Source organism: Lygodium microphyllum, chromosome 25 (assembly GCF_053477565.2).
Source record: "Lygodium microphyllum isolate KBCC chromosome 25, Lygodium_microphyllum_v1.1.10, whole genome shotgun sequence".
Lineage (NCBI taxonomy): Eukaryota > Viridiplantae > Streptophyta > Polypodiopsida > Schizaeales > Lygodiaceae > Lygodium > Lygodium microphyllum.
In genome coordinates, this window is record NC_141159.1 from 129,448,210 (window position 1) to 129,520,298 (window position 72,089).

The window sequence follows — 72,089 nt, forward strand, 5'->3', positions numbered from 1 at the left end:
TTGAGATTAGAGGCCAACTTGATATACAATTTGTTCTCTAGTACTCGCTACAACTTTGCAATGAATGGGATCCACTTGAATATGTTCCAAGTTTTGGTTACAGAGCACCTATGGAATGTGGATCTGAATGCCTACACAAGAAATACAATAGATGCAGCAACCAAGATACTCAATGATGTGATTGAGTATGCGGAGAAGGAAACATTGTGCTATGGGAAATTGAACTGTCAACAGGTCACATAATTATTGCGTCCTTATGGCTTTCAGAACAGTCTATGATTGGGAGTTTGCAGGACTGGATGATCTTCCGTGGCACAGGACTGGATGATCTTCCTTCTGCGAAGTACTTACAGAACCAGGGATAAGATCTCAGGTATTTGACAGGAGAGAGATCCTATTGAAAGGTTACGAAAACTAATATTAGCAAAGGAGATAGTGTTGCTGAATTGAAAAACATCGAAAAGGATGCAAACTTGCGGACAACGATGCTTCATGCATTGAATTCTTTACCCTGTTACCAGGGAGAAGTAGCCATCTTGACTGCAAAAAACATAAGTTTGATCTATCTATTTGGATTGAAGTCCTGTGTGTGTTGTGGATCAATAGCAGCCAATTCGACTGCAAAAACATTAGCCAACTATGCTTCCTAATTTACAATCAGATTTCATTGTGATAAATGCATCTCTGCTGTCCAGCATATTTGACAATTTGAACTGGAGACTTGCCAGTCACATGTATAGTGTTGGTTCAACTCTTGAAATACCTTGTCATAACTCTACAGCTAATCAACAAGTTGTTCCAAAATCCATGAATCGTACAATGCAGCAATATGCATGTATAACAATATGACCAAGATAAGTTACATTATCTCAGAAGTCAGATTGCAACTGCTGCTGATGGTATGTGTGTGAAGGTGATGCAGTAGTACTTGCTGCACATGATTATGGTTGTTGTTCATATGTTGATATAACTAACATGGAAGAGAAAGATGTGCCATACATTGCCACAAGTTAGTTTGTCGGCTTATGGAGAATGTAAATGAATATATGGCTCTAGATCATCCCGTGTCCAACCCTCTTGTTCTTGGAAGGGAGCCACCTCTGAAAGGATAATGCTGATACTTCTCTTTGAAGCTGATAACCTGATTTGTATTGAAGGTTCCTATATTGAAGGATGAATTCTATGCTCAGCTGAAAACTTGCTTTTGGTCTTATCATTGCTGCATAGACGAGGTCTCGTTGGAAGCTTGGTGGATCTATTACTACACACAAATCCTCACATCTTGCTTATTCGTATGATTGATTTTCTATCCTGAAATTAGTCAAGGTCCTCTGTGGTCGCGACTTTGCTTTCGAAAACTCTTCGACATCTTTGGTGAACCCGACGTGAAAGTGTCGCAGAAATTTCAGGATGGGTGATACTTCAGCCTCTATTTCAGCCTCTTCTACAATTCGAGCTGCGTCTGCTTTAGCTCCATCAATGACTGCTGCGTGAAGTACTTCAACAGAGGATCTATAGCAGATTTTGCAGAATATGTCCATGTATATGCAGCTCCAAAATCAGCAGACACAATTGTATATGCAGCAGCAGCAACAATTGCATCAACAACAGTTGTCTTAGCAAAGGCAACTCTATTCGGAGCAGGAGAATGCAAACAGCGCGACTAAAGTGATTGAAGCAGTTGAAAATGAGAAGAAGCTATTTGATGGCCATAATGTTTCAGCATATTTGAAGACATATGAGATTAAGATGGGGTTTTTGGAGTTCCATCTGGACTTATGAGTAAGTATTTCCTTCGTCTTGTCACACCCGCCTTGAGGGAAAAAGCGACTGATCTTTTTATTCAAAATACACATTGGCAAGATTTTAAGAAGGCCTTGAAAGAAGAATACTTCCTTGAGGAATTTGGTATGGCTACTCGGCGATCATTCCGAGAGTGGGTCTACATGTCAAACAAAGGTCTAGCTGCTTCAGAGTTGATTTGAGAATTCAAAGAGAGGTATAGTCAGCTTGATGCCATTGAACAAAGAGCATAGGATATTGAAAAAGTTGAGCTTTTCTTGCAAGCTGCAAATCCTGCTCTTCAGGAAGAATTGGGAGAGCTTCTTGAGGATCGCATGAAGCCTATGGGTCTTAAAACGGATTGGCAGGATGCTTAGGATGCAGTCTCGACTTTGACCAAGAGGAGGATATGGAAGACTCGCCTACAGAATGGTTCCATGACACCTACACCATCATCAGCTCCTATGCCTGCTTCTATCCCTGTTATTTCTTCTTCTCCTCAGCCAGTTTCTTGGCCTATGCTAGTGCCTACTGTTTCCACTCCACCTATTCCTCCTGTTCCACGACCGATGCCTACACCTTCTGCTCCAAAACCATCCGCTCCATCGGTTCCTACCTCTCTTGATGACATAATCAAAGGCATAACAGATTTGACACTGGAGTCAGTCAAAGCGGATTTGGTGGGAAAGTTGAAAGAGCAGTTTGCTTCGACTGCGCCTACTACTTCTTCTAGTGCTCCTACTGCACCTAGGAGTGCTCCTAGTGCACCTAGGAGAGATCGGAGATGTATTTGGTGTGATAGTACGGACCATCAGCATTGCAGGGATTGTGAATCTTTTCAGGATGCAAGGAGGAAGAATTTGGTATATTGGGGGCAAGATGGTAAGATTTGGTTGACTGAGACAGGAGCTCCACTTGCTACCAACTTTGGTAAAGGTGGAATGAAGAAGTTAGTGGATGACATGGCTGCACGTACTTCTTATGTGACAGCTAGAGGTGATGCTTCTGCATATGGAGTCAGCACTATGGACTTATGCTATGGAGACTGCAAACAAGGGGAAAATTCAGCAAACTGTTTTGACTAGTGCAGGCTCTAGCATAAGATCAGAGACAGGTTGGGATTCGCCTGTTGACAAGTACTCTATTTATGCTTATTTGGCTAAGTCTCAGGGAGCAGATGCACTTGTTGAGGAGAAGCATAAGAGGGATGAAGAAAATCCAAGTGCATGTAAGAAGACTAGAGGGGGTGAGTTTGTTACTCCACCTACTGCAAGACTGTCTTCAAGACCAGAGCCAGATCGACATATGGAAGATGCTCAAAAGAGAGAAAAGAGGCAAGAGCCTAGAGAGAGAAAGCAGTATTGGGACATCTACAGACATGAAGAAAATCTGTAATGATAAGATACTAGGCAGTGAGGTGACTTTCACTATATCTAAGATTTTGGGCATCTCGAAAAGAGAGTTTCAGGATTAGTTTCATGAGGTCCTGAAGAGGAAAATACATGCATTGTCTACCACTGATACACAGGGAGTTTTGATTGGGGAGTTGGATGAGGATGAGGATGAGGTTATGGTTGAAAATGCTTCTGTTTTTCTGCAGGTAAAGAAGAGGGTTCAGCCTATGCATTATGCTGAAATTGATGAGCTTGTCTTGATACCGCGTAGTCACTTTTCGCGGAGCCATTGGGCTAGGGCAACTACAGAGACGATGGTAAAGATTGGAGAGAAACAGGTGCCTTATGTTGCATTGGTGGAACATGATTCAGAGATTAATCTCATAGTTCATGGAGTTTATGAGAGTAACAGATGGCCTATGGATGTAGAGCATGGGTGGCATATGAGAGTTGCCAATAACACTGCAGGTGATTTGTATGCTGCCTGTCCTAGTGTCAGGGTTTCTATTGGTGATGTAGAGGAGGATTTTCATTTCTTTGTGCAGGATTCATGCTCTTATCCTATAATTCTTGGACAGCCATTCATCACAGAGATGCACATGGAAACAAAGGTCATGGATGATGGATTTGCTTATGCACGAATTCGCAGTAAAGATGGTATGAGAGCAGTTCAATTTATGACTGTGTGTGTGAACCATGTTAGAAACAGGGATACTCTTAGAGATGTACCTTTGCCCACTGTGAGGGATTCGGGTTTTCATTCGGTACCACCGTTTCGCGAGACGACGGTGGTACAGAGCAGAGGAGATTGGAGTTCTCGCCTCCTGGCAGCAGTGTTTTCTCCTCCGATTTTGTTGGGATTTCAGCAAACAGTTCAATGAGCTATCAGAAGACTTCTAGGTTGCCTAGAGCTGCCAGGCAGTATATATGCAGGAAGGAGAAAAATTTGAAAAATGCAGGAATTTTGGAGGATGATGAGCACATAGATGGGATGTATGACAGTGTGATTTGTGCAGATACAATGACAGAGATGGGAGATATACTGAAAATTGATATGCAGAATTGTCACAGTAATGTATTAGTGCAGTCCCTGGACATGTTTCATGAAATTGCAGAGTTTGTATCACAGATTGAGTCAGAGGCTGAGGTAACTCAGCAAAGAGTGTTGAGTGCTGAAGAAATGCAGCAAACAGAGTTTCCAGCTGGTTATGATCAGCTTTCAGAGACACAGAGGGCTGAAAACTTTCAGCCAATAGAGTTTACTGCTGAAATATTTCAGCATCCAGAGTTTAGGGCTGTTTCTATGCAGTCCATAGAGCAGAGGACTGAGGATATTCAGCCATTGAAGTGCAGAATTGCTGATTTACAGCAAGATTTGAGTAATGCAGAAGAGCATAATGAAGCCAGGGTTGACACGAAATACAAAACTGTGGATAAGAAGGTGAAGCCGGTTGCTGTACCGCTTCCACCTGACAGTGATCAGCAAATAGAGAGGGCTGCTAAACAGCCAATTTTGAGGAATCCGGAGAATATTGGTCATAAATTTTCAGGAGAGACTCTTGCTGAATTGAAAATTGGAAATGGTGATTTCTTGCAACCCATAGAGAAGCAATGCTTTCAGGAGATGCTTGAGCGACATGGAAGGGGATTTGCTTTTTTCCCGCATGAGATTGGATGTGTGAATCCTGATATTGTTGCTCCTATGGTCATTTTTACTATTCCTCATATTCCATGGAATCTCCGACCTATTCCAGTGCCTAAAGCACACTTGCCAAAGTTGATTGATTTATTGAATGAGAAAATCAGAATGGGAATTCTTGAGCCTTCATCTGCACCATACTCAAATAGGTGGTTTACAGTTCCAAAGAAGAATGGTACTCTCAGATTTATTCAGGATATGCAGCCAGTGAACAGAGTTACTATCAGGAATGTTGGTATAGGTCCAGTTGTGGATGAGTTTGCAGAGGCATTTGCTGGACGTGCCATCTATTCTTTAGGTGATTTGTATTCAGTGTATGATCAGTTTCAGCTGGCTTTGGAAAGCAGGGACATAACCACCATGAGAACTCCTATTGGGCTTGTCAGGATGTGCACCTTGCCTCAAGGTGCCACTAGTTCTGTTGCGCATATGATGAATGCCATGCATAAGGTCCTTCGAGATTACATACCTCAGCTTACTATGCATTTCTTGGATGATGTGCCCATTAAGGGGTGTGCAGAAGAAGAGAAGAATGAGAGTCTGAATGAGCAGGGATGCAGATACTTTGTGGCTGATCATATTTCAGTATGTGAGAAGATTTTGGCCAGGTTAGAAGAAGTGAACTTGACACTTTCAGGGCAAAAATCTGTTTTTGGAGTGAATGAGGTTGTCATTGTTGGACATATGTGTGGATATTATGGCAGGAAACCCTCACCTGATAAGGTGAATGCTATAGGCAAGATTGCGGAGTATTGTTCTACCACGTCAGAGGTACGGAGATTCATTGGAGCTTGTGTGTTTTATATGATTTGGATACCTCATTTTGCACACATAGTAGATTGTTTATATCAGTTGCTTCGAAAGGGGTAGAAATTCTATTGGGATGAGAGCCACACTAGAGCCATGCGGAAATTGAAGAAGTTATTGCAGAATGCTCCTACTCTCAGGAAAGCGGATTATAATTGTGGAAGGCCTATTGTATTGATAGTTGACACTAGTCCAATTGGCATAGGTTGGGCTGTGGGTCAAGATGATGCAGATGAAAATAGGTATGCCATTCGGTTTGGGGCGAAAGTCCTAAACGAGAGATAGAGGAGATATCCACAAATCAAGAGGGAGCTATTGGGGATTGTCACGGCTCTCAAATGTGACAAGGAGTACTTTATTGGAGCTTCAGTTGTGGTAGAGACAGATTGCTTGCCATTGATTGGTATGATCACGAGTTGCTCTACTCCGGATATAGCCATGTTGAGATGGATTGCATACATCAAGTCATTAAATCCGGAATTTAAACACATAGCAGGGAAGGATAATCCAGTGGCAGATATGTTGTCTAGAGCCAGATATGATGATGAGGAGACTCTACTTGCAGAAGAGGATGATGCATAAATTTCAGCCACTATGGTTGATCATGTTTGTCATGTCTATGATATTGTGGCTTTTATAGAAGAATTCTATGTTGGAGATTGGTGCAGATTCACAGGTACCTTAGTACACTAAGCAAAAGAGATGAATGGACAGATGAAGAGTTCAAGAAGATCAGAAGGAAAGTCTATGGTTATTTTCTCAAGGACGGATTTCTTTGGAAGCATCCGAAGAAAAGAGGCGGATTACCTTTGCGGGTTGTTTGCGATAGAGAGACACAGTTACAGGTGATGAGGGAGTTTCATGAGAGTCCTTGGGCTGGTCATAGAGGAGTGTGGGCTACTTATTAGAAAATCAAGGAGAAATATTGGTGGAAAGGCATGTATAGAGATGTTTCTCACTTTGTTGAGACTTGCAGAGACTGCCAGATGTATTCGGTAGTGCGTCATCGAGATGAGCTTCATCCGACCTATCCGCTATGCATTCATTATAAGTGGGTAGTTGATTTGATTACTATGCCTATGGGTCTATGGCAGATGAGATATATTGTTTTGGCTAGAGAGGATCTTACCAATCATGTTGAGGGCAGATCTTTGAGAACGAAGACCACTAGTGCAGTGTGTAAGTTCTTATTGGAGGAAATTTTCTGCAGGCATGGTTGTGTGGGTAAGATCACTGCAGATTATGGTGAATTGGATGCAGATGAAGCTAGGGAGTTTTTCTCTCAACTAGGAATCAAGTTGGCTCTAACTACAGCATATAATCCAGAGGGAAATGGGAAGAGTGAAAGAGGGCATCTGCCGATAGTGAAAGCATTAGCCAAAGCATGCAGAGGACGGATTGGAGAATGGCCGAGACTTCTACCATTTGCTTTGTGGGCTGATCGTACGACTCATAGTGTTACCACAGGATATATGCCTGCAGAGTTGATGTATGGTCAGAAACCTGTTATGCCGACTGAGACTTGTGCTTTGACTTGGTCAGTTTTACCTTGGCAGGAGGATTTGACGAGAGAGGAGCTCTTAGCTCTTCGGATTCGACAGTTGGAGAGGAGACCTGAGGATATTCAGCTAGCTATTGACAGGTTGAAGGTTGCTAGACTAAGGAATAAGGACATGTTTGACAGCAGGCATTGCTTGCGGCCTAGAGCAATAGAAGAGGGAGATTGGGTATTGGTCTTTGATAGCAGCCTTGAAAATCAGCATACTGCACTTCGGAAGATGGTGAAAAGATGGTTTGGGCCATACATAGTCAGACATGTTTTTGATAATGCAACATATGAGTTGACAGAATTGGATGGGATAGTGCTTAGAGTACCTATTGCTGGAAAAAGAATCAAGATTTTCAAGAAAAGAGATGATGAAGATTATGCATTGGAAGAATTTTCAAGAGAAGAGCAACGAGAAGAAACTCCAATGGAAGAGATAGATGATATAACAGATAATCTTGTTGATATATCGGAAATGCATAATGAAGAGATTGATTTGTTTGTGGATCTTGATGATAACGATCATGGATAGTTGGCCCATCCGGAGGATGCGCATGATTAGAGGGGGTGGATGTCGTATTGTTGCGCATTAGAGGTGTGAAAACCACCCAAAAGTTGTGTGTGTGATTTGATACTTTGTACATACTTAGTTGTTGTGTTTACATTTATTTTCTGCGTATGAGTATAGTGGGGAGGAGTTTGGAGGCATAGTGGTGAGTCTATGTTAAGCAGTGGTTCATTGTATCCGGGCATACGAAAAGTCTGTCATCATCACGGAATCAAACAGGGAGCCATCTCCGCCATAGCAGGCTGTAGGACAAATATCTTAGATACATTCACATCAACAAATCAAGTTGAGCAATGATTCATGGTTGGTGGCCATAGTGGTGACAAGAAATGAATGTGAATGCTTTGCCAACAAATGATATATATTGAGTGATATGATGGAGGTCATTTACAAACATAGAATGGAGAGGATCTTGCAAGATTATTTGGTAACCAAATATAGGAGAGATGATAGTCTGCACTGCAAAATCATTGAGGGGTTGTACGTTGGATCGATTGGAGCAGCTTACAATAAAGAGGAATTGCTAAGATTAGAAATGACACATCCTTATAGTTGCAAACATGAATGAGCTGCGTTATCCTTCAAATTTCGAGTACAAGCATATCAGTGTGCTTGATAGTGCGGATGTTAACATGGAGGAGCACTTTGATGAGTGCTTTGCTTTCATAGATGAAGTCAGGCAAAGTGGTGGGGCAGTCTTGGTACAAAGTTCTCAGGTTTTTTTTTAATGTGTGAGCTGCCAATGGCTGTATTAACTGGGGTGCTGGGGAAGAAAGAAAAAGAGAACTATTTTTGAAAGAGTTTTTTTTGGGGGGAAAGAAAAAGAACACTATTTTTGAAAGGGGAATGATCAAGAATAGAGGACGCGGAAGAAAACAGAGAGGGAAAGGAACGAAATGATGCTGGAAAAAGGTGATGATGGGAAGAAAACAGAGGAGGAGGATCGACTGTGGAGGACAAAAACGGCGCGAATTCAAGGGAGAGAAGGGGAATGTTTTTTTTCAGTCGAAGAGAGGGAAACAATCGATCCTGTGGGAAACGGAGAATGGACCTGCAGCAGCTATTGTAACAAATTGCGACCTTTGAAGCAATCAGAGAAGGACGACAGTATAAATTTCTCCACTGTTTTGCGGATTGAATGTTTTGCCATTCAGCGTTGCTATTCTTTGCATTGGAAATTCGACTGTGCTCTTGGGATTGTGGTCTGTTCATATTATTTGGATGTACTACAGTGTGGCAAGTAGTTTAAAAAACAAAATGGGGGGAAAAAGTGAAGTTTTGGGTGGACTGGAAGAGACAGGAATGATGCGAATTCAACAGGATTAGAGGAGAATGTTTATCTCGGCGACTGGGAGGGAATCTCTGCATCTATGGAAGGACAGACATGCTGCTACGACAGAGGAATGATGAGTTAGAAAGACGAAACCTCTTTGGGAGGTGATGAACAACGGCGGACTAGGAGGTGAAATCTAAAGACAAAGCAAAAGGACAGGACGCAGATCAAACGCAAAAGCTGTGAAGATGAAGGTGAGTCGGCACAAGAGGTAACACAAAACAATCAGAGGAAGGACGCTGAAGGAAATCAGAGAGAAGGATGAGGAGAAATAAATACAGAGAGTGAGGAGAAGAAGAGACGACAAGCCGTCATGAACGCCAACCGCGTGCGCATTCCTATGCTTTAGAGGCAGGTGAGATCGATTGGCTCTAAGCGTGTGCGAGTCACACGAAGAGACGGAATTGAAGACACCCATCAAAACGAGCTTGGACAAGTTTTTTAGAAGAAGGACTGTTCTGTGACATCCTAACAACGATTGAGAGGAGGAATAAGGACCGTTGAGTTATAATGGTGAAGAAAAACGTTAATGCAGTGATGCATGAACTGGTAATAGAGAGACAGGAAAAGACGAGGATCTGAGGAAAAATGTGGTTGTGAAGTTATGGAGGTGTGGATGCTATCGGCAATTTCGAAAGGGATTTCAGGATAGGATTAAAGGGAAAATGCAATGCTCCGAGGGGGGGGGGGGAGAAATGTGCTATGGGAAATTGAACTGTCAACAGGTCACAGAATTATTGCGTCCTTATGGCTTTTAGAACAGTCTATGATTGGGAGTTTGCAGGACTGGATGATCTTCCGTGGCGCAGGACTGGATGATCTTCCTTCTGCGAAGTACTTACAGAACCAGGGATAAGATCTCAGGTGTTTGACAGGAGAGAGATCCTATTGAAAGGTTACAGAAACTAATATTAGCAAAGGAGATAGTGTTGCTGAATTGAAAAACATCGAAAAGGATGCAAACTTGCGGACAACGATGCTTCATGCATTGAATTCTTTACCCTGTTACCAGGGAGAAGTAGCCATCTTGACTGCAAAAACATAAGTTTGATCTATCTATTTGGATTGAAGTCCTGTGTGTGTTGTGGATCAACAACAGCCAATTCGACTGCAAAAACATTAGCCAACTATGCTTCCTAATTTACAATCAGATTTCATTGTGATAAATGCATCTCTGCTGTCCAGCATATTTGACAATTTGAACTTGAGACTTGCCAGTCACATGTATAGTGTTGGTTCAACTCTTGAAATACCCTGTCATAACTCTACAGCTAATCAACAAGTTGTTCCAAAAGCCATGAATCGTACAATGCAGCAATATGCCTGTATAACAATATGACCAAGATAAGTTACATTATCTCAGAAGTTAGATTGCAACTGCTGCTGATGGTATGTGTGTGAAGGTGATGCAGTAGTACTTGCTGCACATGATTATGGTTGTTGTTCATATGTTGATATTACTAACATGGAAGAGAAAGATGTGCCATACATTGCCACAAGTTAGTTTGTCGACTTATGGAGAATGTAAATGAATACATGGCTCTAGATCATCCCGTGTCCAACCCTCTTGTTCTTGGAAGGGAGCCACCTCTGAAAGGATAATGCTGATACTTCTCTTTGAAGCTGATAACCTGATTTGTATTGAAGGTTCCTATATTGAAGGATGAATTCTATGCTCAGCTGAAAACTTGCTTTTGGTCTTATCATTGCTGCATAGACGAGGTCTCGTTGGAAGCTTGGTGGATCTATTACTACACATAAATCCTCACATCTTGCTTATTCGTATGATTGATTTTCTATCCTGAAATTAGTCAAGGTCCTCTGTGGTCGCGACTTTGCTTTCGAAAACTCTTCGACAATGTGTAAGGGGAAAATATATATGTAAAGCTAGCATGGTTGTATTCATAGTTATACTAACTCCTATTATTGAAGAAACACTAAACGACCCCAACATAGCTAGGGAGTTGGTAACAAGTACCCTCAAAGACACTATAATGTCCTTACAATATATGAGGTAGTTTCAAAAGAAAGAAAAATGAGAAAGATAGGGTCTAGTATACAATAAAAATAGGGACAAATGTAGGAATAATATTACTCACTCACAACATAAACTAAGAAAATGATACCAACTCAAAGGGAAAAGAAGAGTGAACAAGAGATAAGGAAAATGGTAGAAGAAGCACATCAAGCCAAGCTAGAGGCCCTTCAAAATGACAAAGAAAAGAGGAAAAAATAAGGATGACTAGGAGAAGACTAAGGATAAAGGATCCACCAAAGTAAGAAAGAAGAAAAAGTGTATGGACAATAAAGCACCATCACAAGAGAATGATGCCTTGGAAATAGTTGTACAAGAGTCATGAAAAATAGAAGCAAAGGACCAAGCTAAACTATAGTAAGAAAAAGAGGAGTTGGAAAGAAAGAAGAGGGAAGACAATCATCGGGCTATAGTGAACTCAATGGAGGAGATTAGAAGGAGAAGTACATATACCTAAGTTCCACCCAATGCACCCTAGCCTAGAGTAGACTTAAGTAAAAGCACAAAGACCATTGCGAGCACCACAAGTAGGGAACAACCTAAGACCATCAAAGGTAAGGGAAACAAACAGCCCCAACCTCTATAACACCATTACCACAACTAGGTCAACTGGTAGAAAGAGCCACCTTATTGCCAAGTCCTACTCCTACCACCACCCTCGACAAGTGGTGATGCAGGCATCTAGGTGACCTTGGCGGCACAATTGCAATGGTTGGATGCCATTTGTTTATTTGTCTCCGTAAGAGGGACCAATGGTTATAGGGTTAAATAGATTGGCTATAGGAGAGGAAAAATTAGAAAGGAGAGGAGAAAGTGTGCCAAGAGTAGAATGAAGATCCTGTCAAGTACCCTCATCATCCAATGGCTTGGACAAGATTTTGATGATGTGCTCAAGACCTTAGAGGAACAAAGAGACTAGAAGGAGGAAGAAGCACATAGTGTTTGCACTAGAGAAGGATAAGAAAGTTATGTCAACTTGCAATGGCATTACACAAGAGATATATCTACACCCTAAAAATGGAAATGATAGCATTGGCAAGGAATGGGATGGAAAATGACAAGTGTGAGGAAGTGCTACAACAATATGAGCAAGAAAAAAATAATATGGAAGAATGGGAGGCACTTCATTAAGAATCCATGACCATCATAACCAAATTAGCAAATAGGCTAAAATAATAGGTAGACCAAAGAAGTCATTCACAACATGACAAAGAGAAAACCACATAGATGAAGAATAGGTTACTTAGATTGGTAGAGAAATGGGAAGAAGGGACTAGGAGCTAGGAGGACCCTTAGTAAAAAGTGGAGGAGCTAACCAAGGAAAAGGAAAAGCCCCAAGAAAGTAGAAAAGAGCAAGGTTTTGTATTGGATGCTTTGACCAAGTGGCAAGATAGGGGATGGAGCAAGCCATGAAAAAGATCGAGCAACTAAAGGAGAAAAATACATGACCAATATAGAAGCCTGCTCATAGGCTGGCAAAAGCAAGGTATGAAAAGAAAGTAGCCATTGACATGGTAGAGAAAATAATGAAGATTCACTCTAGGAGCTTCACCAAGGCTGTAATTAAAATAAAAGATCCAACCAAGGAAGACACTCTCTAAGTCCTTATGAGAGAATTGTAGATGTCTAGAGAGGCACTTCAGATCACTCTAGGACCACTACCACAACCTCATGAATATGAGCCCATATGAGATGTAATTGCACTCCAACTTAAGGACGAGGGGATCATTGAGGAACAACTAATGAGATTAACCTTCATGATCATGACACTTGCATTGCCACCACCCCCAATTGATACAGTGGATTGAAACATTGAGGAGAACTTGAACTCTATCTTGAGTAGGAAAATATTGAGTAGTACTTACATGCTATTATCTTAAGTTGTTGATGGCTCTATTAAGAAAGGAAATAGCTATAAAGAGGAGTAAAGAATCCATCACTTGATCTTTGATATTAACACAGGGATTGACAGGTATGCCATGGCCAAATTAATCCTTTGGTTTACCATGTTGCTAGCCTTCTACCTCAATATTAAGAAAAACATGAACAAAAGCTGCTTCACTAGTTGTGATCACCTCTTCTTGACATTCACCCTATTGAGCACTCATATCAATGAGCAAGGCCTACCTTGAGCATTCACTCAATCCCTTACTTCCACCATCTCAAGGCAAGGGAAAAGACAAGGAGTTACTCATCATCACACAAAAAAGAAGTACGTGAATATGATTTTTGTTAGCTAGTTCTATCCTCAACCTCCTAGCCCTTTTCCCTACAAATTATCAAGGTCCTAAATAATAGGATATCCCAAGAAATTGGTAGACCTATCTCCCTCACAACCACCTCATTACACTAATAACCGTTGATGGATTGGGTCCTCAAGTGTGGGATAGTCATGAGTCTTTGCTCTCCTAGCACATACCCATCTTCCAATTATAGAGACCACCTACTCACCTCCCCACACATCATGCACTATTTCCTTGCAACTATCTTGAAGTGTTGAGAATAACCATTGACAATCACATTTTCCTCAACATCACATGACTTCTTACCCTACCCACCACCATTCCACACAAGTTTCAAGCACATTTATCAATGCCATGGGACTAGCACTTAAATAGTGAGGAGGGTAATGTTAATTGGTTACAAGCTTGCAAGCACAAAAAAGTAGGAAAAATGAACAAGAAGTAAGAAAAAGTGGAGAAGAGAGAGATGCATATTAAAATTTAAAAAACAATTAAAATTTTGAAAAAGCAAAGGTAGCGAAAAATTGATAAAGGATTGCATTGTGTGAAAAACAAGAAATATATTAACATTGAAATATCATGTGGTCTGATGGGATGAAATGTAAAATGAAATTTTTATGAGCATTGGGCTCACTCCTATGCAAATAGTATAGTGAAGGTGCATTTAATAGTTCCCAAGTGCATGAATCAGATTTCTTCCAAAAAACTAGATAGTTTAATGGGTCATAAGATCCTAAGGTAAGTTGAAGAGGAATGAGTAGCGTGGGCACTTAGACAAAATTAAGCCTTGCCTAATGTTCAAAAATAAAATTTCATATATAAGGTTGAAAAACCTTTTGGTAAATCATCCATGAGACTAAGAATCAAGTCTTGTCTCTTTCTCTATCTCTTTGGCAACCATCTATGTTGCTTTCACCATTGCATGTGAGCTAGGCTAAGAAAACTAGGAAGTGTTTTTTTGTTGAGCTTGTGAGCTTGTTCTCTTGCTTTCTACCTAAACTTCTCCATCTCTTCTCCTCACCTTCTTGGTATTTTTATCTAGTTTGAGAGGTAGAGAGACTAAGAGACTATGACAAAGGCCTATGAGCTTGAGGGGGCTTGAGAGAGAGAGAGAGAGAGAGAGAGAGAGAGAGAGAGAGAGAGAGAGAGAGAGAGAGAGAGAGAGAGAGAGAGAGAGAGAGAGAGAGAGAGAGAGAGAGAGTCACTTTGGTTTGGAGCACGGGGGGTTTAGTCATAGTAAAGAAGACATGTCACCTGCGTGCAAGGAATTCTAAAAAAAACCCTATTTATGTAGCTTGTAAGACTAATATATCCCCCTATTTAAGCTTATAAGATATATACATGTATGACTTTTTATCTATCCCCTTTCTTAAATGTAAGTCTTTATAGAACATATATAGCTTTCTTTTTAAAGGTTGGAATTATCCTAAGCAATTAAAAGTATCAAAATGGTCATATCACAGAGTGATTTATGTAGTGGCACTTGGATACCATTGAAGTATGTGTCATAATGTTTTTGAGTGCCCATGCCCCATTACCACATAAGGAGAGAGAGTAGGGGAATCAAACCCCTTTATACTTAAAGTCACTACACCAAGCAGTCACGAAGCTCTCTTTGGAAGAAGGGGAGTTGAATCTCTATACCATAACCATGGGAGAGTGCCAACTCCCCTCCTCCCACACTATGATTAATTCAATAACCCTGCTATGTGAGGGTTTAGGGTTTTAAACTTACTTGTCAAGGTCTCTTGTATGCCATGGGGAAACCAATCTATGGAGAGAGGTGATCAAATTCATCCCCTAATCCCCCTTCCTTTTTCCCTCTATCCCATCCTTAAATTTAAGTGCAATATAGGAAATTAAGAGGGTCTACCTCTAATGTATATGCTTAAGTGTCCCCTTCCAAAAAACCCCCTCCCTTATACTCATGTGATACCATACAACATCTATAGTGAACCCCCCGGGGTTTGGAGTCACAAGTAGAGGAGACTTCTTGCACCTAAAGACTGAAGGATTGAGAAGTACAGAGCTTGCAAGCATGATTGACGAGATCATCAGAGCTTTGGAGCTCGGGGAGTCCACCTATAAGAAAACACCTATATAACATGCATTTAAAGGATATTAAGAAATATCCTTTCTTTACATGCTATAAGACCGTAAAATAAACCCTTTTACTTTACTAAAATTATAGATTTTTTTCAAATTGTAATTAACAAATTTATTTTGTAAATATAATCCTATAAATTTCACTAAACATAATACCATTCCTTTTGAACTCATGTGGTATCTTACATGTTCTATAAGGTGGACTCCCCGAGCTTTGGAGCTCATCAATTGACATGTAGACTACAATGTGGTGAGTTCTCTTGATCATACATTTTCTTGTTTCTTTCTCTTTGCTTGATGAGTTGTGGACAACTATCAGTGGCTAGTAGAGTGAGTGAGATTAGATGCTAGGAGAGCTTGTAGGGTAAGAGACCACAAGAAAACTTAACTTGAGAGGATGCATGATCAATAGATGTGTTTGGATGCAAAATGTAGACAAAATAGTCCTACTATGTTTTTTTATGAATTACATTGCACTTTATCTCTCCTCAATTTCTTATAGAGCCAAAAAGTGACCTCAAATCTCCCCTAAGGCCTTTGAGGATTTGCAACCCTTGTCCTTCTTCTAGGACATTTTTGGCTTCTTTTCTTCCTTCTCCTTAAATTCATCATCATTGCTAGAGTCTCCCTCAAAAAATTCATGCAAATGCAAGTTGCTATGATTGGAATTGTGACTTTTATCATTGGGCTTGCCGAACTCCTTTCCCTTCCCTTTCTCATTCTTTGAAAGAACCAATTCCTCCCACATGGCTTGCTGAAGGCATCAATATTTTGTGGCACTCATCTCTTGAAGTTGGGAATGGGATCTTAGGCACCATCAAATGACCATAAGGAGGAATAGAAGGAATGATAATTGATACTATCAAGGAGAAGTATTGATAAACAAACTTCAATTGTATTTGAGGAGCAATTGACAAAGATTGTGGAGATCCCCATGATGGAGAAAAGGACCATGATGATTATGAAGGGTTTGGTAACACAAGAATCTTATTCTTATCTAGGACCTCGTCACTATAGGAGGTAAATAAGCTTGGAACCTCCAAAGAGTGTACCTATTGTAGCTCATTCCCCAAACACCCCCGATTGCATGAGTAGGAGGAGTGTTAAAGGACCTTGAGAACATGCATACATATAGAGACTTAGGAATAGAGGAATGATCATCAAGAGTAATTGAGAAGATATATACTCCATAAATATAGGAATCCATTCTATCCTGACCTCATAGTAAGAAATAAATCCTTGAGTATCATTACTTCATTTCTTAAAGAATAGAATGAGCATCTAACATATTATTCTAAATGCATAGAAAATTTTCAAATATAGAACATTTGTCTCATCTAACTGCATTACATTGCACATTATATTTATTTCATTGGATTTCATTACAACATTTGGGCACATTCTTTTGAATCGATAAATTTCTATAGACATGGTTGAATACATGACTCTTAACTCTCACTTACATGACTCTTTCTACTTAGGTATTTAGTCCACCTAGTAATAATCCTCATAACTAGCACCCAACAAGGCAGGATGGAATCTAAGACTTGGATGATGAAATGGGCTTGGTAAGCTCATCTTGTAACTTTTCACGAGTTGTAGCAATGATATAGGGAAACTACTATTGTAGTTCCTGATTGTGGGTGCCGGCAAATGATAACTTGTCTCATCTAACTGCATTACATTGCACAGTATATTTATTGCATTGGATCTCATTACAACATTTGAGTACATTCTTTTGAATCGATAAATTTCTATTAGACATGGTTGAATACATGACTCTTGACTCTCACTTACATGACTCTTTCTACTTAAGTATTTAGTCCCCCTAGTAATAATCCTCATAACTAGCACCCAACAAGGCATGATGGAATCTAAGACTTGGATGATGAAATAGGCTTGGTAAGCTCATCTTGTAGCTTTTCACAAGTTGTAGCAATGATATAGGGCAACTACTTTTGTAGTTCTTGATTGTGGGTGCTGGAAAACCTAGGATAAGATAATCACTCTTGATTATACAAGGCCATTGGCATAGTTTTCTTAAGAAGTTAGAGATATGTAAAATATATATGATACCCTTGAGCATGCAGGAAGGCCCTGGGAACCTAGGAAGTATCATTCCTAGTCTGTGATGGTTAAGATGGTACTTATTGCATGTTCCTTGAGAACTAATTGTGAACTTGGAAGATTTGGATCTTTCACGAGTACTAGTTTGGAGTGTTTGGTACATTCAAGGTGACTAAGCATTGGTGTTCAAGAATCCTAGTATTAATCCTCATGAGATAAATATTTTACATGTAGAGATGATGGAGGAATGACCTCAAGTTCCGATTATCATCATTTAAATTGAGGAAACTAAATATTCCTTATTGCCCAAACTCACTAATATTGTGTTATATTACTTTAGACATTGATATATGGCCTATATTTTGTAGTGATTGTAATTATAATGATCACAAACTAAAGCATCACATGATCCTTAGAATAACGTCCTTGTATACCAATAACACATGTATATAATAAAAAGTAGAGTCTCAAGCAATATCAAATCATAGGTATAAAATATATTACATAATTTCCCACCTTTCATAATGTCAAAATGCATCATTCTATGAGGATGTAACAAGGATATGTTGTAAATGTTGAGGTACTTTGCATAAAAGTTTTCCTTGAAGGTGTTTTGTTTTGAAAATATTATCCAAACTAAAGGTACAAAATGCTATGGCATGGTGCTTCATGAATGAACACCCACAATATGTCATATATTTTTAATGACTTTAATACGGCTCTTGGCAACCACTATGATTATGTGTGATATGATAGATAGAAGTGTCTCATTCGAAAAATAGACCAATAGTCAATAGAGCTCTCGCCAAAGTGATAAAGTAGAATATCTTAGGATGGGGAGAATATGCAAAAGTTATGGGTCGTTGCTAGGGATACATGTTTTTAATTAGAATAATGCATTGAAATTTAGGTGGAAGCTTGCACTACAAGATACACGCCTCATATTGATGTTCAAAGAGACGCAAATGTTCATTAAAAAATTTTCCCCCATCATCAATATAATCATCTGTATAAAATCGTCACAAAAACTGTCGTTGTTTGCATCGCTATTTGAGTCACTTTTGTGTCACAAATAGGGACCCATATAGCGGCGGTTTGCAACATAAATAGAGATGACAATAGCGACACCTATAGAGAAATTAGTGATGCTAATAGGAATAGATACAGAGAAAAAAAAATTTGTGGCAGGCACATAGCACCATGTACTGTATAATATTCTACAAATGAATTACATATTGGGTACGCAATGGTAATTAAGATGAGTGCAAAATGTACTTGAACCCACAAGACTGATACATAGAATAAGTACAAGACCACTAATCAAAACTCATGGCATTACATGGAACCATGGAGAGATAGGAGAGCCAAAACTAACATGAAATTCTATCTGTATATCAAATTCTATACAAAGGATGATAAGTACATCTAAGGAATAGTACATGGAAGATGCTTGCATAGATCATAGGACCAAAAAAGAAGAGGGTGTGTGCTCCATGAATCCAAGCATGAGCTACAGATCCTTGCAATCAGAAATCTCATCTCGACGCAAAGGAGCATCAAACAGACTCTGCAAAATGAACAACTACATATCATTCCACTATACATAATGCATTTAAAAAAAAAATAGTAACTATGAACAAGAAATATGATTGACTTACTAGGCTGTGCATGCATAGGTCTATCAATGAGTGCAATGAGACCATGTCTCTTTGTATATCAACTCTCTAAACCAATGGAATCACGGTTTGTGATGGAGTGCTACAAAGAAAATAAAATACAACTGTTAGAAAAATGATTGTTAGTACAAGTGATATTGCAAATAAGAAAGCCATAAGAACAAAATAAAAAATTACAAATTCCTACAGATAAGACATGTGACCACCACTCCCCAAATGATGCACGATCCTTGCCTCCAAATTGTGCCCTCACTGCCTCCTATTACTATCGCCAACGTCTTGGAGAATCTGTAGCCTCCTCCTTGAGTCTCCACCAATCATATGCATTTATAGCCACTCTAGCTTTGAGGCGCCTCTCTTGAGTACCTTGCTTGCGTGCGATCTTATATGTGACATGTATGCACGCGTACACTCCATCATCCACCTAGTGGAAAACCTCTCTGCCGTGGTAGATACTGAAAACTCCTCATGCAAGGATGCCACTACATAGTCCTTGCTCCCCTAAGGTATATTCTTCCAATGATCTAAGACGTTGTGCCTAAAAAATTGTTGGCACAACTCTCTCAAGGGGGGACACATCACCCTCCTCCCCTCATCATTAATGATCATAGCACTTGTCCTATCATCTACGAGGTATCCATATCCCTCTAGGGTATGTATAAGATGTGTCCTCTCCCACCTATGACCACACTCCTAGTAGGCATAACCAAGAGACATGTGTATATTTGGTGTATCCACAGGGATAGTATCTCTCGGAGTAGCACCCATAGGGATGCCATCTATGGATGGCTGAGCAAAAGTCAAAGTCACTAGAGTAGATGTCCCCACAGGTGTGACAAATCTCAGAGAGATGACACGTATCCACTAGAATGATGAGACGGAGACACTACATCGATGCCTCCACAACAAGCACTTGAACCACCCTCTTTGGAACCTTTACAAGAGCGAGGAGTAGCACCCTTATCTAGAACCGATTGTGGGCTTATAGCATCCACATCTTTGTAGCACCCCTACAACCGAGCCTATTCTAAAGCATTGACCTTGTCTACTAGAAACCAAAGCATCAAAGCGTACAAAAGTAGATCTCACGAAACAACCTTATGGTGTCTGAGACAACTCCTGGTCCACCATATCTCTGAATCAGGCCATCTGATATGGTGACATACATGTTTCATACCCTCAAGATATTGAATTGGTTGGTGGCATATACTACATCAAAATTTAGATCATGCTTCTTCTCGATCTTTCCTAGTGCATGCTTGTACCTAGCAAGCCACTTCTCCATGGATGCATGATGCAACATACAAAAATGATTCACTTTCTCCTCCATTGTAGCATCCATCCCTTTTTCTACCCCATTTCCAACCACCACATCTCTGGTCAGTCTTTCATCCTCCAGCGACCATAGGATATTGTTGTCTGAATCCTCCATTGGTAGCCACTGTGAAATATGCACTAATGTCTTTGACACCAGCCAACCTTCAACTGTGGCCCAAACAATAGACATGCATGATAACCTGAGGTAACCAGACTTGTCCCAACACCCCTATTTAGTCAACACAAACTTGAACGAGCTATGTTAGATATCTCCAATGAGGATGAAAGCCTACTTACCTGAGCACTCCTCAAATCCTGGAATATCTTCTACGGCAAACCCCTTCTCCCGCAAAATCTTGAGCTCATCAACTAATGGATGGAGATGGACGTCCATATTCTTGACTTTGTAGCGCCTAGGAATGAGTAAGCTAAGGATAAGATGTCCTTTCTTCATAGAAAGCCATGGCGGAATGTTGTAGTTAACAAGGACTATAGGCCACACATTGTAAAAAGTTGAGCAAAGACTAAATGGGTTCATGCCATCCATAGCAAGACCAAGCCAAATATTCCTTGGCTCTCGTGCAAAGCTTGGAAAGGTAGAGTCAATTTGGCTCCATGCATGTGAATCTGCTGATACTCCTTAGACTCCATCTGTGGATCCATTCTGTGCATGCCACGTTGTCGTGCGGCTATACGCACATCGCGCAAAAAAATCTAGAGTGTGACTTCCTTTTAGATTTAGAGAGCCAATGCCACTTTAGGCATTAGTGTTAGTGTCCATGGTTCAAAATGTTAGATTTTTTTTGGACAAATTTTAAGCCAATTTTTAATATTCTAAATATTATCTCTTGTAAAAATCCATAAAACTATAGACAACTTCTAGATTAGGATGACATGTAAAAGAAAGCATGTAGCCTTCAACCAATTTGGAGGATTTTATATAAAAAGAGAGATTAGCAAAATCGCGCGACATGCGATCGTTGTTTTTAGGCAGTGAAGAGCACTCCAAAGTGGAAGATGAAGAAGGAGTGATCTGGCAGAATTTTAGCCAGGTGCTGTAGTATTTAATCTCCCTTTGGGAGCCAATGGAAGCATCAGATTGGTGATCTGAGCAGCATAGAGGAAGATATTATTTTGTACACGTTTCTTTCTATTAGAGTTATATCTTCTCATAATGCTGAAAGAAACTGATAGGCTTTATCTCTGTTAGTATTCTTCTACTTTTTTTTTTGAGTATTCTTCTACATCTTCAATTCTTCAAGCCCTTTCTCTTCCATCTATTCCTCTCCCTAAATCTACCTTCACCCTGCTGTCTCTTATCTTCAAGAACTTGGCTTGAAACCTTCAACCCTTCTCTTATCTCTACCATCTCTGGAGTCTAAGCTCTTGAACCCCCATACATTCTTCTCTTGCCAAACCCGTGAGTAGGTGACCTTTAATCGTAGGCGTTGTGACATTGGTGAACTCGATGTGAAGGTCGCTGTAAGAGAACTCCAAGATGGGGAATTCTTCGGGAGATACTCTACAAAAATTGGTGTGCATACTACAGTAGACTCAGCAACAACAAATCCAAATGTTACAACAACAACAACAACAACAACAAAGGTAAGATGAATAGAAGATTGATTCCATAGCTAATCAAGGCCCTAGAGGAAGCTGGGTGGGAAGTAAAAACATTTAATGGTCAAAATGTCTCTGTTTTTATTCGCTTGTATGTTGAAAAAATACTCTTCTTTGGTTTACCACAACATGCATGGAGTCACTATTTTGCCAGACTAGCCAAGCATGGTCTTCATGAGAGAATCTGTGGTCTATTTTAGCAAGATGAGGATTGGGCTGCATTCAAAAAAGCCCTATGCGAAGATTTCTTCTTAGAAAACTTTGGCCTTATGACGAAGAAAAGTTTCACTGAATGGGTTGAAAAACCCAACAAAGGTTTAGCTACAATAGCTATATACCTGTAACATTGCCGATTTCTAAGCACACATTCTTCACATGAACCTCCTCTTAATAGGAGGTCATGAGGATAATAAATTGAAAATAATGGCAATTTTTTTTAATTCCCCTTTTCCTCCCTAGTCGACTGTTGGGCTGGAGGAAAGGGAAATAGCAAGAGTGAATAAGCTCCTTGCTGGAGCTTGCAGAAGGGAGAAGGCCATGCCAATGGCCGCATATGGAGGGAGGTACCTCTCCCTCACGCCTATAAAACTAGGGCCTCTAGTAGTCGTGGAAAGGAGGAGGAAGGCTGTGAGAAAGGAGCCGACACCCTACTGACGCTGCTGTTGAGAGAGGAGGAGGCATCGAGATGCTGCCGTGAGCTGGGAGAGGCCATATCACCGCCAGTCGTGAGGGAAGTGGAAGCCGTGTGTTGCTGGGAGGAGGGAGGTGCTGCATAACACCGCCTGGCCATGTGAAGGAGAGGGGAGACTGCCTCTGTAGCCACTGGAACACCGCCATCACCTTGCGCCAGCTGCCGCTGCCGTCGTTCTGGGAGTACACCAACCGTCGCCTTTCCCTTCCTCCACGTGGGCCTCCATTTACCCCAGAAGCTTAAGAAGCTTCTTGGGCTTCGTGGGGAAGCTTCTAAAGCCTCCTTGGAAGCCCCCCTTCCTGTGGCTTCTTAAGCCTTCTTTTAGAGGGTTTTCATAAACCCCCTTTTTCCACCCCCCCCTCGGGATTTAAAACCCTCCCAGCTCAGAGCAGCGTCTCAATGCCTCTTTCCCCGGGACTTTGCAATATTAATGCCCATCTTTACAAAACGAAATTATGATAGTACACTTCGATTAGGCATGGAAGGAATAAACCGCATATCGCATTATTGAACATATTTTCTTTGAAACGATTCTTAAAGAAAGTTGCTTGCAATTGTAGGAAATTGCTAAGGCTGCATGAAGAAGATTTAACTCTACGCAAGTGGCCTAAAAACTCAAATCAACAAAAGGTTGTGTAAGTTCAGCATATGACAAATTTGTTCGGAAAAGAAAGAAGAAAAAGGCTGCATGTTTAAACATAAAATCCTAAAGCTTAGTAGCATGAATCTTGTTTGCATGTTATAGGATGATCAATTGGAATTATGCTATAACTTAACCTATGATTTGATCTTAACCCGAAAAGTTAGGGTTTGAAAATCAACTTACACGCAAACAATGAATCATGTGGTTATGGAAATGGTAGGGTAATTATCTTCAAAAATAGACAAGTTAAATTGGTTTAAACCTAAACACCTAAAACCGCGAGGTACTCATTTAGAAAAGGGTTAATTCAATGCAACATATCCCAAAGAGATAACTAGGATTTAACACATTGTGGACGTGACCTAGTCGCTCGTATTGCCAAAGCTAAAACTCCTATACCCTAAAGACTTGCCCACATTCATGGAATGTAGGGACAGTAGGACATACTTGTGAGAAATGATCTAGGGTTTTTACCCTAAGGATGTCTGGCTAAAAAGATGAAATTCGGCTTGAACTTGGAACCCTAGGACCGACAATGTCCGCCTAATGCAATCAGGAATGGATTGTTATATCTAATCATGATTTCGTGATTATAAGACTCTATTGGATGGGTAAATAGTCCCATAGTTTGATGCGACACTTGTGCAACAAGTTGCAGAGTCGCATGATCTTGTGAATTGATCACAAGGGAATGGCCAATTCCTTGGAATAAGATTAGCAGATTCTTATGCAAGTTATCTTGCAAAAGAATGAATAAACGTCTTGATATAGTACCTTTCTTGGGTAAAGTGACCAAGAATATGGGAATTGGATATTTGTTTGGAAGCAAAAGACCAAATTGGAATAATATATGTACTGCTATTTGAACTTAAGGTATTGATTAAGTGGGGTTAATAGGGTATGGCCCTAACCCAGGATATAGGGTTAACAAATAAACCCTTGGGGATCTTGCCAAGTCGCAATTGATCCCAGATCGAGTGCTAGATGCATTCGGAAAGAAGGACTCACTCCTTAGCAGTTGGCAAAAAATAACGACCAATGGAAATGATTGTGCTTGTAACAGTTTTAAGAGCACTATTTTGCTTTGTTTGCTCAAAGAATTAAAGGCTGAAAATATATCTAATGCTTCAGGTTGTAGGCCTGAAGGGAGAGGCAGCTTCAGTTTACCTCGATTGCCTGCTTGAACCTAACCAAGGGGGTTGTTAACCGTGCCGGGAAGGTGGATCGAACCCACAGTGAGAGGTCTCTCCGTTGAGCGCTACTTGGAGCAGGAGGACGGTTGGGTGCCAGAGGGGGCTCTGGCCGTAAATCCCTCACCTTGCGGCCCTACACAAGAGGCCAACATGACTCGAGATTGGATCTCGCGGCCTGCATACTAGTCTACGGGCGGAATCTTGGATTAGTAATCCCTGTGGATTGCTGGATAGCCTTCGAGCGGATTATGGATAAGCCTACAGGCTGGACTTTATGTATTTCAAAGATAAATATGATACCATATTGAAAAAAAACTTGTTTGACATTGCTTTTCTATGTCAAGTGCTATGATTACGTGAAGGAACCGGTGCCTAACGACGTAACTAAGAAAGTTGTTTGTTGATGCTTGTCCAACTAAATGTGGTAGGTAATTAGATAGCTAAAACAACCTGAGGAACGTGCGGTGGATGTGGCCATGGGTCCGTCCTACGGATGGGTGGTCTCAGTTGACCGATAAATTTTCTCAATCATGATGGATAGCAAGAAGATCGTTCAAGGGACACGTACAGCAAGGGCGTTGACCTAGAGTCTAAGTTATAATAATTCTGATTTACGCTGTTTTAGGGGAACGGAATGGGACTATGCCTTATGGCAGAGAGGTCAAGCATTGCATCCCTCTTGTTTCCCATTCTCCTTGAACCAAGTGCAGTGTGAATCCGCTTTGGACCTGGCATTTCTGCGTAAAGTAGTTCACTCGGGTTTGATGCTAGTTGTTGTTTAGGAAATGACCAATAGGGAAAACCCTAATTCAGGCCGGTCCTAGGTGGGAACGGCCAGAATACTTCTGCTACGTGGCAGACGCGGAAAGTCTTAGATCGCAAACCCCGTAACATTCCATGGGAGTGCCGGGCAGAGCTTTCTAGACAACCTTTCCAATGGACTACTAAGACGTGTCCTGAAGACAATAGGTGGACACGTTACAGTATCATGAGTTTGGAAGTAAATTTAAAACTTAATGCTGAAGACCAACAAATTATGGAAGGTCAAAAGATTGAATTATTCCTTATGGCTACAGATCCCATTCTGCAAGAAAAGCTTGCTGATCACTTAGAACATGCTACCTTCGAATTAGGAGTCAAGACTACATGGACAGATGTTACTGATGAACTTAACATGATTGCTCAAAGAGACCAGATGCGACTAAGATTGGGCTCTACTTCAACTTCAACAACTACATTGATGGAGCTTGTTCCACCTTCAAAATCCCATATTCCTTTGACTAATCAACCAACTCTTTCTTCTTCTCTTCCTTTTAAAAATGATGTAATGGATGAACTCATTAAAAGCATGTGTGACCTTCATCTGAATCTTGCACAAATTAGTTCCAAGGTGGAGAAGCTGGATGTCAAAGTTGAAGAATGAGGACGATCATCAACTCAAAGACCCATGAGACAAGGCTTTAAGAGGAACTGTATTTGGTGTGGCAACCAACAACATGACAAGAGGGAGTGTTTTTCCTTTTGTGAGGTTGAAGCACAGAAGCTCATCTTTTGGAATGACAAAAAAATTCATGCAGCTGAAACTGGTCTTCCACTGGAGCAAAATTTTGGCAATGGTGGAATGAAGAAAGGATTAGAAGATTTAGCTGTAATGAATGCCTACGTAGCAATTGATGCAGCTACCTATGGGCTGCAAATTGAGACAACTAAATCAAGTTTGAAAGCATGTAAAGCTAATGTGCAATCTAAAGTATGGATGCAGAAACTAGATCAAATGGAACGTGGTAAAGTAGCCAAAGAAGATTTGGCTAATGCCAGTCAGTGCATTCGAGGAATAACTAGTTGGAAAGAACTAGTAGATTCTTTTTTTGCCTTTGCACATTTGGCTGATGTTAATCATAAAGAAGTCTTGATTGAAGAAAAGAGAAGATGAATGAGGGCCTTCTGGCCCTTCAAAATGGATAACTAGAGGAATGCCTGAACAACCAAAGCTTGCTAAAAATATAACCCCAGATCAAGTTATGGAAGATGCGCCATAAACAAAGAAGACCGAAGGAAAGAAGAAAGGTAAGCAACCAACCTACAAATTGCAGTCTGACATAGAATCTGCAACCGATCTCAAAGGAGTCCTAGAAGAACGAATTCTAGGAAGCAAAATTAAATTCACCTTAGGAAAAATTCTTGGAATTACTAAATGTGAATTCCATGATGTAATTATTAATGTAATCAAAAGGAAAATACAATATGTTAGTGATGAAGCTGAAGAAACAATGCATGCTTTTTTGCAAGTTCTTCGAGTTTTTGTGTAGGTTGAAGAGAAGCCTACTTCACAAGGAATTCATCTTGAAGCAGTTAAAGAACTAATTGTAGCAATTGAAGCTGAAGATAAAGAAAGAATGAATGCAAAAATTAAAGAAGTGAAAGCTGAAAATGTAATGGTCAACTAATCCAAACCAGTTGGGCAGCCCACCTCTCATAAAGAAGGTTGTCTACAACATATGCATGAGGAGGAAGAGGCTCAGTTCATTCCAAGCAATCACTACTCCCGTACGCATTGGGAAAGAGCAACAAGAGAGGCAGTCTTCAAAACTAGAGAAAAAGAAACACCAGACCATGGCTCGGAGATAAACGTCATGGCAAGGAGTCTCTAGGAAAGTGGCGGATGGCCCATAGATGTTGATCCAAGATGGCGAATGAGAGTTGCAAACAACTCTTGTGGATAGTTATATGCTGCATGCCCTAATGTGCAGGTAACTATTGGAGACATAAAAGACAATCTTCACTTTTTTGTTCAAGACTCTTGTAGTTACCCTATCATTCTTGGGCAACCTTACATTTCTAAAGCCCGCTTGGAAACAAAAGCTCTTGATGATGGTTCTTCCTATGCTCGAATCCGAAGTAAGGATAATGAATGAGCTGTCCGATTTCTTACTGTGTATGTTAACCATCATCCAAACAGAGATCGATTGCGTGATTATCATGTGCCTCCTAATGCCCAAGAATTCAAGGGTTTTTGGGGCTACACTACTATAAAAGGAGGGTATGGTAGTATGTCATGTAAAAAGATTGAACCTCCTTATGCTACAGAAACTATGTCTCTAGAAAATTTATATATAGTACATCCAATAGTATGGGCTGTTAAAGGCCCCTCCGGCCATGACTAAAGCTGAAAGAAAATATTTATGTCATGTAAAAAGGGAGCTAAAAACTTATGACATTATGGCTGAAAATGAAGATAGTTTGGGCAGTTTTTTTTAATACTAATTACTACTGACACATTGGCTGAAATATATATAGCTGCTCATGTAGAAAATCAGGCTGAAAATCAGTCCATAGAAGTATGTACATTGGATTTTTATCAAACTATTCAAGAATTTGTTAAGCAGGAAGACATTACTTTACCAAAAGGTGCAACAAATTCCATAGCCCATATGATGATTGCCATGCACAAAGTCTTGAGGGACTTTATTTCACAACTTACTCTTCCATTTCTTGATGATGTACCTATCAAGGGATGTGAAGTCAATGAAAAGAATGAGGAGCTTGATGAAGATGACTGCGGGACATTTGTAGTTAACCATATTCATGATTGTGACATGATTTTGACAAGGCTAGAAGAGATACATCTTATCCTTTCTGGAGCTAAGTTGATTTTTGGAGTAGAAGAAGTCCTAGTTGTCGGACATTTGTGTGGCCCTTACGGACGTAAACCTTCACCAATCAAGATAGATGCCATTAGCAGAATGCAAGAAAAATACACAAATATCTCTGAGGTGAGAAGATATCTTGGTGCATGTGTATTCTATCTCATGTGGATATCACATGTTGCTCATATAGCCGAAAATCTTTATCAATTATTAAGAAAAAACCAAAGATTCTCTTGGAATAAGAGCATACTTTCACTAGGCACAAATTAAAGAATTTGTTAATTTCAGTCCCCACTCTTAAAAGGGTTGATTATTCAAATGGTCAACCCATCATCCTTACTGTGGATGCAAGCCCCATTGGGATAGGATGGGTTGCTGGCCAAGAGGATCTTGAAGGAAACAGGTATGCAATTCGTTTTGGAGAAAAAGCTCTCAATGAATGTCAAAGAAGATATGCACAAGTAAAAAGGGAATTGTGGGGAGTTGTAATAGCATTAAAGTGTGATCATGAATACTTTATAGGTGCTTTCGTAGTGGTAGAAACTAATTGTCTTCCACTCTTGGGCATGATTGCCAACTACTCTACACTCGACATTGCTATGCTAAGATGGATTGGATATATTAAGTCTCTCAACCCAGAATTAAAGCATATTGCAGGAAAGGCTAATCTAGTTGCTGACATGCTATCGCGTGCAAGATATCACAATAAAGAAGAGTTCATGGAAAAAGATGAAGCTGAAGAATCTATACTTGTTGGATTTCATTCCATGGCTACTGAAAATAACTTTTTAGTTACTGCATATATTGGTCCAAAGCTGAAAACAACAAGATGGTCAACTAGAAGCCAGCATACTCATTGCATTGCTCAAGTTCTAGTTCATTTCCTTGAAGAAGATTATGAAGAAGATTGGCTAAAGATCAGCCAATATTTGAGCACAATGAAGAAGGAGACTTGGACTGATGAGGAGTTCAAGCATATCAAGAGAAAAGCTTATGGCTCTCTTCTTAAAGAAGGACATCTATGGAAGCACACAAAGAAAAAGAAAGGAGCGCATGTCTGAGTTTTAGGTAACAAAAGATTGCAACAATAGGTAATGAAGGAATTTCATGAAAGCCTATGGGTTGGCCATAGAGGCATATGGGGAACCTTTAGTAAAGTCAAAGAAAAATATTGGTGGCAAAACGTGTATAAGGACATAGCACATTTTGTTGAAACATGTGATGTGTGTCAGATGTATTCTATGGTCGAGCATTGAGATGGGTTACAACTGACTTATCCCTTTTCTATACATTATAGATGGGTTATTGATCTTGTAACCATGCCTACAAGAATATGGAATATGCAGTATTTAGTGCTTGCAAGAGAGGATCTAACCAATCAAGTCGAAGGTAAAGCCTTAACAACCAAATTCACTCAAGTTGAATGTCATTTTTTGTTTGAAGAAGTGTTTTGTAGATATGGTTGTGTGGGTAAAGTAACTACAGATAGAGGAGAGTTGGATGCTAATGAGGCACACAACTTCTTTACTCAATTGGATATTATGTTGTCTTTAACATCAGCCTACAACCCTGAAGGTAATGGGAAAAGTGAGAGAGGGCACCAATCTATTCTCAAAGCTTTAGCAAAGTCTTGTAGAGGAAAGATCAAAGAATGGCCTAAAATGCTACCTTTTGCATTACGGGCTGACCGAACTACTCATGGTACAGTGACTTGCTATATGCTTGCTGAACTTATGCATGGACAACAACCAGTTATGCCAATTGAAGAATCTATTGTCACATGGAGTCTTCTACCTTGGGAGGAAGGCATCAATAGAGAAGAGTTGCTGACTTTGCCCATATGGCAACTAGAAAGAAGGTCTGAAGATGTTCAAGGAGCTATTGAGAAGCTAAAGACAGCAAGACTAAAGAACAAAAGAAGATTTGATAAGCAACATCGACTTCGGCCAAGAGCAATTCAAGAAAATGACTGGGTGCTTGTCTATGACAACAGCCTAGACAATCAATACAGTGCTTCTAGGAAGATGGTAAAGCGTTGGTTTGGCGCGTATGTGGTAAAGGTCATTCATGACAATGCCACATATTCATTGGCTAAATTGGATGGGACTAGCATAAAGATACCCATAGCAGGAAAAAGAATAAAGCTCTTCAAACGAAGAGAAATTTCAACATATGAGTTAGAAAACTTGAATATAATTCAAGAGCATGAAGACATAGAGGAAGAAGAAGTAGTAGTAGATGAAGACATTGACATAGCAAAAGATACTTCTTCTGACACTGCAAATCCGTAAGACTTTGGCACTTGCCAGAGGATGTCATGCCGCTACGCACACACCGTGTAAAAAAATCTAGAGTGTGGCTTCCTTTTAGATTTAGAGAGCCAATGCTACTTTAAGCATTAGTGTTAGTATCCACGGTTCAAAATATTAGTTTTTTTTAAACAAGTTTTTAGCCAATTTTTTATATTCTAGATATTATCTCTTGTAAAAATCCATAAAATTATAGACAACTTCTAGATTAGAATGACATGTAAAAGAAAGCATGTAGCTTTCAGTCAATTTGAGAGGATTTTATATAAAAAGAGAGATTAGCGAAATCACACGATGCGCGATCGTTGTTTTCAAGTAGTGTGAACAGCACTCCAAAAGTGGGAGATGAAAAAGGAATGATCTGGCAAAATTCTCATCAGGTGTCCTCAGGTGTCTTGATATTTAACCCCCCTTTTGGAGCCAATGGAAGCATCAGATTGGCGATCTGAGCAGCATAGAGGAAGGTATTATTTTGTACACATTTTATCTATTAGAGTTATATCTTCTCATAATGCTGAAAGAAATTGACAAGTGTCATCTCTGTTAGTATTCTTCTATGTTTTCTAATTCTTTTTTTTAGTATTCTTCTACATCTTCAATTTCTTCAAACCCCTTCTCTTCCATCTACTCTTCTCCCTAAATCTACCTTCATCCTGATGTCTCTTATCTTTAAGAACTTGGCTTGAAACCTTCAACCCTTCTCTTATCTCTACCATCTCTGGAGTTTAAGCTCTTGAACCCCCATACATTCTTCTCTTGCCAAACCCTTGAGGTGACCTTCAACCCTACATGCTATGACAACGTTCTTAAGCTCAGCATGCCCAATGTACGAATCATGTGACGTACATGCAGTATAAGTGGATGATTTGTCCTTGGAAGTCCTGTCGATACCTATGAGCACCACACTTTGGATATGTCTCCATAGTTCCGTAGTCTCCTCGAAACAATACACAATTGTTGACACATGCATGGATGCTATTGTAGTCCATGCTTTCGTAATACCAGTTGCGCATTATCACTAGACTCAAGCAATGTATTTCCAGGTGGTAACATATAATACTTTCGAAACCTAAGAAAAAATCATAAAACACCTTGAAAAATCACAACAACCTTTTTTTATAATGGATTCAAAAAGATCAACGGAGCATACGTAGAATGTACCTGAACAACTCGGTCACACTCCATCACACGAAGCATACGTTGATCTATAAGTGGATCCAATACGACAACCCGTAGAAAATTGAGAACTGTCACATTTCATCTAGATGTGACTTTGTGTGGACCATTTTCAACTCATACCAACTTGTGGGCATTCATTCGTATTAGAGGTCATCCAAGAAATCCTTCCCTCAGTTCATGACCCTGTAGCAAGAAAGCAGTGTGTCCTTGATATACCATCTTCTTCATGGTTCGTGACCTTTGGGAGTCTAACTGTGGCCCATACAATGGACATGTATAATAACCTAAGATAACCAAGCTTGTCCCAACACCCCTTTTAGGCAACACAAACTCGAATGAGCTATGTTAGATATCACCAATGAGGATGGAAGCCTACTTACCTGAGCACTCCTTGAATCTCAAAATATCTTCTACGACGAACCCCTCCTCCCACAAAATCTTGAGCTCATCAACTAATGGACGGAGATGGACGTCCACATTATTGACTTTGTAGCGCCTGGGAATGAGTAAGCTAAGGATGAGATGTCCTTGCTTCGTAGAAATCCATGGCGGGATGTTGTAGTTAATAAGTACTATAGGCCACACACTATAAAAAGTTGAGCGGAGACCAAATGGGTTCACGCCATCCATAGCAAGACCAAGCCAAATATTCCTTGGCTCTCCTACAAAGCCTGGAAAGGTAGAGTCAATGTGGCTCCATGCATGTGAATTTGCTGATATTTCTTGGACTCCATCTGTGGATCCATTCTGCACATGCCACGTTCTCAAGCTCGCCAATGCTCGATGTATGAATCATGTGACGTATATGCAGTATAAGTGGATGGTTTTTCCCTAGAAGTCCTTTCAATACCTATGAGCACCACACTTTGGACATGTCTCCATAGTTGCGCAGTCTCCTTGAAAGAATACACAATTGTTGACACATGCATGGATGCTATTGTAGTCCATGCTTTCGTAATACTAGTTGCACATTATCACGAGACTCAAGCAATGCATTTGTAGGCGGTAATATATAATACTTTAGCAACCTGGAAGAAATTCACAAAACACCTTGAAAAATCACAACAAGTTTTTTTTATAATGGAGTCAAAAAGATCAAGGGAGCATACGTAGAATGTCCGTAAACAACGCGATCACACTCGCATCACTCCACCCGTGTTTTGCTTACACACTTAGGAGCGCAAGTAGCATTTTTAGGCAAGATACTCGGCACCATCATATAATGGTATAGACGCTTTCTCACTCAGCAGATCAAATGACTCGGCATACATGGATATCAATGTATCGATCATTGCCTCCATCTTAGGCTCCAAGATTAGAGGAAGGTTCGAAAGGTCGATTGTCTTCTTTGGTATCGAGGGTGTAGACTAAGTCATGCCTTCCAACTGGTGGATTGGCTTAGACACTCCATCCATCACATGTCCACAAACTCTTCTAACTGGCCGCAATAGGTGCCTTCCTCCTTGGGATGAGGTGTCACCTCCATGTATAAATTTTACGGGCACATCTAATGTTTTGTATATGATATTCAATTAGTTTGTGAATGTAAGGCATGATGAATACACACTCCCTTCCCTTGTAGTGTTAAATGTACTAAGATATATAGGTGTATGGAAGGAGATCATGTGTACCTAAAGAGTATGAGGGATAGGTAACCATGGAGCACAAGAACGAGATGATTACATGACATCCAATGCAAATGTGCTAATTCCAAAGTAAGATGTTATATTTTTGGAAGTCAATAGCTTATGATTTCAAAATGTAATGATCCACTTATAGGGTATGAGAAAACATAACAAGAAAACTAGTGCTCCAAAGATGATACTTGTAGTGGTAAACAAGGTGGACATTCAATACCTATGCGTCATGCATCACACCATTAATGGAGGCTTCACACATCAATAGGTTGATAATGATAGAGTCATGATCTATAACATTTTTGGTTCTATCCTTCTTATTTAGTAAGAATGCAATCATAAACCAAGCTACAACTAGCTTTTCCAATGTGATGGACCTCTTCAATAAGACATGGATTAAGCATACTATTTTAAGAGCTAAGATATGGTTTTGATATAATCAAATTGTCTCAAGTAGAGTTAAGGTGATAAACATTTTGTGGAAATGTAAGGACACCAAAATTGTATCCCAATCTAAACTAGCCAATTCTTTGGGTGAAATAAGAAAACATGGTGAAGAAATGAATGAAGTCCACCTCACATATATAAAGATTATGAGCCATCATATGAGGCACCAATTTGAGACTATTACTACTAGTGAAGGAGGTGTGTGAGACACCACAAAAGAGTACATTCTCAAAGAAGTAAACTTTTATTAGTGTGAGAGCCTCCATATTGTGGTATTCCTGTGTAATGCATCATAATATATTTGTCATATTCCAAGGATTTGTTCAAAGGGACCATGTGAATTCCCTTCTAGCCTTTTAGGGCACTTAAATGAAATATATATTTGTTTTCCAAAACTCATTGATAAGAGCCAAGAGAATTTAGGAAAGTATCAATGGTGTGTTTCTCATAGTTATCACTTGGATGTTGAGAAAGCTCCAAGTATTGAGATTTGTTATATGAATATGCCATCATGGAACCAATGTTGGGGTGATTAGGAAATTTCATGACATGTAGATATGTGATCCACATATCCTATGCACAAGGGGCCATTGGCTTAAGAAAAATTTCGGTGGGAAAAGAAATGTGAAATTGATTTGGAATAGGCTTAATGTGTGTGTGGTAAACAAGGATATTTGGAGATATGTTGACATGAAGGCTTGAGATAGATGAGAAAAACTGGATCACATGTGGCATGCATACCTCAATATAAGGTTGATTAAGAAGGTATGGCTATAACGTTTGAAATAGTTCTTTAGAACTTTGATGTCAATAATCTAAAGGGATCAAATGATGAGTTCTATTAAGGTTCCAAACCTTGACAATATAATTTCTAAGAATGGTCACCAAATACAGTGTGGCAAGGTGCCCCCTAATATTGTTATGGTCCTACTGATGACTACCTCACCCACCATGCCAACAATGATGACGAAGGGGAAGGACATGAGCTCATGGGTAAACTAGTTGATACAAAGGGTAGTAGTAGTTTGTCAAAGGGATGACAAGGTGATGTTGGAGAGAGACGTTAACTAAGGATGCTTGGGATGGACTTGTACATTTATATCAAAGAAGAAATGAGGCCCCTATTCTTACCTTTGTAAGTAGTTAGAGAGTGAACATATGGGCAGAGGTGACTCCTTGGAAAGTTTTTTGACTAGGATAAAATATCTAAAGGAGCAAACGATAGCTACAAATGAGTTTTTTTCAAACACTTCACTTTTGCAAATTGTTCTTGATTGTTTTTCTAATTCTGAGCAAAGTTTTGCATCTATTATTTGTTTAATACTGAAAAGCAATTTGAATGCCTTTTCATTTAATGAGTTGGTTTATATTTTGCTACAAGAAGAACAATCTAGGCAAAAAGTTTCCATTATGTGTAATCCAGACCAAGTTTTTGTGGCTAATTAAAAAGGTAAAATACCTTGTCATTTAATGATTTGGTTTATATTTTGTTACAAGAATAACAATCTTGAGGGGGAAAAATCCATTATGTGCATTGTAGACCAAGCTTTTGTTGCTAATTAGAAAATAAAAGAAAAAGCTTTCCTTTGTACCAATAAGTAGATATTGGTAAATGAAGTTTAGAAAAATAAGGCTAGTAATAATGAGATGAAAAATAAGGCTAGTAAGTAGATATTGGTAAATGATGTTTAGAAAAATAAGGCTAGTAAATGATGTTTTGGGGTCCCCTTTGTGGATTGCTTTAGTGCACCGAGCATAGCACTTCCCTATACACAAGTGCAAACTCTTATTCACTGCCTCACTTCTAGGGGGGATTTATTAACATATCTCAATAGTAATGTGTGTAAATATACATAGGACCATCATGGTATATTTTTCCCTTGTTAGGAGATTCCCCCCCTACCCAGCCTTGTATATATGCTTATTCAATTTAGTGTATACTTAGTCTTGTAAATCTTGTCTATCGAGACTTCTTAATACACTTTGAGTTGTGCTCTTCAAGCTTCTTCTTTCCAACTTGTGTACTTGCATTTGTGCAATCCTAGATCCAACAAACTTTAATACCATGAAGGAGATATTAGATAGAGAAAAAGAGAAAAACACAAGAGGGTATGCAAGAGAAGAACCATAGAACAACTTCTATATGAAACATCAACTATCATACTTATCTTGATAACTTGGTCTATTTACATGAGTATAATGGAGTAGTAGGTGAGGTCCATAACTAATGGATGGTAGGCTACTTATCACATGTGGAAAGTTACCATCTTTAGGTGTCATTTAGCAAGATGATTGAGCATATCAAAGCTTATCTTAATGATAGATGAACTACCATTTGTTACATTAAGACTAATTCTTTCTTACAAGCTCATGGATTATATGCCACTATTGTGTACCTTCGAAATTAGCTTCGATGATGATACAAGGATAAAGCATCACCATTGTACTTCAACATTTCCTTTCGTAAAGGAGAGTGGCTTTCCCCTAGAAGATGAAGAAGGTGTGGGTGGCTACTAGAGCTAAGCATGACATGCCCATACGAAATTAGCTAAACTCAATGTGAGAAGTATCTAAGCTATCAAAAAATCATGGCTAGAATTCAATGGAATTTACATTATGATAGTACAATTTGGCACACATTCTCAGTTCATGTGCATTTGTGACCATACTAATGACCTAATGTTGTGACAATCACTCGTCAAGGTGGAAGGGCTAAGTAAGTACACATTACGTTATTAGAAAGGCCCTTCTTAGTAGCAAAATTACAATTGGTGGTGAACAAGATGCATATTAGTAAATTTTTGGGACCATATGGAATCCATGTGGAGGTCCTATTATACCTTTGGAAAGCATGTTCATCTAACATATCCCAATTGCTTTGAAGTGGATGGGACACTCCTTTGTATACAAATAATTTGAGCGAATCAAAGTGAAGGGGATACTCCCAAAGGAGATTAGAATATTGCATTTCCAAATGTTTGGACAAAAGGAAAATTCCATAGTGGATATCTATGATAATGTTGAATGTTAAAAGGTGATGATCAAAGCAATGGATTATAAAACTAAGTTTTTGGGTAGCAAATTTGTGCACTATGTATAGTATCGTTTCATGTATGGAAGGATGATCCATTATCTTGTGTGTTGAATGTAATCTTTCTTATGGGTCATGTATCAAGCATCAATATGTATTGCTCTATATCAACATGGACTTTGATAAGGCATGTCATCAAATTGACTAGTAGATTTTAATAGAATTCATGAAGTTCATGTGTTTTGCAATTTGATTGGTCAACATGGCATAGACCCATTCTCTAATGCTAAAATTATGAAGTACTTGAATTGTGCAAGTGTCCCTCCCCTCCCTTCTCTCTTTGGGTCAAACATAGGTTTGATAGGCATACCCTTTTCCTCCACTATTACTTGTAGTCATATGAAGATTCAACAGGGTTTTCAATAAAAGGGTTGCCACTAGCATTAAAGGGGCATAACTTTATATACATGTTTTGGTAGATGATAACTTTAACAATGTCCGAGGAGCTGAGAAGGAACTAGTAGAAACTATTATCCCATCGTATGAAAAAATTTATGGATCATGTGACTCAGAGACTAGCCATCACAACATTGATTATGTGACTCACGGATTAGCCATCACATTATTGATCATGTATCTAGGTTGGAAGAATAAACCATAACCTTTCCTATATTAGTAGGAGTTCAAGTGGATTAACTTAGGCAAGGTGTTACAATACTTGGGGTATCTACTAGATATATGTATTAATGTGAAGAAACTAGCAAGCTAGGTGAAGGTAGTAGAGGGAGAACCAAAAGGTGAAAGAGCCATCCCCTCGGCTATGCATGTAGACTCATGGGTCATGAAAATGATGCTAATGCCAGTGCTTGTCTACGTATCCATCGCACTTATCTCTAGCTTTGCAAGGTTGTAGGAGATTCAAGAAGGAGCTGCGCTCCTTCTTATGAAAGTAGGAAGGGTAGTAGGGGATGGCACCCAATCCCATGGTTGGTAGTAGCATGTGAGAAAAGAGAAGGCAAACTCGCAAGATCTAGGTAGAATTTGCAAATGATAGTGCCGTGAAGCAAGCACTGTTTGGAGACTCCTGACATTGACATGAAGGGTCTCTAGAGTTGTGGAATTCTTCCAAGCACTCACACAAGGAATGTTAGGCTTCTCAGGAGGGTCAAGGTTGCGAGAGTGGTTAACGAATCGTGGGCCAAGGTAAAAGACGATATAGTAGTGTCCCTTTGCGAAGCTAGAAAGTAGGATATGACTTATGGGAACTTGAAAGGATCTTCATAAAAGTGGTGGCAACCTTGCCCTTGGTGGTTGCGATTCGCATTTGAGCTTCGCCTTTGAAATGCACTTGTAGGAGTGACGTAAACAATTCTCATCAAAATAAATAAAGGAGAATGCGTGTTGTGTATGCACACGTATATATTCGCGTGTGTGTGTATAGGCACATGACGTAATTTCAAAAACTTGTCCTAGTTCCTAAATAGTGGAGGAAATCTCACTATCCACAAATATATGTAGAGAAATAGAGACTCGAGAGATGCGATTATTTGGCGAGAACTTGAAAATATAAATAATACGCACATGAAATGGTTGCCACCATACATGCAAAGACGGTTGATAATACAAAGAGCTACCATTAGGGAAGCCAATTAAAGAGCTGCAGAAGGGAAAAGCTCTGGTGATAAGAATAGATGCTTATAAGATCAATTAGAAGCGCAAGCGGCGGCTGCAGTGGTGAGGAAGCTGGGCGAGGGGGAGGAGAAGGCGGGGTCCTTGAGCATGAGGCCCATCATGGCCCCGTACATGGCATCGGTGAGGTGGAGGCCGTCCCAGCTGATGAAGTTGTTGGGGTTGGCGCAGGGGCTGGCCGGGAGGGAGAAGGAGCTCGGCATGAAGCGCGGGAAGCAGGCGGCCTGGGTGCTGGTGAAGCCGTAGTCGGAGGCGTGGTCGAACACCTGCAGGAAGGCGGCCGAGGTGTCGAGGTAGACGATGTCCACGCCAGGATGGCGGGAGGCGATGTCCTGGAGGGCAGCGCTGAGCAGCTGGTTGTGGCGGTCGCTCACGGCGCTGACGTGGGCGACGCAACCGTGGGAGTCGTGCGGAGAGGAGGCAAAGCGGGACATGTAGGTGGCCATGCAGCCCATGGGGAACTCCCCCTGCATCACCATTCTCTTGACTCCTGTGCTGAGGATGCGGTCCTCGACCTGGCTGGCCACCTTCTGCACCACGGAGGGGACCATGGCGGCGATAGAGGAGGGGTCGGGCTGCGGCGAAGACCAAGCGTAGTTGTAGTCGTTGCCCCCGATCTCGCCGATGTACACCAGAGCGTTGCTCATGTCGAGGGGGGCGGAGGTACGTCTACTGGTTGCCTCGAGGTCCGCGAGGAACCATCCCACCTGGACGTCCAGAGAGTCGGGAGTGCTGGAGTTCACTCCTGCGAGCTGCTCCAGAGTGCGTACGTCTAGAGCTGTGGCCCCCGCAACCGCAAAGTTCTCGTTCTGCATGATCCGTGGGCGTGCAGCTGCCGTAGTACTACTGCTGCTGGTGGTGTTCTGCTGCTGTACGCGGAGGTGAGCGGGCAGCAGAGGCACCCCGAGAGCCTGGCACAGGAAGTCGACCATGAGCCTGCCGTCGCTCCAGCGACCCGTGGCCTCGTGGAAGAAGGTGGAGCCGTAGGGGAGGCTGGAAGCGATCGAGCCTGGATTGTTGCCGGTGTCGGTGGTGGAGTCGCCGAAGGCCAACACGGGAGAGAAGCTGCTGGCGGGGCATGGCGGCGCAGATGATATTGATGAATGTGCTAAGGCACTGCTACGTCTGGTTAGAGCTGGCGCCGCATGAGCTGGATCGGCCTCCTCCTGCGATCTGCCTATCGACATAACTGAACTTGCTTGCGGTCCCAGGCGCCTGGCAGCCTGGCAGCCCTCATGCGCCGAGAGGACTGTAAGTGCAACAAGAACAAGCTGGAGAAGAAGACGACGAAGGGCCTTGGCTGGCAGCGGAAGCGTCGCGCTTGCCATCGTCAATATTCGTCGTCGGTGAATTGAGTTTCCGCTTTCGAGCTTCGGTCTTGTGTGTCTGCGCGTGAGTGTGTCGTGCGGTGCTCGTGCTTCTCTTGTGTCTGCCCTCTCTGCGCTTCTGCGCCGGCCTCGCTCGAGTCTCCCCTATTAATACTTTTACGAAGTCGGAAGCCGGGAAGGAAATTCGGCCGCTTTTCGAACTCCGAAGGCGAAACTGTAAGCGCCAAAAGCAACCGCGGTCCGCGTCCCTGCTCCCTCTACTTCCGCTTTTAGTGTAATTGTTGGCTTTTGGGCCAGGCGCGTCCTTCAGGCTGCTACTTGCACTTTTAGTATAATTGTTGCTCGTTACCTTGGCTCTTGGGCCAAGCGCTAACTTTTTTTAATTCAAAGAATGGGACGGTTGGCTTCATCCAATCCAAGCTTTTGAATTTGGTTGTGGTCCCAGCTGGAAAAAAACCAGGTTTAGTGTAATCCCACCAAAATTTCAAGATTTTACTTGTAATTTTCAAATTTATAGGTTTTGGGTACCTTAGAATTCAAGGTTGTTGAAAGATTTTAACTACTTTTTGTGAAAACTTAGGTATTTAGTATTATCAAATTTTGATAAGCAATTCTTTTTATGGTTAGTTTTAAATCTATAGGTTTTTATACACACACACACCCACACATTCATATATACATATTACAGAGAGCACATATAAGTTATCACGCTAAAACTCATCATTCTAATAATGAGGAAACTACAACTATAAAATGGCCAATTTTCCACCCTATTCCCCCATCTTCCAATCTCAAACTTCAAATCTAGTCCTTGAGCTCACTAGTCACAACTCACAACCACCTTTATGTGTGTGAGAGAGAGAGAGAGAGAGAGAGAGAGAGAGAGAGAGAGAGAGAGATGAAATGATATATTAACGTCTAGAAAAGGCCAAAATGACCTATGAGACCATGAGTTACAATAATGTGTATAATGGTATAACTGTCTCGGCAAATTATGTAGCACAAAGCAAAATAAGAAAGGAAACTAAATCTGGCTATTTGTAAAACGTAGACCTCTATCTAGTAACAATGAGCTCTAGATGGTACAATCTCATGTGGGTATGGAGGGCCTAGCTCTAGCTAGAGCGGTAATTCCCTATATCTGCCTATGAAGGTGTCGTCGGTGTTTGTGTCGAGACCTAGGATGTCCTGGTCAACTAAGTTGAACGGCCCGATCAATCAATACTCCTTGTTTGTGTGTGGACCATGGCAGCCAGATAATCTCTTGTGTGGACTGGGGTTGTAATTGTGCGGAAGTCTCCTTGTCTCCTATGCAAAGAAGTCTGTGAATTGCCTTTATAAAGGGCCTTGGTGTCGTGGAGTAAATGTATTTATGAGGCACATGTCATGAAGCCATTGTATCTCAAGGAGAAAAAGGCGAAGGCCTCATTAATCGATAAAATCCATGACTTTGGACAATGGTCCAAATCTGTCTCTAAAAGAGACATTGGAAACAACCACAGATCTCATAATAGGTCAGGTAGTGGAAGATACAATGCTCCTCTATCTCTGCCTGTAATTGACGTATAATCTAGCGTATGCACTCTTCTAGTGGGATGGATCTATATATGTCAGTCTCAATCTCTAGCTAACGTGAGGAGGTGTGTAACTAGCCAATAGTAAAATCTGATCCCATGGGAAAGGTGGGTCGCAATGTATCTCGAGCCAACAATAAATCCATCATCTATAGTACAAAGAAAATGCTCACAGTAGAAAGCCATCTTTGTCCCTAGCTCCTGTCCTGGCATCAACCACGTCCACCTGATATCCGATTGGGTAAGATCCATCCTAATGATCCTGCGAATCTCTAACATGCTCAAATTAAGAGATGGTGCATCAAGGGAGTACTAGAAGGGGGGTAACTTATCCATGCTAAAGCCATGTAGCTCAAACCATGCCAACATCTTTGCATACCAACATGAAGTATCACCCTCTGTGGCAAGCTTCCCAGAGGACTCAAGAGCCAACCTCACATATTTGTGTCTGGGTAAGCCCCATAGGAAATGTATGCATGCGATCCATCGAGTGAGGGCCTCTACCACAATCTGTGTAGCTACTAGCTTAGCTCTACTAATCTTATGTGGAATTGAGGCCTTACATCTAATCATCTTGGATGTCATGGACACTAGGGGTTTCTCCATCCACTCCCATCTGCCATAATGTGCCTTGATGATCTCCTCAATCGTGCTTGCAAGCTCTGTACTTCTCGATCCTTCAATCTTTAGGTGCAAGAAGTCTCCTCTACTTATGCCTCCAAACCAAACTGAGTCTACCTCTCCCCTCGCTCTCTCTCTCTCTCTCTCTCTCAAGCCCCCTCAAGCTCTTAGGCCTTTGTCATTGTCTCTCAGTCTCTCTACCTCTCAAACTAGATAAAAATACCAAGAAGGTGAGGAGAAGAGATGGAGAAGTTGTAGGTAGAAAGCAAGAGAACAAGAGAACAAGCCCAACCAAAAAACACTTCCCAGTTCTCTTAGCCTATCTCACATGCAATGGTGAAAGCAACATAGATGGTTGACAAAGAGATAGAGAAAGAGACAAGACTTTGATTCTTAGTCTCATGGATTATTTACCAAAAGGTTTTTCAACCTTATATATGAAATTTTATTTTTGAACCTTAGGCAAGGCTTAATTTTCTCTGAGTGCCCACGTTACTCATTCCTCTTCAACCTACCTTAGGATCTTATGGCCCATTAAACTATCGAGTTTTTTGGAAAAAATCAGATTCATGCACTTGGGAACTATTAAATGCGCCTTCACTATACAATTTGCATAGGAGTGAGCCCAACGCTCATAAAATTTTCATTTTACATTTCATCCCATCAGACCACATGATATTTCAATGTTAGTATATTTCTTGTTTTTCACATAATGCAATCCTTTATCATTTTTCACTACCTGTACATTCTCAAAATTTTAATTGTTTTTTAAATTTTAATATGCATCTCTCTCTTCTCCACTTTTTCTTGCTTCTTGGTCATTTTTCCTGCTTTTTTGTGCTTGCAAGCTTGTAACCAATTAACATTACCCTCCTCACTATTTAAGTGCTAGTCCCATGGCATTGGTAAAGGTGCTTGAAACTTGTGTAGAATGGTGGTGGGTAGGGTAAGAGGTCATGTGATGGTTAGAAAAATGTGATTGTCAATGGTTATTCTCAACACTTTAAGATGGTTGCAGGGAAATAGTGCATGATGTGTGGGGAGGTGAGTGGGTGGTCTCTACAATTGGAAGATGGGTATACACTAAGAGAGCAAAGACTCAGGACTATCCCACACTTGAGGACCCAATCCATCAAGGGTTATTGGCATAATGAGGTGGCTCTGAGGGAGATAGGTCTACCAATTTCTTGGGATATCCTGTTATTGAGGACCTTGATAATTTGTAGGGAAAAGGGCTAGGGGGTTGAGGATAAAAGTAGCTAACAAAAATCATATGCACGTACTTCTTTTTTTGTGTGGTGAGATGAGTAATATAAGCACCACTCCTTGTCTTTTCCCTTGCCTTGAGTTGGCGGAGGTAAGGGATTGAGTGAATGCTCAAGGTAGGCCTTGCTCATCATTAGGTATCTCTTGAATGAGATATGAGTACTCAATTGGGTGAATGGCAGGAAGAGGTGATCACAACTGCTGAAGCAGCTTTTGTTCATGTTTTTCTGAATATTGAGGCAAAAGGGTGGCAACATGGTAGGCCGAAGGATTAATTTGGCCATGGCATACCTATCAATCCCTGTGTTAATATCAAAGAGCAAGCGATGGAGTCTTTACTCCTCTCTATAGCTATTTCCTTGCTTAATAGAGCCATCAAAAACTTAAGATAATAGCATGTAAGTAGTACTCAATATTTTCCTACTCAAGATAGAGTTCAAGTTCTGCTCAATGTTTCAATCCACCGTATCAATTGGGGGTGGTGACAATGCAAGTGTCATGATCATGAAGCTTAATCTCATTAGTTGTTCTTGAGTGATACCCTCTTCCTTAAGTTGGAGTGCAATTACATCTCATATGCGCTCATATTCATGAGGTTGTGGTAGTGGTCCTAAAGTGCTCTGAAGTGCCTCACTAGACATCTACAATTCTCTCATAAGGCCGTAGAGAGTGTCTTCCTTGGTTGGATCTTTGATTTTAATAACAACTTTGGTGAAGCTCCTCGAGTGAATCTTCATTATTTTCTCTACCATGTCAATTGGCTACTTCCTTTTCATACCTTGCTTTTGCCAGCCTATGAGCAAGCTTCTATATTGGTCATGTATTTCTCTCCTTTAGTTGATCGATTTTTTCCTGGCTTGCACCATCCTCTATCTTGCCACTTGGTCAAAGCATCCAATACAAAACCTTTCTCTTTTCTACTTTCTTGGGGATTTTCCTTTTCCTTGGTTAGCTCCTCCACTTTTCACTCAAGGTGCTCCTAGCTCTTAGTCCCTTCTTCCCATTTCTCTACCAATCTAAGTAACCTATTGTTCATCCATCTGGTTTTCTCTTTGTCATGTTGCAAACGACTTATCTGTTCTACCTATTATTTTAGCCTATCTGCTAATTTGGTTATGATGGTCATGGATTCCTTATGAAGTTCCTCCCATTCTTCCATATTATTTTTCTCTTGCTCATATTGTTGCAGCACTTCCTCACACTTGTCATTTTCCATCCCTTTCCTCGCCAATGTTATCATTTCCATTTTTAGGGTGTAGATATATCTCTTGTGTAATGCCATTGCAAGTTGACATAACTTTCTTATCCTTCTCTAGTGCAGGCACTATGTGCTTCCTTTCTTCCTCCTTCTAGTCTCTTTGTTCCTCTAAGGTCTTGAGCACATCATCAAAATCTTGTCCAAGCCATTGGAGGATGAGGGTAATGATAGGATCGTCATTCTACTCTTGGAACCTTTTCTCCTGTCCTTTCTAATTTTGCCTCTCCTATAGCCAATCTGTTTAACCCTATAACCATTGGTCCCTCTTACTTTCTTTTGGAGACAAATAAATAAATGGCATCCAACCATTGCAGTTTTGCCGCCAAGGTCACATAGATGCCTCCATCACCACTTGTCGAGGGTGGTGGTAGGAGTAGGACTTGGCAATAAGGTGCCTCTTTCTGCCAGTTGACCTAGTTGTGGTAATGGTGTTATAGAGGCTGGGACTGTTCTTTTCCCTTATCCTCGGTGGTCTTAGGTTGTTCTCTACTTGTGGTGCTTGCAATAGTTTGTGTGCTTTTACTTAAGTCTACTCTAGGCTAGGGTGGTTGGGTGGAACTTAGGTATATGCACTTCTCCCTGTAGTCTCCTCCATTGAGTTCCTTATAGCCCGATGATTGTCTTCCCTCTTGTTTCTTTCCAACTCCTCCTTTTCTTACTATAGTTTAGCTTGGCCCTTTGCTTCTATTTTTCATGACTCTTGTACAATTGTTTCCAAGGCATCATTCTCTTGTGATGGTGCTTTATTGTCCATACACTTTTTCTTCTTTCTTACTTTGGTGGATCCTTTATCCTTAGTCTTCTCCTAGTCATCCTTATTTTTCCTTCTTTCCTTTGTCCTTTTGAATGGCCTCTATCTTGGCTTGATGTGCTTCTTCTAACATTTTCCTTATCTCTTGTTCACTTTTCTTTTCCCTTTGAGTTGGTATTCCTTTCTTTGTTTGTCTTGTGAGTGAGTAATATTATTCCTAAATTTGTCCCTATTTTTATTGTGTACTAGACCCTATCTTTCTCATTTTTATTTCTTTTGAAACTACCTCATATACTGTCAAGACATTTGTCTTTGAGGGTACTCTTTACCAACTCCCTAGCTATCTTGGGGTCATTTAGTGCTTCTTCAATAATGGGAGTTAGCATAACCATAAATACAACCATGTTAGATTTACATATATCCTTCCCCCTTACAGGTTTCCTTCTCCCCACACTCGATCACATCATTGAGTATCTTGGTTGCTGCATGTATTGTATTTCTCATTACAACAAAAAGGCCTCATACACGCACATTTAGATGCGATTTTTGAACACAGAGAAAAACTTATGGGCGCGTCTATCCGCCCGTCTATTTGCGCGTCTATCATTCTGCATCTATAATCGCATGTATGGACGAATTTACACGCACAAATAGACGCGCAATAGAGGCACATATACACGCGCATATAGACATGCTTTTAGACGCGCTTTTACAAGCACTGATAGACGCGAATGGAAAACAAAAAATGTCTTTTAAAAAAAAGATATTTTATTTTATTTTTTAATTTGAATTATGTAGCGCGTGTATGAGCGCGTGTAATCTGCATTATAGACGCGCGAATAAACGCGAATTTCTTGCAAACAGAACTGGAGAAAAACATCAAGTTGTGTATTTGGAAAAAAGACAATGTATCTTATGGGCACGAGAATTGAAAGTGAAAGTCCATGTATTCATTATATATCAAAGCATTTACAAGGGAAGTTTTGAGTACTTGCGACCTAAAGCATGGCTGCAAGCAGTAGGCTCAAAGAGATATCATACATATACAAGAAAAGAAGGCCTCATGAGGAGGTATGGTGCTCCTCTACGAATCTGAAGAGCAAACATCCTCGCTAGTACCACCATGGCTACTAGCGTCGCTATCCCCCTCCTCGTTGTGCGCCACATCTGGTTTCGCCTACACACACAAAAGATCAGGATTGCTTACATAGACAAGGTGGAGAAAAAGTTATAATTAGTTATACTTTTAATAGGAAAGTAAGAAAAATATACCTCCTCTGGCTGTCGAATCCTCATGGCCCGGTTGTATTTGTCCTCAGTGATGAGACCCTCCTCATAAAAGTGAAGCCATGTCGCTGCGCGGTTATGGCCTCGATGGTAACCTACCTCTCTAGGGATAGGTGTCCTACCAACGATGGTAGTCTGCAAAACATTTAGAGATATACAAACAATTAGACGTCACGATATATTAGACTAAAATATATAAAGAATTTAAAGAAATATACATTTAAAAAAACTAGAAATCAAAATATACTTATAAACTCTGCCTCCCACGACTCTCTGCCGCCCGATCCGTAATGCAACGATCCCATGGTTTCCATTTGGATCCGTCGCGCCTCTGCGTGCAGGCGACTCTTCACTTTCTCAGCTACTTTCTTCTTGGCTTTCTTCCACTCTACGCGGTGGCACATAGGTGGTTGCCTGTAGGCTCCACGCCCCTCCTCCAGCCTCCATAGTGAGTCCCTGGCCCGTGTCATGAGGTGGGATCTTTTGTTGTGAAGTATATCCCTCACTTTTGTACGTCCCCAATCATCCGAGAATCGCTGACCCTTAGGATTTGGGTACCTCCTATGGACTGCCCTCAACACCTCATGCCACAAGCCGCTTTTCTGATTTTTGAAGGCAATGAAACAATCTTTATACGTCGCATGCACGACGCTCCTCATGTACGCCATTACATCCCTTCCCTCATCATCATGAAAGTTGCCACCGGCATCTGTAACTCTATAGTAATGGCGTACAACCTCCTTTACATGATCTATTGGCGAGGGTGATCGCTCGCCACCTCCTAGGCAACCCCCACACAACCCTCGTCCTCCCCCTCGACTCTCCCTCCTTCCTCTCTATCGACTGCCCTCTGCCTCGCTGGACGCACGAGCTTCTGCAGATGCACGTGCTTCTGCAGATGCTTGTGCTTCAGCCGATGCACGTGGAGCACGTGGAGTACCTGCAAATGGAGTACCTGCATATGAAGTACCTGCATATGGAGTACCTGTATGTGGAGTACCTGCATATGGAGTACCTGTATGTGGAGTACATGCATGTGGAGTTTGGGAAGTAGTGCTAGGCAAAGACACTAGAGGCATCCCAGACATGACACTGAACACCTCGTCCACTGTGGGAGAACGGCCAAGGTGTCTGGTCATCTCTCCCATGAAGTCTTCCCTACTAGGAAAACCTCCAAAAAATGCATTGACCCCCCTGCCAAAGGAGGCCAATGTATCATTCATACGATCCACATCTGGGTCATTGCTAGATGAACCAGAATACGACATCTGCAAAAACACACACACGAAAAAGACAAATTTATTTGCATACAAAAAACATACGAGGATATTGTGCAGTACAAACAACTCATGGATGAGGGGTGGAGGTGACTATCCATAGACTAGAGGGCACATTGAGGCCTATATGCCTAGGTGAGGGCTCTAATTCACGAGATCCACATGTAGAACACACAAGTTTCAATCTCACTTTATGTAAAGAATGTAATGTTTGTATAAATGTGTATAAAAGTATACCATTTCCTAATTTGTCACTTTTAGATCTAACTAGACTTCTATTTAGGAGTTAATCAATACCACGCAACAAGATTCTGCTCTAGGTGATGTCACACAATAGGACCTTGCAGTTTTTAATGTGTATAAAAGTATAACATTGCAGTTTTTAAGCCTTTGACATAACATTGGATTTTTTAAGCCTTTGACCTAACATTGCTGTTCATCTTCTGTCCAGCGCGTCTATTTGCGCATCTAACATGCAGCACAGACGCGCTGTCAAATGCGAATCCCAGGTTAATGTGCGTCTATTTGCGCATCTAACCTGCAGCACAGATGCACTGCCAAACGCACATCGCAGGTCAATGTGCGTCTATTTACGCATCTAACCTGTAGCACAAATGCGCTGCCAGACGCATATCCCAGGTCAATGTGCGTCTAAAATCGTGTGTACACTATAGGTCAAACTTGTGTGCAGCACGTGTGCATTGCAGAGCACATGTGCCAGCACACACGCTGTAAGACGCTCTCTCAGACGTACTGAGAGGAGACAATTTTTGCGCGTCTATGTCTGCGTCTACACTGAGATGTAGACGCGCTAGCAGATGCGCTGGGTCGACCGATTTTAGACTGACCGACGACAGCCATTGACGATTTACATAATGCAATAAATTATAATGGAATCACAAATGAGCAATACACAGACAGAGCAGAGAGAGGAAGAGAGAAACAAAGAGAGAGAGAAAGAGAGAGAGAGAGAGACTCACCTTGGGTGTTTGGTGTGGCGGGTGGTGGTGCTTCTTATTCTCCTTCTTCCTCTCCTTGGTAAGTTACCCTCCCGTGATGCTTGTTTGCTTGCTTGCTGCTTCTTCTTGTTCTCCTCTTTCTTATTCTCTGTTTCTTCCTCTCCTTGGCTTTCCTTTTTCCCTTCTTGTGTGTTTGAAATGAAAGAAGAGGTGAGTCATGAGGAGGTGAGGCATGAAGAGACTAGGTGAGGCATGAAGAGACTGCATGTCGGCTAAACTCAAGCTTCAGAACCACAAAAAACGCAGGAAAGGAAAGGCGCAGTTTGAAAAGAAATGATTTAAATATGGTTTGAATTTTGACGTATGCGTCTATTTTCACGTGTATATGTGCGTCTGTTGTTCAGATAGACGCGAGCATAGACGCGAATGTAGACGCGAGTATAGACGCGTAGGTAGACGCGGATGTAGACACGCATTTGGGATTTATATATCTTTGAATTTCTACACAAAAATAAACAATTCTCAAATACATCTTGACAGATACGTGAGCTCGAAGGAAATTGATTTTTGTGTATTTAAAATTAAGATCTTATGTAAACATATGAATGTCAAATATTTTGATGTTGTCATGAATTAGGTTTAATCATGTCGATGTCGTCATCACCTAGTGCGGTGCAAGCTGGTGAGTCAATGAGCACATCCTCAAGTGAGGATAAAACATTGCGTCTTCATAATCAAGATGCATGGCTATGACGAAAAATTAGATGCATGTGTGATCGTTGTTGAGGGTGTATTTTTCGAGCACGTCGAATTGCAATGTCACACCTCAGCTTGTATGGAGAATGGGACCAAGAAAAATCACCAGTATTCATTATTTTTTTTTACCACTAAGATCGCTAGTCTATGTTACGGGAATTATATATCAACGTACATGAAACTCCCTTTTGTGGTTGAGCAGGATGCGGTGCCACATCCTCAAATGCTCCCTCCCAGGCGTCGAGAGGCTGCAAAACATCGACACGAGGAGGTAGAGTCTTCAAGAAGAGTAGAGACTGACGACCATGATAGTAGCCCTCATGAAATGCCCCATCAAGTCGTAGAGGATGAAATTTTGGACAACATGGTACACCATCTATTTTCACAACCGGTTCAGGGAGAAGATCACATGAGACCATTTAGTTAATGTAAGGGAGGATTAACGTAATATTGGTCGCATGAGACGAGCCTGGCCATGGATTGGACCTAGAGGAAAGATTGAGCTACCCCATGCACCTTGGATATTCTCAAAGAACGAGGAAAAAATAGTGAAGGAACAAATATATAGCTTTCGAACATCCACAGGATGTATGAGATGTCTCAAGGGAGCCTTCATCAAGAAAAAGAAAAGAAGTGTGGAGCAACTATCTGGTTTGAAGTCCCACGATTGGCACAAAATGATTCAAGTAAGGGTATCTCTAACCATGCATATAGTAATTCGTGGCGTAACTATGTGTAAACTTTGGGGTATGATGACTTTTTCCTCTACTGACAATTTGCATCTATGAATATTGTTTACATTCAGTTCGTACTTCCTACTAGCATATCCCATTGTGCCTCCAAAGATGTACGTGATATCATTTACAAGATGGGAGAGCTTGTGAGGTGTGTATACATTGTATTTTTTCATTATATATCTTTGAATTTCTACACAAAAAAAAACAATTCTCAAATACATCTTGACAGATACGTGAGCTTGAAGGAAATTGATCCAAACACATTGTAAGATGCTCGAGTATTATCTATTGAGGTGGTTTGTTTGGTGGAGGAAATTTTTCCTCGATCCATTTTGACTACTCAATTACATTTACACGTACATTTGATTGATGAGATCGCACTTTGTGGGGTAGTTCATGTAAGGTGGATGTTTTTTCTTGAGCGCTTCATGAAAACCTTGAAAGATTTTGTGAGGCAAAAAGCACGGCCTGAGGGAAGCATGGCTGAGGGTTGGTTAGTGCAATCATCCCTTGTTTATATCTCTGAATATCTTGCTGAAGTGGATCCCTCTCAACCACGACTATGGAAAGATTATGAAGACTTGAGGATGACCTCTATAGTTACTCCTCAAGGAAAAGGAATGAGTAAAGTGCTAACAAAAGAAGAACTTCGTAAGTTAAATAGTTTTTGTGTGCTCAATAGTGATGTTATGAGCAAATGGGTGACACTATATAATGAAGCAAGGGCAAGAAGAAAAAGCGAAAGACAAGAATTTCGCACTAGATATAGACGTAATGTATCATTTCCAGATCATCTAAATGCGCTCCCACGTCATATTGACATAGATGGGCTCCCACGTCATATTGACATAGATTGGTTACATGAGGAAATGGAGAGAATGGAAAAAGAGGAGGAAATTAATATATCTGAAGAAGAGTGGGAATATGCACGAGGTTGCTTATCAAAGGTGAGACATACTATCAATTAATTTATTTCTATAAGTTTTATTTTATATAAATAATTGACATGTTTGATCTTTTATCTTTTACTACTAGTGCACATTATTCAATGCACTTTGGTGTGAGGGTAAACATCTTCGAACTCAACGTATAGATGAAAAGAAAAATACCCAAGATTGTTCTTGGCTCGCGATTCAGTTAATGTAAGGGAAGGAACAAATATATAGCTTTCGAACACCCACAGGATGTATGAGATTTGTCAAGGGAGCCTTCATAAAGAAAAAGAAAATAGGTGTGGAGTAACTATCTGGTTTGAAGTCCCACGATTGGCACAAAATGATTCAACTAAGGATATCTCTAACCATGAATATAGTAATTAGTGGTGTAACTATGTGTAAACTTTGGGGTATGATGACTTTTTCCTCTACTAACAATTTGCATCGATGAATATTATTACATTCAGTTCGTACTTCCTACTAGTATATCCCATTGTGCCTCCAAAGATGTACGTGATATCATTTACAAGATGGGAGAGCTTGTGAGGTGTGTATACATTGTATTTTTTCATTATATATCTTTGAATTTCTACAAAAAAATAAACAATTCTCAAATACATCTTGACAGATACGTGAGCTCGAAGGAAATTGATCCAAACACATTGCAAGATGCTCGAGTATTATCTATTGAGGTGGTTTGTTTGGTGGAGGAAATTTTTCATCGATCCAATTTGACTACTCAATTACATTTACTCGTACATTTGATTGATGAGATCGCACTTTGTGGGGCAGTTCATGTAAGGTGGATGTTTTTTCTTGAGCGCTTCATGAAAACCTTGAAAGATTTTGTGAGGCAAAATGCACGGCCTGAGGGAAGCATGGCTGAGGGTTGGTTAGTGCAATCATCCCTTGTTTATATCTCTGAATATCTTGCTCAAGTGGATCCCTCTCAACCAGGACTATGGAAAGATGATGAAGACTTGAGGATGACCTCTATAGTACCTCAAGGAAAAGGAATGAGTAAAGTGCTAACAAAAGAAGAACTTCGTAAGTTAAATAGTTTTTGTGTGCTCAATAGTGATGTTATGAGCAAATGGGTGACACTATATAATAAAGCAAGGGCAAGAAGAAAAAGCGAAAGACAAGAATTTCGCACTAGATATGGACGTAATGTCTCATTTCCAGATCATCTAAATGCGCTCCCACGTCATATTGACATGGATTGGTTACATGAGGAAATGGAGAGAATGGAAAAAGAGGAGGAAATTAATATCTCTGAGCAAGAGTGGGAATATGCACGAGGTTGCTTATCAAAGGTGAGACATACTCTCAATTAATTTGTTTCTATAAGTTTTATTTTATATAAATAATTGACATGTTTGATCTTTTATCTTTTACTACTAGTGCACATTATTCAATGCACTTTGGTGTGAGGGTAAACACCTTCGAACTCAACGTATAGATGAAAAGAGAAATACCCAAGATTGTTCTTGGCTCACGATTCAGTTAATGTAAGGGAGGATTTATGTAACATTAGTCGCATGAGACGAGCCTGGCCACGAATCGGACCCAAAGGAAAGATTGAGCTACCCCATGCACCTTGGATATTGTCAAAGAACGAGGAAAAAATAGTGAAGGAACAAATATATAGCTTTCGAATACCCACAGGATGTATGAGATGTCTCAAGGGAGCCTTTATAAGAAAAAGAAAAGAAGTGTGGAGCAACTATCTGGTTTGAAGTCCCACGATTGGCACAAAATGATTCAAGTAAGGGTATCTCTAACCATAAATATAGTAATTAGTGGCGTAACTATGTGTAAACTTTGGGGTATGATGACTTTTTCCTCTACTGACAATTTGCATCTATGAATATTGTTTACATTCAGTTCGTACTTCCTACTAGCATATCCCATTGTGCCTCCAAAGATGTGCGTGATATCATTTACAAGATGGGAGAGCTTGTGAGGTGTGTATACATTGTATTTTTTCATTATATATATTTGAATTTCTACAAAAAAATAAACAATTCTCAAATACATCTTGACAGATACGTGAGCTCGAAGGAAATTGATCCAAACACATTGCAAGATGCTCGAGTATTATCTATTGAGGTGGTTTATTTGGAGGAAATTTTTCCTCGATCCATTTTGACTACTCAATTACATTTACTCGTACATTTGATTGATGAGATTGCACTTTGTGGGGTAGTTCATGTAAGGTGGATGTTTTTTCGTGAGCGCTTCATGAAAACCTTGAAAGATTTTGTGAGGCAAAAAGCACGGCCTGAGGAAAGCATGGCCGAGGGTTGGTTAGTGCAATCATCCCTTGTTTATATCTCTGAATATCTTGCTGAAGTGGATCCCTCTCAACCACGACTATGGAAAGATTATGAAGACTTGAGAATGACCTCTATAGTTACTCCTCAAGGAAAAGGAATGAGTAAAGTGCTAACAAAAGAAGAACTTCGTAAGTTAAATAGTTTTTGTGTGCTCAATAGTGATGTTATGAGCAAATGGGTGACACTATATAATGAAGCAAGGGCAAGAAGAAAAGGCGAAAGACAAGAATTTCGCACTAGATATGGACGTAATGTCTCATTTCCAGATCATCTAAATGCGCTCCCACGTCATATTGACACGGATTGGTTACATGAGGAAATGGAGAGAATGGAAAAAGAGGAGGAAATTAATATCTCTCAAGAAGAGTGGGAATACGCACGAGGTTGCTTATCAAAGGTGAGACATACTATAAATTAATTTGTTTCTATAAGTTTTATTTTATATAAATAATTGACATGTTTGATCTTTTATCTTTTACTACTAGTGCACATTATTCAATGCACTTTGGTGTGAGGGTAAACATCTTCGAACTCAACGTATAGATGAAAAGAGAAAGACCCAAGATTGTTATTGGCTTGCAATTCAATTAATGTAAGAGAGGATTTATGTAACATTAGTCGCATGAGACGAGTCTGGCCACGAATCGGCCCCAGAGGAAAGATTGAGCTACCCCATGCACCTTGGATATTATCAAAGAACGACGAAAAAATAGTGAAGGAACAAATATATAGCTTTCGAACACCCACAGGATGTATGAGATGTCTCAAGGGAGCCTTCATAAAGAAAAAGAAAAGAGGTGTGGAGCAACTATATGGTTTGAAGTCCTACGATTGGCACAAAATGATTCAAGTAAGGGTATCTCTAACCATGAATATAGTAATTAGTGGCGTAACTATGTGCAAACTTTGGGGTATGATGACTTTTTCCTCTACTGACAATTTGCATCTATGAATATTGTTTACATTCAGTTCGTACTTCCTACTAGCATATCCCATTGTTCCTCCAAAGACGTACATGATATCATTTACAAGATGGGAGGGCTTGAAAGGTGTGTATACATTGTATGTTTTCATTATATATCTTTGAATTTCTACACAAAAATAAACAATTCTCAAATACATCTTGACAAATACATGAGCTCGAAGGAAATTGATCCAAACACATTGCAAGATGCTCGAGTATTATCTATTGAGGTGGTTTATTTCGTGGAGGAATTTTTTCCTCGATCCACTTTAACTACTCAATTACATTTACTCGTACATTTGATTGATGAGATCGCACTTTGTGGGGCAGTTCATGTAAGGTGGATGTTTTTTCTTGAGCGCTTCATGAAAATCTTGAAAGATTTTGTGAGGCAAAAAGCACGGCCTGAGGGAAGCATGGCCGAGGGTTGGTTAGTGCAATCATCCCTTGTTTATATCTCTGAATATCTTGCTGAAGTGGATCCCTCTTAACCACGACTATGGAAAGATGATGAAGACTTGAGGATGACCTCTATAGTACCTCAAGGAAAAGGAATGAGTAAAGTGCTAACAAAAGAAGAACTTCGTAAGTTAAATAGTTTTTGTGTGCTCAATAGTGATGTTATGAGCAAATGGGTGACACTATATAATGAAGCAAGGGCAAGAAGAAAAAGCGAAAGACAAGAATTTCACACTAGATATGGACGTAATGTCTCATTCCCAGATAATCTAAATGCGCTCCTAGGTCATATTGACATAGATTGGTTACATGAGGAAATGGAGAGAATGGAAAAAGAGGAGGAAATTAATATACCTCAAGAAGAGTGGGAATATGCACGAGGTTGCTTATCAAAGGTGAGACATACTATCAATTAATTTGTTTCTATAAGTTTTATTTTATATAAATAATTGACATGTTTGATCTTTTATCTTTTACTACTAGTGCACATTATTCAATGCACTTTGGTGTGAGGGTAAACATCTTCGAACTCAACGTATAGATGAAAAGAGAAATACCCAAGATTGTTCTTGGCTTGCGATTTAGTTAATGTAAGGGAGGATTTACGTAACATTAGTCGCATGAGACAAGCATGGCCACGAATTGGACCCAGAGGAAAGATTGAGCTACCCCATGCACCTTGGATATTGTCAAAGAACGAGGAAAAAATAGTGAAGCAACAAGTATATAGCTTTCGAACACCCACAGGATGTATGAGATGTCTCAAGGGAGCTTTCATAAAGAAAAAGAAAAGAGGTGTGGAGCAACTATCTGGTTTGAAGTCCCACGATTGGCACAAAATGATTCAAGGGTATCTCTAACCATGAATATAGTAATTAGTGGCGTAACTATGTGTAAACTTTGGGGTATGATGACTTTTTCCTCTACTGACAATTTGCATCTATGAATATTGTTTACATTCAGTTCGTACTTCCTACTAGCATATCCCATTGTGCCTCCAAAGATGTACGTGATATCATTTACAAGATGGGAGAGCTTGTGAGGTGTGTATACATTGTATTTTTTCATTATATATCTTTGAATTTATACCAAAAAATAAACAATTCTCAAATACATCTTGACAGATACGTGAGCTCGAAGGAAATTGATCCAAACACATTGCAAGATGCTGAAGTATTATCTATTGAGATGGTTTGTTTGGTGGAGGAAAATTTTCCTCGATCCATTTTGACTACTCAATTACATTTACTCGTACATTTGATTAATGAGATCGCACTTTGTGGGGCAATTCATGTAAGGTGGATGTTTTTTCTTGAGCACTTCATGAAAACCTTGAAAGATTTTGTGAGGCAAAAAGCACGGCCTGAGGGAAGCATGGCCGAGGGTTGGTTAGTGCAATCATCCCTTGTTTATATCTCTGAATATCTTGCTGAAGTGGATCCCTCTTAACCACGACTATGGAAAGATGATGAAGACTTGAGGATGACCTCTATAGTACCTCAAGGAAAAGGAATGAGTAAAGTGCTAACAAAAGAAGAACTTCGTAAGTTAAATAGTTTTTGTGTGCTCAATAGTGATGTTATGAGCAAATGGGTGACACTATATAATGAAGCAAGGGCAAGAAGAAAAAGCGAAAGACAAGAATTTCACACTAGATATGGACGTAATGTCTCATTCCCAGATAATCTAAATGCGCTCCTAGGTCATATTGACATAGATTGGTTACATGAGGAAATGGAGAGAATGGAAAAAGAGGAGGAAATTAATATACCTCAAGAAGAGTGGGAATATGCACGAGGTTGCTTATCAAAGGTGAGACATACTATCAATTAATTTGTTTCTATAAGTTTTATTTTATATAAATAATTGACATGTTTGATCTTTTATCTTTTACTACTAGTGCACATTATTTAATGCACTTTGGTGTGAGGGTAAACATCTTCGAACTCAACGTATAGATGAAAAGAGAAATACCCAAGATTGATCTTGACTCGCGATTCAGTTAATGTAAGGGAGGATTTACGTAACATTGGTCACATGAGACGAGCACCTTGGATATTGTCAAAGAACGAGGAAAAAATAGTGAAGGAACAAATATATAGCTTTCAAACACCCACAGGATGTATTAGATGTCTCAAGGGAGCCTTCATAAAGAAAAAGAAAAGAGGTGTAGAGCAACTATCTGGTTTGAAGTCCCACGATTGGCACAAAATGATTCAAGTAAGGGTATCTCTAACCATGAATATAGTAATTAGTGGCGTAACTATGTGTAAACTTTGGGGTATGATGACTTTTTCTTCTACTGACAATTTTCATCTATGAATATTGTTTACATTCAGTTCGTACTTCCTACTAGCATATCCCATTGTGCCTCCAAAGATGTACGTGATATCATTTACAAGATGGGAGAGCTTGTGAGATGTGTATACATTGTATTTTTTCATTATATATCTTTGAATTTCTTGGAGCCCCAAGAGGAACACTAAGGAAAAGGGAATTCTCTTGCAAGAAAATCTATCTTGTAACATCAACAAGCTTGTTTATTATGTTTCATATGATCACAATGAAGAAAAGAACACCAGGCACAACAAATCTTCATGTAGCATCATGTAGATCTCCCATGGATTTGATAGAATCAACAATATTCTTCAACATCTTTACAAAATCCATCAATAGAATAAAGAAATCAAAGGAATACACCATCTTTGAATGGAAATACATCACATAGTATTCATCTTCATAGTCTTCTCTCTCAATCTCTCGCATACAATCACTCTGTTTTTATAGAATTGGCTATCTGTGACTCTCTCTCTCTCTCTCCATCAATAATACATCATATCCTCACTACAATCTCTCAATATCACTCTCAATAATCCTTCTTAGGTCATGGATACCCCTCCCAAGAGGTATGTCTGATATGAAGCGTCACCAGAGCCACTACAGTGTCCTTTCATAGCTCACTACTATCACTTCACTCTAGTCTTCACTTGAGTCTTCAGCAGCTACTTCTTTCACTTCTTTCAGCTCTTTTGCACTTGTATTCACCTCTTTTCAAGGCTAGAAAACTTTTCCAAGCTACACTCTCATCCATCAGAACACATACAGAAGCATACAAAACAATCATAGAACGGTACCAGAACAGCTACAGTATAGAACAGAACAGAACAGAAACAGAGGCTCTATAGAAGACCTACAGAAGGTTACAGAAGGTCATCAAAACCACATAACTCATACTCAAACCATTCCAAACTCTCAAAAACTATTCAATAAGATTTCACAAGATCTCAATCTTCATCAATCAATACTCTATCCCTCCTTACAGAAGACAATTAGAACAAAACAGAACAAAACAGAAACTATACAGAAGGTATACAGAACCTATCAGAACATCATAGAACCTCATATCTCCAGTAATAAACATCATGAGCTTCCAAAACACAATCAATATCATCCAAAACACTCTCAAACCACTTCCAAACCAATTAATCATCTCATAAAATCAACCATTCAGCTCTCAAAAACAACAAAAATCAGCCAAAAAACAAGTCATTTCAACACTCAACATATCCCCACACTTAATAAGGAAGCGTCCTTGCGACCCAGGAAAAAGGGAATACAAGTTCAGGTAAAAAGCGCAACTTTAATCTGCAATATCTTTTCAAAAAGAATCAATCCACCACGATCCCAACTTATAACCTGCATCTGATATAAAAATACAAAGAAAGGAAAACCCTTTATATATTAACACTTCTTATCAAACTAGAAAATCACAACAAACTTGTAAAGGATATAAGAGTTTTCTTCTTCTTCATCAGCATCAGCTTCAACTCTCCAACCACGACCTCATCACCACAATTCTCCAAAATGTAGCTCGCACACGAAATCCAATCCAATAGGAAACCACCACGTTCTTGTTACATAAACTCACAACACAAACACTACACATATCACAACCATCTGAATGACTCCTCCAAAAAGAGAGATTTTCATTAAAAAGCATCCACTATACATTGGAAAGGTATCAATGAAGATGATCCCTCTTGAAAGATTGATGTTGGCGGAAACGATCCATAGACAAGGATTCATCTACAAAGGTTTTGGGAGGATTTTGAAAAAACTAAAGACAGCACATCCTTTCCAACAAGACCAGGTATCTGCTAGGCAAACAAAGGGCATGAAAATACAATATATCCAGCTGCTGGGAATCAATGCTCACATTGACATTCATGTACAACTTTGGAATAGGGTTGGAATCATTATGAGAGTGCTTATGTATATGCGCCAAGTACCAAGCAAAGTGAGTAGTTAATCGCACTGAAGGATCTGCAAACTGTGAATACTGCTGAGCAAAATGAACATAGTTCTGATAAGCTTAACTGGCAGATGTCCATTCTCTTGGAATTACTAGCCAATTGATCTGAGGTCTTGTAAGGGAATCATTCGAACTCCATCCCCGTCTTCTGGAAATCTGATTATCAAACCCGTCATAGTCACTAACCAACTGAGGTGGTTGAGATATAGAAGTGTTAGGAGAGGGTAGTGGAATAAGGAAAAGTGGATGAAGTGAGGGATAGGCAAAATCATAAAAGGAATAAAAGTTTAAAGAAGGAGTGTCAAAAATTTGGAGGGAATCACTTAAAAAGGGTGTTAACTGATAAATAGGAAATGTGGAGGGTACATGAATGGATGGAGAAGGACAGGGTGGAGAAGGGGAAAATACCCTATCCTCAATAAAGGAACAGTATATAAAAATGGAAATTTGAGGGAAAGATGAAGGTTGGAAAAGAAGGGGTAAAATAGTGGTGGAATTAGATTGACAAAGGCAAAGATATAGATCATATCGGTGAGCCATTTGTTGGTAAGATAGGAGGGTAGGAACAGAAGGTCCTAAGAGAGATCGTCTATGATAGGCATCAAAGAAGGTAGAATCAAACGGATTATGTTTTGAAAGATAGGCTAAGAGATCCACCCTCAGTTGATTAGTACTCTAGGCATAGGTAGGAGCTGTGTTTTGTCTTTGATTTAGGATCACAGAATCAATCATGGTATGCCAGGAATTATCATGACAATCAGCCACTTTGGAGGAGTAACCCTAGAACATGTCAGCTATGCACAACTCCAAATGGTTGACATACAAAACAGCTTGTAGAACCACATCCCCCACATACTATGCCATATCCACCTCATCTAGAATTAACAAGTCTCCTCGTAGATACATGTATGACATCAACATGGTATCTGTCACGACAGAATCCTCAAACACCATCCTTACTACCTCTGTCAGCAACTCAACAGACCAAGCCCCACTCCATCCATCCTCTAGAAGAGGTAAATCTATCGTGGAAAGCTTCATGTAGAAGACCAACTTCTGTAAGTGGTAGTGGACAAAGAAAGAATGGTCTGGTGGAACATAGTCTTGAAACTGCTCAAATGTAGACCATAACAAATCCATTCTGGATTGCAATCTTTCCACTTTATCTTGGAATAGAGGGCACAAGGTAGCCTGTCTCTGAAGAGCAGCCAAGTCCTGCTGTGAGAGAGAAGGGATTACGGGAACATTAGGGCTTGGAGGAACAGAGCGTGACTTTGCCAGTTGATCTTGCAACTGCTTGATTTGGGAGGCTTGGGATTCCACTGTGTCATTAGCAGTCTGTAAATCTGAAAGTTTGTCATCTAAGAGAGTTTGGAACTCCTGGGCTTCTCTGGACATCCTCTCCTTCTTCTCTGAAAGGCTAGTAACCTCTGATTGAGCCTCTAGTAACTGGATCTTCAAAGAAGAGATCTCATCTCTTTGGGAGGCAACCAATTGGGTTTGTTGTTCCATCTGCTTAAACAAATCTGCTAGGGTATCCTTAGCAGAAGCTAACTCAGATGTTGCCTTATGCAACTGGTCCTTAGACTGCATGAGTTCTTCATAAAAGAATGCGTACAGCTGTTGAACACAGGCTGTCACTGACAATTCAATGGAACTCTGAATATCTTTACAGAGGAAAGGAATTGCATCTCCTGAGACTAGACTGTTCAGTGAGGGAACTGATATGCCCAATTATCCTTCGTGATGTGCTCTGAACAAGTTATTACAAGTGAGATACCCAGGGAGATCACTGCTGCCAGAGGTAGCAAGAATGGGCACTGAAGGAAGAACTGAAGGAGCTTTATCTGCTACCCGCTTCAAGCGTTTGCGCTGTATGACCAGGGGAGGTGGGGAATCATCATCCTCTATGTCAATGGGTTCTGACTCATCTGAAGGTGGAGGAGGAGGTACTGGATCTGGTGGAGAAGGTGGAGGCACACTCTTCTGTAAACCTGAATAGGTCAAGAAGGCAGACAAGTATGATCCATATGTGACATTGATAACATTACCCCTGGTGACTTTGACGAAATGTTGATCCATTTTAGTGAGGAGGTAAGTGCTCCAATCAATAGTAACTCCTTTCAACACCATCCTGGAAGCTGTGAAAAGCTCTTTGGACAAGTACTAGGATGGCGTTTTGGTAGGCATAAACCTGTCTTGGAGAAACTGACAGACCATCTTCCATACGGAATCAGTGATCATGGAAAAGGAAACTCCTGAAGAGTTTATCACCTTCTTAACATCCAGCATTTTCCTTGTTTGCTTTTGCAACAGCTTCAGAATCTCTTCATTAGAGAAAAGCTGACGAGTAGTAACAAAGGGTTCACCTTTGAAGGGAAGAGACAGAGCCTTTCCTAAGCCTCGAGGTGTCAAAGTCATAGAAATTCCCTGGACTAGTCATGTCTTCTTATTGTAGGAGGCCAGAAACTCATCACATAACGACGGATCCTCGGGAAGCAATGGAAAGGAGGTAGCCACAAAAGCAGCGAGTCCTGCCTTTGCGAGAGGCTCAAAAGTGAGTAGGGAAGAGTAATCCCTACTAACTAGTGGGATGTACTGGATAGGGGGAGGAGCATGAGAAGGCGCCATTCAGATGGTTACACACACACCACAAACACAGACAATCAAGGAGAATGCCTGCAAAGCAATAGACAAAAAACCAAGGATAAGAGAACAACCAAAATAATAAAACGTGACTCGACCAACTAACCCCAAGCAAACCACATCCTAGAAAAAATTCGACATGACCTCTAGACATATGCGACCGAAAGCTTCATGCTATGCATCAGACAAACACCCAGAACCCCGTATCAGGCAATAAAAGAAAAAACTACACACTGGGCCCTTAACTGTAACAAAGACAGGAAACCAAAACATCACCACATCCGACACAGATCAAGACTACATCGTTGATAAACCAGTGTTTGACTATGGAAATAACTCCAATGACTGCGCATACCCATCCCACGAAACGGTTCGTTAAAAATGGGAATTAAGTGTAGTGAGGGGGAATTAATTTAATGAAAGTTTTATTTTAATAAATTATTAAGAAATGGGCGAATTTTTATTAAGTGATAAACCTTAGCAAGAAAACGGCAATTCTTTCTTATAAATTTAATTACCAATTATTAGGTGAAAACGGTGCTTTAATTCGAATCCGGGACTTCGATACCCAGACTGGGTCTCTAAATGCAAGTTCATTGATTACAAATTAAGGTAATGTGGAGCGCTTTTTTGCCAGCGCGTGCTCTTGTGACGGCTGATTTATTTTAATTAAAAATATTAAAGTGCCTCTTTAGCATGTAGCGCGTGCTAAGTGAACGACGGGTTTATTTTAATTTTAAAAAAATTGTGTGTTTAGTGCAAATGCGCGTGGAAACTGTGGGTGAATAAATAGGTCATTTTAACAATTAATTTGTGATGAAGGGGGAAATGAAAATAAATAAAGCACATAAAATAAATACCTAGAAGGGGTGTGTATGTAATGGCCTAAATGTGCACGAAAGAGTCCCCCAAAAGGAATGAATCCAATAAAAGAAAAGTAAAGACCACTGAACTGAACAACAAAGACAATACCTTAGTGGGTTTTGTTGTTTTTTATTTTATTTTATTTTGTTATGTTATATTTTTTTTCGTAGGTTAGGTGTGTTTGTTTTGTGTATATTGTTTGACTTGATTAATTTGTTTTGGCATTTTTATTTTTCTTGTTTTTGTTATATGTGTTTTGTTTTTTGAATTATTTTTGTTTGAAATAAATAATAAAATCAAGATATATAACACATGTATATGTTATAAAGTGTAATAATGAATTTTCAGCCATTTAGCAAGTGTCCACAATTGATATTAATGCAGCCATGATTTTGAGCTTAGTTTTTTAGGAGTTAAAATGAATTTTTATGAAATGTAGTATTAAAATTAGGGTTTTGGTGCTTCAAATAATATATTTACCTTTTATGGAAATATTTTTATAAGTGAAAGAGTAGGGAAAAAAGGGATAGGGGGTTTGTGGAATTTTTTGAGATTTTTGTTGAATTTATTTCTCGATTTTTACTAATTTTTAATGAATTTTATCCAATTTTCATGTAATTTTGAATGAATTTTCAGATTTTTTTTGGAAATTTATTTGTTTTAATTTTCACCTGACAAATATTCCAAATAATTGCAAAAATATGGAAAAAATTTTAGATTTTTTTTTGATTTTAAATGAATTTTTGGAATTAACTAAATCAATTAAATGATGTAAATCAGGTTAGTTGGTCAAGTGAGGTCAATTAAGTGAGGTTAATCTAGGTAGGTCAGTTAAGTCAGGATAAGTCAAGTCAGGTCTGGTTAGGTTAGTCAGGGTTGATTAGGGTAGTCTGAGTTAGTCTAATCTAGTTAGGTCAATGAGGTTAGTCTAGGTTGGTTTGTCAAGTCAGAGTAGTTAGTTAAGACCTAACTAGATGTGGTTAGACTACCTAACTAGGGTTAGGGAGGGGGTAGTCAACTAACCATGGTTCAGTTAGTGGGGTGGAAACTGACTAGGGGTTAAGTTAGTATGGTTAACTAACTGGGGTAAGGTTAGGGGTCAACTAACCCTAGGGAGGTTAGTGCGGGTACTAACCTAGTGAGGTTAGTGGGGTACAAACCCTAGTTAGGTTAGTGAGTAGGAAACTAACCCTAGTTAGGTTAGTGGAGGTACTAATGCTAGTTAGGTTAGTGGGGAGTCAACTAGGGTTAGTAAATGACTAACTAAGGTTAGTGGGGCTAACTACAGTAAGTTAGCTATTAACTAAGATTAGTCGAGTTAGTAACCAGTGTTAGGTTAGTGGTTAACTAGGGTGAGATACTAACCAGAGGGTGGTTAGGTGGTTGAGGAGGAGGAGGAGGAGGGAGAGGTGGCCGCGTCAGGTGGAGGTGGAGGAGAAGGAGGAAGAGGTGGTGGCGGCGGGGGCGGAATGGCGGCGGCGAGGGCGTAGGAGGAGGTGCCAAACGAGACGGCGGAGTGGCGGGCGGACCGGTGGCACAGGAGGAGAGGAGTGGTGAGGGGGAGGGCGCAGGAGGAGGCGCCGACGATGGAGGCGGAGCGTAGAGGGAGGAGGTGCTGACGATGGAGGCGGAGCGGCCGCCGCTGGAAGAGGCGAGGAGGGAGGTCACGGGCATGAGAAGGTGGAGAGCGCCGCTAGGGGGCGAAGGCGGCCGTTGGAGGAGGCAGAGGAGGGAAGGAAGGAGGAGGGGTGCCGAGCGGGGAGGGCGTCAACAGGGAGGGAGGAGAAGGAGGGAGACAGAGAGGTGAAGGGAGGAGAGAGAGAAGAGAAGGAGGGAAAGAGGGGGAAAGGAGGAGATGGGGTAGGGAAAGGGACGGTTGAAGGAGGGAGGGTGGAAAGGAGGGGACAAGGTGGTGGGAGATGGTGGGGGAGGGTTGGGAGAGAGAAAGAGGGGTTGGAGAGAGAAAGAAGAAGAAGAAGAAGAAGAAGAAGAAGAAGAAGAAGAAGAGAGAGATAGAGGGGGGATTGGTTACGACGTGGGGAAGTTCCCGTTGGGTGTTTAAAAAAATAAATAACATTAATTCATTAATGAATTAATTAATGGAGAAAGAAAAGAGAGGGAAAGGTGAGACGCCCCTGTCCCAAGCGCATGCGCGGGGCGGGGGTAAAAAAATTTGCGGTGACGGGAGGGAAAGGGTGCCCGGATGCGGGGACGGAGCATGCGGACACGACCGAGGCGCGTTAAAACGCGTAAAATTGAAAAAGGGCGCGTTCACGCGCAGGACAGGGCGCGTAAAAACTCATAAAAATAAATAAAAATTAATAACTCCCAATCCGGACGTCAAAACGAAAGGGCCTACGTTCACGCGCAGGGGGAAGACAAGGAAAATATGCGACGGAGGTTTCGGGAGGGGTAAAGGGTGGTCACATGCAAAAAACACAAAAAACGGACAAAAAAACACAATCAAAAATTAATATCGGAAGATCCGTGCATCGGAACGAGGTGCAGGAAAAAGGAAAACTGTGCAGAAAGACGTGCCTGACAATCCTGTCACATCAAAACATAGTTCCGACTGAGATAAGATGCGTTCACGTGGGAAAAACCCAAAAAAACAGACCCGAAAATTGGATCGAAAATTAATATTGGCCGAACCGTTCACCGGAATGACATGTAGTAAGAAGGAAAAATGTCCGCAAGAAGGGGTGGCACAGGGTTGTCATGTTAAACCGTAGTTCTAGTGGAAGTAGGAGGGGTTCACATGCAAAAAACACCAAAAATACACCCGAAAACTCATTTAAAAATTAATAATAATTAATCCAGAAGGCGAAAGAGGGTGGAGGAAAAAGGAAAAAGGTAGGGGAAGACACAGAGGACATGGTTGTCAAATCAAATGGGAATTCCGATGCAAACAGGGCAGGTTCACATGGAAAAATGTCAAAAAGACGCACGAAAAAGTCTTATAAAACCGCAAAATTAATATTGGACAAAGCGTGTATCAGAATGACTCGGAGTAAAAAGAAAAAATGTCAGGGGAAAAGTGGTTGTCAGGGCTATGATCTCAGATCATGGTTCCAAAGAAAGAAAAGCGCGTTCACATGGCAAACCGGGTAATTTACGCAAAATGCTTCAAAAATTAATAACTCAAAAACCGTGCACTGGAATAGGGGTAGGTAAAAAGGAAAAATGGTCAATTCAGAAGGATGAACATGGCTATAAGGTTGGATTTGGACTTCGATGAACGTAGGGTGCATTCACATGGCAGGACCACAAAATCAAGAAATGAAGGAAAACTGCAAGGGAACAGTCCCAAGGGTGGGTGGAAAATGAACAAGTAGGTGGGAAGGGACCCCATTAGGGTAACGACAAGTCATGGCATAGATGCATTAGCAGGTGGAGGCATATGCAGAAGGGTAGGCAATATAGACGCGCAGGGACGCGTCCCCACACTTAAGACCTTAACGGTGTCGTATTGCTGCGCATTCGAGGTGTGAAAACCACCCAAAAGTTGTGTGTGTGATTTGATACTTTGTACATACTTATTCGTTATGTTTGCTCTTTTATTTTATGTGGGTAATATACTGAAGAGGGGTTTAAAGCAAGAGGAAGAAATAAGTCGTGATGAGTTGACATACATGATTGCCCTTCAAGCCTGTGGTGCACTTACAGATGCAGAAGCTATTGTTTGGAAGGAACAATTGCCTCTACTTGGGTTTCTGGAAATTGGTCAGACATTGTGTCATGATGCTTGTATGAGGGGTTATACTTCAGATGTCTTTGTTGCTAGTGGCCTTGTGAGTATGTATGGAGCACATGGGACCATACAAGAAGCAGAGAGTATGTTTATTGGCTTACCGTTTCGAAATGTCGTATCATGGAGTGCAATGGCTATCTCTTTGGCTTATCTTTATGGACACCATCCCAAATTGAATGATGGAAATGCATTTCGTGTGTTGGCTGTTGCTTCTTTTCTTGATTTGCAGGACTTGTGCGCCATTTGTACTGAGTTCATCATTTCTGAAATAGGGACAAATAATTTTCTATCATCTTAGGCTTTTGTTGAAAGCCAAGATTATGGGATCTATGGAGAATGTGTCAGGAAGGCTTGTTGGGTGAAATTTCTTGCAAATACTTTGTATATTCTGGCTTTGAAGGCTATTATGTACAATCCAGAGCAGAATTTTGGTCTTAAGAGAAACCCTGCATTTGACGGGACTCAAGGTGTTCAAATTTGTTGGAAGAGAGACGAAGCAGCATTACTCAGTTTCAAAAATTACCGGGCTTGTTTTCTGTTAATATGACAATAGATGAGATTCGAAGTTTGAAGGCTATTTTTGGGGGGAAAAGTGTTTTCAGAGGAACACAGGAAAATTCGGCAAGAAGGAGCTTTTTTGGGGAGATACCAATTATTTTTGGAAGGAGATTTGTATTTTGGGATGGCGGGGGAAGTTTTTTCTGATTGTCGTGAGCTGACGAAAAGAAAGGAAAAAGCTTGAAGAAGATTACAGAAGCTGGAGTTAGTGGCAATCGATGATTCAAGGGGACGCACTCAGGCTGTTGCGAGTGGTGCAGGCAATCGATGATTCAAGAGGACGCACTTAGGCTGTTGCGAATGGTGCAGGCAATCTCCTCACTGCGCATGAGAAACATACGATGGGTGAAAGGGAGAAGGAGAGCTATGAAGGAAGATTGTTCGACATATCAAATGTAGAAGGACCAAAATAGAATTATGGTTTGTAGATGATTGGATCGAGAATGCTTACCAGGATGGTACCCGCAAGTAGCAATAGATTCCTTTCCATCCTTTGCGATGCTCTCTGTGGTGATAGAGGAGTCTCAAAGTAGGTCGTTCAAAAACCTTAGATGCAGAGGTGTAGGCCAAAATCGAGGACAATGATGCAGACGATAAATGGAACAACAGGGCCGACTCATTGCAAAAGGGCAGCGCTGTCCAGTCTGATTGAAACCGTTGCATTTCCACAGATTGAAACCTGTCATGTTTCCACAGATTGATACCCATCATGTTTCTACAAATTGATACCGTCTTGTGAAAGCTAGACTGATACCCTTCTTGTAAAACCCATAATCACCGAGGAGGACAGAAGTGATCATTAGCAAGCAAAACTCGCAGCCTGCTCTGCAGGTTCAGAGTTGGGAAGATTGCCTGCATCAGAGTTGGAGACTGGGGAATTCAGCAGCTCCAATGTTTTGGTGTATTGACTTCTCCATACTCGTAACCACACTTGCTAAATTCATGGAAGTGAAACCTATCCAAACTGTCAAGAAGCACAGAGGATTCACTTGCTTGATCTTCTATCTTGAAATTTATCAAGGACTTCTGAAGTCGCGACATTGCTTTCGAAACCCTTCGACATCTTTGGTGAACCCGACGTGAAAGCATCGCAGAAATTTCAGGATGGGAGATACTTCAGCCTCTATTTCAGCCTCTTCTACGATTCCAGCTACGTCCTCTACTTCAGCTCCATCAATGACTGCTGCGTCAAGTACTTCAACAGAGGATCTAAAGCAGATTTTGCAAAATATGTCCATGTATATGCAGCTCCAAAATCAGCAGACACAATTGTATATGCAGCAGTAGCAACAATTACATCAACAACAGTTGTCTCAGCAAAGGCAACTCTATTCAGAGCAGGAGAATGTAAACAGCGCGACTAAAGCGATTGAAGAAGTTGAGAATGAGAAGAAGCTATTTGATGGTCGTAATGTTTCAACATATTTGAAGACATATGAGATCAAGATGGGGTTTTTTGGAGTTCCAGTTGGACTTATGAGTAAGTACTTCCTTCGTCTTGTCACACCCGCTTTGAGGGCAAAAGTGACTGATCTTTTTATTCAAAATACACATTGGCAAGATTTTAAGACCGAGAGTGGGTCTACATGCCAAACAAAGGTCTAGCTGCTTCAGAGTTGATTCGAGAATTTGAAGAGAGGTATAGTCAGCTTGATGCCATTGAACAAAGAGCATTGGATGTTGAAAAAGTTGAGCTTTTCTTGCAAGCTGCAGATCCTGCTCTTCAGGAAGAGTTGGGTGAGCTTCTTGAGGATTGCACGAAGCCTATGGGACTTAAAACGGATTGGCAGGATGCCTAGGATGCAGTCTCAACTTTGACCAAGAGGAGGATATGGAAGACTCGCCTACAGAATGGTTCCATGACACCGACACCATCATCTGCTCCTATGCCTGTTTCTATCCCTGTTATTTCTTCTCCTCCTCAGCCCAGTTTCTTGGCCTATGCCAGTGCCTACTGTTTCCACTCCACCTATTCCTCCTGTTCCACGACCGATGCCTACACCTTCTGCTCCAAAACCATCCGCTCCATCGGTGCCTACCTCTCTTGATGAAATAATCAAAGGCATAACAGATTTGACACTGGAGTCAGTTAAAGCGGAGTTGGTGGGAAAATTGAAGGAGCAGTTTTCTTCGATTGCGCCTACTACTTCTTCTAGTGCTCCTACTACACCTAGGAGTGCTCCTACTGCACCTAGGAGAGATCGGAGATGTATTTGGTGCGATAGTACGGACCATCAGCATTGCAGGGATTGTGAATCTTTTCAGGATGCAAGGAGGAAGAATTTGGTATATTGGGGACAAGATGGTAAGATTTGGTTGACTAAGACAGGAGCTCCACTTGCTACCAACTTTGGTAAAGGTGGAATGAAGAAGTTAGTGGATGACATGGCTGCGCGTACTTCTTATGTGACAGCTAGAGGTGATGCTTCTGCATATGGAGTCCAGATTGAGAAGGGATCAGAGACTCAGTCAGCACTATGGACTTATGCTATGGAGACTGCAAACAAGCGAAAAATTCAGCAAACTGTTTTGACTAGTGCAAGCTCTAGCATCAGATCAGAGACAGGTTGGGATTCGCCTGTTGACAGGTACTCTATTTATGCTTATTTGGCTAAGTCTCAGGGAGCAGATGTACTTGTTGAGGAGAAGCGTAAGAGGGATGAAGAAAATCCAAGTGCAGCTAAAAAGACTAGAGGGGGTGAGTTTGTTACTCCACCTACTGCAGGACCGTCTTTGAGACTAGGGCTAGAACGACAGATGGAAGATGCTCAAAAGAGAGAAAAGAGGCAAGAGCCTAGAGAGAGAAAACAGCCAGGGTTTAGATTGATGTCCGATATTGAGACATCTACAGACATGAAGAAAATCTTTAATGACAAGATACTTGGCAGTGAGGTGACTTTCACTATTTCTGAGGTTTTGGGCATCTCGAAAAGAGAGTTTCAGGATCAGTTTTAGGAGGTCCTGAAGAGGAAAAGACATGCATTGCCTACCATTGATACACAGGGAGTTTTGATTGGGGAGTTGGATGAGGATGAGGATGAGGTTATGGTTGAGAATGCTTCTGTTTTTCCGCAGGCTATCAGCAAATAGAGAGGGCTGCTAAACAGCCAATTTTGAGGAATCTGGAGCATATTGGTCATAAATTTTCAGCAGAGACTCTTGCTGAATTGAAAATTGGAAATGGTGATTTCTTGCTACCCATAGAGAAGCAATGCTTTCAGGAGATGCTTGAGCGACATGGAAGGGGATTTGCTTTTTTCCCGCATGAGATTGGATGTGTGAATCCTGATATTGTTGCTCCTATGGTGATTTTTACTATTCCTCATATTCCATGGAATCTCCGACCTATTCCAGTGCCTAAAGCACACCTGCCAAAGCTGATTGATTTATTGAATGAGAAAATCAGGATGGGAATTCTTGAGCCTTCATCTACACCATACTCAAACAGGTGGTTTACAGTTCCAAAGAAGAATGGTACTCTCCGATTTATTCAGGACATGCAGCCAGTGAACAGAGTTACTATTAGGAATGTTAGTATAGGTCCAGTTGTGGATGAGTTTGCAGAAGCATTTGCTGGACGTGCCATCTATTCTTTAGGTGATTTGTATTTGGGATATGATTAGTTTCAGCTGGCTTTGGAAAGCAGGGACATAACCACCATGAGAACTCCTATTGGGCTTGTCAGGATGTATACCTTGCCTCAAGGTGCCACTAATTCTGTTGCGCAGATGATGAATACCATGCATAAGGTCCTTTGAGATTACATACCTCAGCTTACTATGCCTTTCTTGGATGATGTGCCCATTAAGGGGTGTGTAGAATAAGAGAAAAATGAGAGTCTAAATGAGTAGGGATACAGATACTTTGTGGTTGATCATATTTCAGCATGTGAGAAGATTTTGGCCAGGTTAGAAGAAGTGAACTTGACACTTTCAGGGCAAAAATCTGTTTTTGGAGTGAATGAGGTTGTCATTGTTGGACATATGTGTGGATATTATGGCAGGAAACCTTCACCTGATAAGGTGAATGCTATAGGCAAGATTGCGGAGTATTGTTCTACCACTTCAGAGGTACGGAGATTCATTGGAGCTTGTGTGTTTTATATGATTTGGATACCTCATTTTGCACACATAGCAGATTGTTTATATCAGCTGCTTCGAAAGAGGCAGAAATTCTATTGGGATGAGAGCCACACTAGAGCCATGGGGAAATTGAAGAAGTTATTGCAGAATGCTCCTACTCTCAGGAAAGCGGATTATAATTGTGGAAAGCCTATTGTATTGACAGTTGACACTAGTCCAATTGGCATAGGTTGGGCTATGGGTCAAGATGATACAGATGGAAATAGGTATGCTATTCGGTTTGGGATGAAAGTCTTAAATGAGAGACAGAGGAGATATCCGCAAATCAAGAGGGAGTTACTGGGGATTGTTACGGCTCTCAAATGTGACAAGGAGTACTTTATTGGAGCTTCAGTTGTGGTAGAGACAGATTGCTTACCATTGATTGGTATGATTACGAGTTGCTCTACTCCGGATATAGCTATGCTGAGATGGATTGCATACATCAAGTCATTAAATCCGGAATTTAAACACATAGCAGGGAAGGATAATCCAGTGGCAGATATGCTGTCTAGAGCCAGATATGATGATGAGGAAACTCTGCTTGCAGAAGAGGATGATGCAGAAATTTCAGCCACTATGGTTGATCATGTTTGTCATGTCTATGATATTGTGGCTTTCATAGAAGAGCTCTATGTTGGAGATTGGTTGCAGATTGGCAGGTACC

The 72,089-nt window shown here is 40.6% G+C and overlaps 2 protein-coding genes across 2 annotated transcripts in view; one reads left to right on the forward strand and one right to left on the reverse strand.

Annotated features, from left to right (window-relative positions):
• Nucleotides 1-38,673: 38,673 nt before the first annotated feature.
• Nucleotides 38,674-40,154, reverse strand: LOC148014735 (GDSL esterase/lipase At3g48460-like). The gene has a single exon (XM_087666589.1). The coding sequence runs from the start codon at nucleotides 39,985-39,987 to the stop codon at nucleotides 38,674-38,676; it is 1,314 nt and encodes a 437-aa protein (XP_087522715.1). The 5' UTR covers nucleotides 39,988-40,154.
• Nucleotides 40,155-66,537: 26,383 nt separating this feature from the next.
• Nucleotides 66,538-72,089, forward strand: part of LOC148014736 (pentatricopeptide repeat-containing protein At3g26782, mitochondrial-like) — a 7,891-nt gene continuing 2,339 nt past the window's right edge. Inside the window, exons 1-2 of the mRNA XM_087666590.1 lie at nucleotides 66,538-66,977; nucleotides 67,089-67,210. Coding sequence (XP_087522716.1) covers nucleotides 66,538-66,977; nucleotides 67,089-67,210 — 562 coding nt within the window. The remainder of the gene's footprint in view (nucleotides 66,978-67,088; nucleotides 67,211-72,089) is intronic.

What these genes read in the sequence shown, in the direction of transcription:
- LOC148014735 (XM_087666589.1), bottom strand. Translation starts at nt 39,987, where the DNA reads ATGGCAAGCGCGACGCTTCCGCTGCCAGCCAAGGCCCTTCGTCGTCTT.